The 72,089-nt window shown below is 42.8% G+C and overlaps 1 long non-coding RNA gene across 3 annotated transcripts; it reads left to right on the forward strand.

The window, feature by feature from the left end:
• The first annotated feature begins 13,645 nt into the window (after positions 1-13,645).
• On the forward strand, positions 13,646-36,383 carry LOC111773632 (uncharacterized). Of its 3 annotated transcripts, none has more exons than XR_011439388.1 (4): positions 14,294-14,498; positions 26,796-26,849; positions 27,434-27,559; positions 35,734-35,909. It is a non-coding gene; the product is annotated as an uncharacterized lncRNA (long non-coding RNA). The 3 variants fall into 3 exon arrangements; XR_002808308.2 differs by lacking the exon at positions 35,734-35,909 and adding an exon at positions 36,188-36,383 and having other exon boundaries at positions 14,300-14,498; XR_011439389.1 differs by lacking the exons at positions 14,294-14,498; positions 35,734-35,909 and adding an exon at positions 13,646-13,745.
• The last annotated feature ends 35,706 nt before the right edge of the window (positions 36,384-72,089 follow it).

The following is a 72,089-nucleotide window of genomic DNA, read 5'->3' on the forward strand; positions in this document are numbered from 1 at the left end:
GTGAAAGTTAAGTTTCTTTCTTTCAACATTTTATGTTTAGTATCTATAGGAATATTTTTCTTATTCCCTAGCTTTCCCCATCTTTGAAACGTCTTTAAAAAATTAAATTATATTCATGATTGAATTTTTATTATTGACTCATTTCAGAAGAGTCTTTGGGAATGTATTCGTTCTTATTCATTTATTTGTCTGTGGATTTATTCATTTTACAAAAGTGTATTGGGCAATTTGTCGGTTCCTAGTGATGTGACAGTAAACAAACAGACGTTGTCCCTTCCTTCACACAGCTTACAGCCTGGTGGAAACCAGTTAGTGTTCCTGTTCACTCATTCTTTCATCTATTCAGCAAATAATTACCGAGTGCGTATTATGTAGCAGCCCTGTCCTAGCACAGGGGTACATCAGTTCCCAAGGCAGGGAAGCTCCCTGCCTCCATAAAAATCATTTTTTCAGTGGGGAGAGATAGATAGTAAACAAATAAACCCAGTATGTTCAGTTGACGATAAACTCAGTGAAGGGAATGAGATGGGCTGATAGGATAGAGGGTGACTCAGTGCACGTGAGGGTGGAGCTGCTTTAGAAGGTGGGCAGGGAAGGCGTGGCGAGGAAATGAGGTTTGAGCCAAGGCCGTGGATTGGCTATAGATTGAGACTCGACAATAACAGAGGCTTAAAATATGAGCGTTAACCTTTTCCTCACCACGTAGTGGTTGATAGTTCTGCTTCACCAAGTTATCTGGGACCTGGGTTCCTCTGTCCTGTTGCTCCACCATTGTGTGTCATCCACATGGTCCAAGGTGACTACGCGCTAGGTCCACGCTCTAGCCAGTCTGAGGGAAAAGGGGGAGGACGGAGGACGTCCCTTCATGAAAATGTGTCCCTTAGGGGAATAATCCATAGACTGAACACATCGTTCTCCTCACATCTTATTGCCCATAACAGAGTCACAGGGCCACAACTAGTGGCCTGCTGCAAAAGGTAGTTTTTACTTGGGTAATCTTGTACCCAGCTAAAAATTCTATTACTGTGGCAGAAGGAGACAATGGCCATTGGAGGAACTAGCAGTCTCTGCCACAGACCTGAATAATTAAATGGAGCCTGGGAAAAAACATCGTGGGCAATAACATTCCAAGAAGAAAGAATAGAACTTCGAAGACCCTGCACAGATGTGGATATTCCATAAAGATAAATGATGCTTAAGTAACAGGGCACCTCACTTGCCCCAGTCCCTTCCAGCGCCCTCTCTTGTATAATTGTACCTAAATTGAATAAGCTCCAGGCCCTGCAAAACCTTGATCAGCCCCTGCCTGAGGAAGGAAGGCGGTTGGCACATTAGAAACTGAAGGGAGGTACGGATGGAGCAGCGTGAGCAAGAGGGAGAGTAGATCTAGGTGAGACCGGGAGGTGAGTGGGGACAAGCTCACATAGGACGTTATTTGGAAAGAAGGCTAGATTGTATCTTTAATAGGAAACCATTGGAGACTTTTAAGAAGGAAGAAATGAAATTTGATTTCATTTATCCTGAAGTAGACACATAAGAGAATGTTCACTGAAAAATTTAAAACAACCTAAAATATATCAATAGAGAATAGATTAATAAATTGTGGTATATTCATAAGGGGAATATTTTACAGTAATGGAAATGAATGAATTAGTTCTTATATCAATGTTATATCATATATATAATGTCAAAATAAGATGTTGAGCAAAAAAAGCAAATTGTAGAAGGTAGCTATAATTTCATTTATGTGTGATTTTAGTGATATGAAGTTTAAAAGCATTTAAATCAGCCTCTTACTAAGACTACATAGAGTAGAAAAGACTGCTAGCTGCCGCCCAATATCTAGTCCCTGTTCCCGAGCAGCAAGACCCTCCTGCGTCGTGGCGAGAATGTGTCCGGGTAAAGAGCTGCATTCCTGAGCTTCTCGTGCAGCTATGTGGGTGGTGACACGGCTCCCAAAGATAGGATGGCAGGGGAGGGTGTTGAGTAGGGATCTTGGGAAGGAGCCTTAAAAGGAGGAAAGATTCAGCTGACGTGTGCCCTTTTGTCACTGGCTCTTTCTTCTTTCTCTCACCTGAAATGGGTCACAATGAGTGAAGCTGGAGCAACCACATTGCAACCATTCAGGGAAAACCAAGAGAATCCCAGACAATTTCACTCTGACAACAAAGCAACTTTACTGCTTCAACTGCCTACCCCAAGTCTCTCATTTAGGCAAGAAAAGTAAACTCCTTTTCCTCTTTAAACCTCTGTTATTTCAGTTTTCTGTTACATGAAGCTGAACCTAACCCTAACTGATATGCGTGGATCTACAAACTTAAGAAAAATAAAACCCCACCCACGGAAATGAAAATCACTAAGTTCACTAAATTCGGGACAGTTATTCTCTCTGAGGTGGGAGTAGTGAGAATGGAACTGGGGGTGCATACGTAGGTCCTCCAATTATGTTTTATTTCTTGAAGAAAAAGAGCTGAAGCAAATATGACAAAACGTTAACATTTTTTAAAGTTGGATGAAAGATACATGGTTATTCACTGCTTTTTTGCTTTTTTGTATGTGTGAATTACTTCATTTTAAAGAAAAAGCTGTGTGGAGAGCAATGGAAACATGGAAGTTGGAGGGTCTTGTGGTGATATAGGTGAGAGACGTTGGTGGGTTGGATTAAGTTAGAGAAGGAAAGGCTGTACTTGGAATATAACTGGGGTGGAGCCTCCAGGATTTCATGTTGGATTGGATGGGAGTTGTGAAAGGTGGAGGAAAATCAAGGATGACTGCAATTTTGGGGGTTTGAGTGGAGGAGGAGCGAATTTAGGCAGTGTGACAGTGAAGAGGTTGATGTGGGACCGTTAGGATGGAGATGTGTGAGTGGAATGTCAAGTAGACAACTTGATAGAGGAGACTGCGAATCTAGGGCTTGTTCCAGGACTTCCAGAAGCTGGAATCGGGTTGCTTTGTCTGTGCATCCAGGTGGAGTCTGGTTTATTATCTCCCATTCAGCCCCTCTGAAAGGGCTTTGGAACTTGCAAAAAGAAATGGCTTCTGCCAGGGTAGAGTCGGTTGTGATGGAGTTGGGATAATTCTCTGTAAGGCCTGCCATACTTTCTCAAGTGGCTCCTTGGAAGTGAGTACAAGACAATAATGCAGAGTTTACTAATCAGTGGTTATTAATATGAATCTCACTGCCTATTGTGGTCATTTAGACAAGGCTCTGGACTTTTAATCTCAGAAGTGTGAAGGAGGGGTGATCAGTCTAATAGTCATTCTGCTGGACCCAACCATACTTGGCCGGCATCTTTCTTAAGTCCAAGGGGACAAAGAGTCTAATATTTAATAAGTACTGCAGTCAAAATTGTGTCAAAGTGTCCAAAGATGTTAAAGTAAAAATTTCACTAAATTAATACTCGATATTCCAGGAAAGCTCTCTTTGCAATACGTAAAAACAAATGTAGCCATTTATCAAAAGCCTAGTATGTGCCAGACACTTTACAGACGTTACTTTGAAGGAGGTACTTTTATTATTCTATGCTACTTAACCTTTTGGGGACTCAGTTTTCTTATTTCAAAAACAAAGATTATAATAGTACATGTGTCAAAGATTTTTGCTACAAGCAAATTTTGATCAAACCGGTACCTGTGGAATATTTTTATGCCATAAATAGAAGTTGACAAAGAAATAAATGGTATGTTCTCTGAGAAAAGTGATAGATATAAAAAAATTCAGGCTAGAGTGAAGATCTCTAATTCTTATCTAGAAAGAGCACTTTTATTAAAATACAGACATGTACACTGGCACATTCTTAAATAAATGGCTTTAATGTGTAAAAATCCAGTGTTGGGAAACCAAACAGTGATTAAAATTTAAAAGGTTTGATAAATAGCTTTTAAATTAAGTGTGTGTGTGTGTGTTATTTCTGGGTAGAAGTTTTCTGGCTTATGGTAGAATCTTTTGTCCAAATAGTCATCGATTTTCGTGGTCTTCTGAATATTTTCCAATTTCAGATTATTCCAGGTTTTTAGCTCTAGAAAAACAAATTACAAAGAAATGTCAACATAAAAGACTGCAGCTAAACATAAAAATTTGAGTGCTCAGGATCAGAAATAATAAGATGACTGCTTTGAAATGAGAAGAGACCCATGAGGGGAAAAGTGGCTGTGACTGCGGACGGCGAAAATATAAAGGGACCACCGGATGTGGTAAGAGGCTAATTACCCTTAGTTCTCACTGGGGTGAGTTTATGGCATCTTCTTCTTGCCAGTTTGGAAGCTGCCAGCAAATATTTTCTTAATTGCAAAAGGAGACAATATGTGTTCCACTGTCTCATTCGTAACATTTAGTGCAGGCATTATTAGGACACTGTGTGGAGGCTGCGAAGGACCATATTATTTGGAAAGCCTGGGGGATGGTGGGGAAAGGGAAAAGAGGATTTGTTTTAAAACAAAAACTAACACAAATCCTCAGAAGAAATATCTAAGCAGAATTTGTACAGAAAAAGTCTGCTCGTCTTGATAGACTAGCCTGCCCCTGTAATAAAACCTCCCAAAGTCAACAGTTCATAAAGTCTTTTGTTCTAGTAAAAGGGTCTTTAATTTTTAACACAAACTCATACTTTGGTATGCATGGGCTTAAGTAAAATTAGAAGACATGTATATAATAGGATTTAATGGATTATCATCTGCATTTTCCAAAGATGTCAGCTTCTCTCAGCTCTGATGGAGTAGCACTTAATGTAAATTTAATTTGAAGTGATGTATGGAAGGCTTGAGGTGGTACTCCGCGATTCCCTGACTGCCTGGAGAGCCTCTGTGGGTAGCATCTGGATTTGGCGGCTCCACATGCCCGGCAGCATCTACTAACTAGGATTAATGAGGTAGCCTGTTCACCAGTGATCCAAAGGAGGTATGCTACATTTACTCCCAACAATATGAATAGGAGGGCTAGTTTCCTTTGGGGGCACATTGTATGATGAAACTTGATGATGGACTTGATATTAGGTGTAATAAATATACTGTATTGGAAGCACTTTTGCTTTGTCAAATTTAAATGTTATTTAATCATAAAATTGTGTTTGGTGAGCGAGTAGGGTTGACGTGAAGATTTTAATGTACGTGTGTGTGTCAGTGTCGGTCTGTGTGTGGTAACACTTTTCTAGCTAATACATGTTTGTTTGTTTTTTTAATGAAGCTAAAATAGTTATCTGTTCCTCTACTGCACTAAAAAAATTCAGGACTGTTTAAAATAAAATTCTATTTTTAGAAGTTGTTAAACCATTAAAACAATTTTGTTGCTAACTCTGTGTGTGTGCTTGAGAGAAAGATTATGTGTCCGTGGATGTTGTGTGCGTATTTGGTGCGGGTGGATCAGGGACTGCTGAGTTAGGCAAAACTTCTTAATCCATTCTCAACTCATTTAGGCATCAAAATTTTATTTTGTCTTTGTGTCTAACCGAGCATTGAATAAAATCACAGCTAATTTCGAATTCCCTTTGTCATCATGGTTTTCAGCCAAAAGTCTATAATAAATGGTCAGAAGATGAGCAGAGACTGAATGAATAGTGAGTGGTATTCATCAGCCAAACATAGAGTCCAGATCCAATTATACGTATTCATTAAGTGATAATGATATCATGCTCTTTAACTAGGAAGAAAAGAGTGTAATTGAATAATAACAGTTGTACAATCCCAACGGAACACACTCTCCATCCCAGCCCGGCGACCCTCGGGGATGATGCAGGATTGATGGAATTCTATTACTCTTTGATAGATTTATTATGAAGGGCTGAGTGGACTTGCAGCCCCACTTTGTCACTCACACTAATCAGTATCGTAAGGGCCCCGAGCGGGCAGGCTTTTGTATCCCTTTGACAAAGACAAGGTTAGGGGAGGATGACAGACACCCAGACCTTTACAAACCCATACTGCAAGATAAAATGGGCCAGCTGAGCTCTGAGCCGGGGCAGAATTCTAATTTGTTTGTCAATGGCTCTCACATGTGCGGCGACCATAAGGATATTTGTCAGAGGAGTAACGCTCAGGCTGAACTCTTTTGTTTGGCAAGTGGAGCTTGGAAAAATATTTATTGAACTGTAAAAAACAGGCTAAATGGGGGGAAAAAGGGAAACGTCTAAAGAGATGGAAATAACCCGCATTACTCTACACGATCTGAGCCTAACAGCTGATTCTGGTTTTTTTAAAAAAATACTTCTATTTATTGTTTTTTTAAAAAAGAGGTGCTTTTAAGAGCAACAGAGCAGTCATGAGGTTTTTCTTTTTTCGTTTTGCTTTCTCTGATTTCTAAAGAGAATCTAAAAATTAGGAAGGGACCAGTGGGGGCATTTTCTAACGGAGAGACGGATGTTAATTTTGGGGGGTTTTTGGTTGTTTGTAAACAACGTTATATAACTTAGCGGCAAAAAAACAGCCGAATTTGCCAAACGCGCTTTTTATATGTAAAAAGTACTTTTTGTGCCTGCCAGCAGGGTTCTATCAGGAGCAGCCTTTCAAATTTAAATGCGGCTTGCTCTCCCGTGCCCGTGGTCAGAGCCCATTGGATTTCGGAAACCAGATAATTTGTTGTGCTGCTGCCGGGAGCGGGGAGCAAGCAGGTCGGGTCCCAGCCACCAGGCCCGCTTAGCACAGCGGCTGCCAGGGTTTATTTTTTGGTTATTGTTGTTGAATGATCCTTATTTGTAATCTCTTTTTCTGCTTGAGATCCTCTTTTATTTTTCAGAGTTGTGGTTTGCATCGTGGAAGCCTGTGAATTCAGAGGCTGGCCGCGAGGGCCGAACGTTCCTGGCCGTAAAGTGGGAGCCTGGCCTGGGCGGCTCTCTCGTGTGGCTCCGCGGTGCCAGCTCCTCTCTGTCAGGTCGGTTTTGTTTCTTGTATCTCTGGGAAGGCAGGCTGACAGCTCGGGCACCTGTGAATGCAGCCACAACGGGCCTCGCTGCCTTGCTGATGGATGTGCCCAGTAAGCTACAAAGAGGTGACCAGCCTTTCCAGCAGCTGAAGGTGATTTTCAAGAACAGGAGGGATTGCCTCAAACTGCTCTCCTTGAATTTCATTTTAGTATTTTGCATGACAGAGCACAGAGCCGATGGATATGAACGTATTTAACTCCAACGACCAGCGTGGTGCCATCTCTGAAAACATGGAGTCGACTCCGGGTCTTCTTTTGGATTCCATTTTCTCAAGGTTGGACATTCTCCAGACAGTCAGCCCGGAAAAGTCTCTGGATGCCAGACCCAACCAGAGGCTCTCGGGCCAGCAGACACTGCTGTTCATCCCGTCCTCTTGGAGGTGGACACAAACTGAAGGTTAATTGGGACCACTTGGCAAACGCTTGCTTGTCCACGGAAGTTACACAAACCAGTCCATGCTGATCGACTGCAAAACTACATCTATTTTATTTGGTCGTTTACAAATAACCCACCTGAACAAAACCAGACCTGGATGGAAGAAAATTAGAGTTTCTAGGAAATTACTCTGAAAATAATGGAGAACTGGAATTAAAATTATTAACATACTTTTAGGGCACTGTCTATCACACATTCTGAAGATAGTTAATTTTTTTTTAATTGAGAAGAACTAGAAAGTTCACGTGCTAGAATATATTGTGAAACCTATCTTTAATAGCTTCCTTTAAACTCAGATTTTGAATCTTCCTATGTTGAAATGTAAGCTGATTTGACACTATGATCTTGGATGGTCTCTGGGTTTGATGTAATGGAAAGGGAGTGGGGTTTGTAATAATAATAGCCACGGTTCATTGATTGCTCCATGCTAAGTACCTTCTCTACCAGCATTATCTTCCTTAACCCTCACAAAAACCTATGAGGTAGGAACTATTATTGGCCTCATTTTAGAGAAAAGGGAAATGAAACTTGGGAAAGTGAGATAGCTTGGTCAAAGTCACATGGCTAGGAAAGGGCAGAGTTGATATTTGGACTCAAGTCTGCTTCCAAAGCCATCTGCACCTACCCCCAGCACTACCACCTCCTCAAGTTATCTGGCTGTGCTCCTCCATGTGTGGCTGTATGTGTAGTCTCCTTGGAAAAGCCACCTGACCTCTCTAAACTCAGATTCCTCATCTTTAAAGTAGAGATAATAATACCCACCTTATATGGGAAAGTATTTAAAACAATGAAACCCTATACATGTTATTCTTATTGCACTGAAAAAAAGATGGCTTCGACGGAAGCAAATAACAACACAGTTGCCAAATAAATCTTTTAAAAACATCATTTTCCTAATGACTTGACCCTCTCGGTGCTCGGCAATGACTCTCTATTCCTATTGGAACAACTGCAGACCCCTTGGCCTAGAAGGAAGCCTGGCCGCCCGCTATCCGTTCAGCCTGTGGCCTCACAGGGACGGAAACCTCTCAGAGCCTGAGTGGTCTTGTCACTGTTGCCTTTTGTGGTAGGCTGAATGAGGGCCTTCCAAAGATGTCCATGTCCTAACCCCCAGAACCGGGGGAACCTGGAAGATGTTAATTTACCTAGGAAGAGGGACTCTGCTGATGGCAGTAAGTTAAAGATCTTGAGATGGGAGATAATCATGGATTGTCGGCATGGGCCGATGATATACTCACAAGGATCTTCATAAGAGGGAGGCCACAGGGTCAGAGACAGTAGCAGGAGATGTGACAGGAAGCCAGACGGAGGAGCGATGTGAGGAAGGGCCCAGGAGCCAAGAAATTCAGGCGGCCTCAGAAGCTGGAAAAGGCAAGAAAACAGATCCTCCCCCGAAGGCTGCCAAAGGAACACAGCTCTGCTGACACCTTGATTTTATGGGCTTCTGACCTCCAGAACTATAAGAGAATATATTTGTGGTGTCTACACCGCTAAGTTCGGTAATTTACTGCGGAAGCAATAGGAAACGCACTCTCTGTTCATGCCATGACCATTCCCACCGCTGCTCTCTTGCCCAGGCTGTTGCCCTCACCTGAAATGTCCTTTTCCTTGTCCCTCCACTTTTCTAAATCTTACTTTCACACTCAAGTGCCATCTAACACCTACGGCGGATAAATTGTTTGCCACAGAATCAAGAGAGCCCTTGACCACACTCCGACAAGTATTGCTCAGTGATTCATTGGCTCCTCAAATATTTGTTCAACATCTTCTAGGTGCTGGAGACACACGCCTTCAAGAGGCTCATGGTCTAAGAAAGGAGGCAACAAGAGACTCATTCCTCCAGCTATGAGAGGTGAATCTGGAAGGCCACATATGTCTGGGGGACCTGACCTGTCTGGGGTGGCCATGGGAGGCTTCATGGAAAAGGTGCTGATTGGGAGGGGTTTCGAAGCTTTAGGTCTCGAATTGTTCATGTTTCCAATCTTAGCATTTCCAAAAGGTTGGAGAAGAGTAGCAGAGTAGTTAAGACTACAGCTTAAGAATGAGCACGTCTGAATTCAGAGCTAAGCTTTGCCACTCCCTGGTCAGTTTCTCCATCTGTAAAATAGGGATGATGGTAATATTAGCCCCTCCCCCATCCACCGTAATCTGCTTACAGCAATGCCAGTTACATAGCTGGTGTTAAGTGTCTGTTAGCATTTAAATTCCTCAAGAGTGGATTCCACTGTCACATTGGTCTCCTTTTACATTTATACAGTGCTGGATACATGAACTGAGTCCTTGAGGCAGATCAATCTATCTATCTACCTATCTGTCTATCATGTATTATGTATGTATGTATCTATCATCTACCTGTCTATCTATCTATCTGTCTATCTATCTAATCTATCTATCTATCATCTATCTATAATTTTAAACTCATTTTTATATGCCCTGCAGGGTAGCACGATGCCCCACGCACAGCAGGTACTTTACGATGCTCACTGATTTGATGGGCCACCAGGAGACCAGGAAGTCTCATCTATAGCTTCCTGTAGTTGAGAATGGTAATGCTTATTTTCTTGCTCTCCTCACTTACGCACCTTCCGGGTATTTGGATGGGACAGTCATCCTTCTAATAACAGACCTCATGTTTAAGGTATTGCATGGAGGAAAAGATGGGTTTGCCTTGAAGCTACAGGCAGATTTATTGTGAAGCTAATAGAGCACAGGTCTTGTGTGGGCCCCTTCCCAGGCCCTGAACTTAGTTTTGTATTTGTAGTGTTCTAGTCTCTTTTTCTCAAAGTCCCTAAAATTGTATAAGCTGCATGCCCCTCAAAACTTGGATCTCCCCCTTATTATATAAGGGGCTAAGCCGACTGCCTGCGTTCAGAGCCAGCTCTGCCACTTGCTAGCTGTGTGGTCTTCCTGGTTTTCCTATCCGGAAAATGGAGTTGATAACAATGCTGCCTACTCCATAGGGTTGTTGAGAGGCCCAAGTCCGCTGATTTTAGTAAGCATTCAGTAAGTGATAGCGATTATTATTTGTTATGGAGAAACTTAGGAAGTTTCCAAGGCTGGTAAGGCAAGAATAGCAGTTACGAGAGCAGAAGCTTCATGAGCCCAGGAGCCCCTTTTCTCGTTTGCTTCTCTATCCCCAGAACCTTATAAAGGTCAATGTGGGGCTGGCCTGGTAGCCGGTTAAGTTTGCACGCACTGCATTGGCGGCCCAGTGTTCCCGGGTTTGAATCCCCGGTGCAGACTTACCACTCCTTATCAAGCCATGCTGTGGCAGGCATCCCACATATAAAATAGAGGAAGATGGGCGTGGATGTTAGCTCAGGGCCAGTCTTCCTCAGCAAAAAGAGGAAGATTGACAGTGGATGTTAGCTCAGAGCCAATCTTCCTCAAAAAACAAAAACGGTCAACGCATAGTGTCAGCTTAATCCCTGTGCCAGACGCTTCCCTTATTACACAGTATCTTGTGACCTTTACTCTTATTTTTTCTCTTATCTCTCCAGCTAGCTTGTGAGAACAGTGGCTTACATTTACATAACACTGTGTAGAATTATTCATTCTTCCAATAAATATTTATGGCACATGTAGGTACTCAATAAAATATTTCTTGAATTGAATCATAACTAAGCTGTCCAGATGCAAAAAATTGAGACCTAGTCTTTTCTGACTAACTTCTCTTTTTCGGTAAAATCGACATAGGAGAAGTCTGAGGTACATTCTGGCACAAACAGATGAATCCGTGCATCGAATACAGAGCACTGTTGTCCTTGCCATCACAGTCACCCATCATCAACTGTGCGTTGGCCCCTGCTGTCCTGGGGCACAGCGTGGGTGGGATCCGAGGGGAAGACAGGCTACACGGCTGTGTGGGCCAAAGGATCAACTCAGGAATCCAGGAGCCTTGGGTCTACTTCAGTTTATCCTCTAAGCGGCTCTGGGACCTTGGGTGAATCGTTTAACCTCTCTGAGCATCACTTTGCTCATCTGTAAAGAGGCATTAGTAATATCTACATGGCCTACTTTACAGGACTGTTGTGTTAAATTGGACATTTTGTGGAAAAGCGCTTTGTAATTCTTGTCTACCTAAGAACTACTGTGTAAAATAAGGATCATCTGAAAAGAGGCTGAAAGGAGCCAAGAGAACATATACAAAATGGGAGGGAGAGAAAGCTGTTCAAACGAATCTTCTAGACATAGAAAGTAAAGCAAATTGTGTGTGTGTGTAAATAAAATATATGTGGCAAGAAAAGAAACAGAGATGAAATAAAACAAACATTCTTTAAAAAAAAAAGGATGACTGTGGCACCTGGAATGAAATAGGTGACCGCCAACGTTTACTAAATGAATTAATGTTTTCCATAGAACTCCGTAAAGAAGCTACGATTACCGCCGTCTGAGGAGATAAGGCAGAGAAGTAAAAGCATAATGAAGAGCACAAAATACGTGTAATAAGTGAAAAATTTGGGGTGGTGGTTAAGGATACACAACATATTCTTCACAGTGTAATCTAAGCTGACCAGTTCTCACCACCTCTGCCACCTGCACTGGGGCAGGGCAGGTCTCAGAGATCTTTGTTTCCACTCTTGCTTTGCTAGAGTTTATTTTTCACAGGATAGACAGCAGCTCTTTGAAAAACGCATATCATATCACATCACTGCCTTACTTCATTTTCCTAGTGATAAAATGCAGGCTTCTCGCCTTGGCCTGCCCAGCACCGAGGGACGTGGCCCTGCGGCCTCTCTCCAACCTGGTCTCTCACCCACTCCCCGGCTCACCAGGTCCCAGCCATGCAGCCTTGCTCTTCTCTGAACAGAAGAAGCTTTTTCCTGCCCCAGGGCCTTTACACTTACTGTTCTCCACCTGTTCTGCTCTTTCCCTAGACATTTGCGTGGCTCTGTCCTCATCACTCAGGTCTCAGCTCCAATGTCACCTCTGCAGGTCGGGATTCTCTCACCGTCTGCCTGGGGCTTCCTCCCCACGCCCCTCTTTCATCATTCTCTGAAAATTACAGGATTCTTTCATTAATTCACTTGTTTGTTATCATTGTTGCCTGTCTCCTTTTGAAAAATCAAAGCTTCAGGAAGCGAGGACTTGATTTTCTCTTTACTCCAGCGTCCGTTTTTCTAGTCTTCACTATAAAATTCTTTCTTTCCCCTCTCCTTTATGACTTTTTACTTATCACTTTCTTCATTCCCATTTCCATTTCCCTCCTTATCACACTCGCTTCTCCCATTTCGGAAGGTTAAATCGGTTTTGGAATTCATAGGGCCCTGCTGTCGTAGTCATTTTAAAAGGACAGTGTGTTTTCACACAGAGGATTCACATTCCAAAGTTCCCTGGCTCATTCAAAAAGGCCATTGAAATCATAAATATTTTTGCCAAAATCATACATGCCATAATCATTGGCTCATTCACTTCGTAGAATTGCATGAAGCATTGCCCCATGGCAGACAACGTTGCTTTGCCTTGTGTGTGTGTGTGTGTGTGTTCATCTGGGAATGTAAATGGGCATCGACACTTCTCGGAAGGGGTCTGATCTGCTCAGAGCATGCTTCCCCTTGCCTCTGGCCTCACGTTGCCTCGCTTCTTTTATCGTCAATAACGGGATGAAGGTGTTCATTTTTATCTTAAGGGAAGAGGCCGCCTGCCCTTGGCACAGCACCTGCGCCGTCGCGTGCATCCTCCTGGCTGCGCCTCGGGTCCCGGCTTTAGCTGCTCCCTCTCTGCTGCAGTTGTTTTCCCTCCGCTGCAGCCTAATATAACACAACGCACAGAAAACCCCTGGCACTGTGGGCTGGGTGTTGATTCTGAATTTTCCTGGGACTCTCCTGGCCTGTCGAGCATGCCCATCCCTTCTCTGCGCTTCTGTGACTTCCCACAGAGGCCACACTCAGCACGTTGCTCTCCCTCGGTTTGGCAGGTGGTGTATTCCTGGCGCTCACCCACCACGCCCAGCCCAGAGTGGGCTGTCAGCTATGTTTGTCCAATGAACAAACATTTTCCTTTTAAGAGTTTGCTCTCCTCTGGCTTGGGCATCCACATTTCTGCAGGTATAATCAGCATAAAGGGGGTGCATCACCCTGACTTTGCGGGAGCAGACGCTCCCCACAGGGCAGACTTCTCTGACTCTGCGGTGCAGCTGCCCGTGTGAGCGTCTTGCATTGTTCGGAGGTCCTATCCCACGCCAAGAATCCAACCACCCACAAGCAGGCACATTGCTGTCCAAACAGATGGACAAGGGAGATAGGCAGGCCAAAGACCGCGGATGAACAGGAAATGAATTGGTGCAGAGAAGCCAACGGTGATGGAAATGAATGCTAGTCCTTGCCGCGCGGTTTCCAACACAAGGATGGATCAGCGTGGATGAGGTGTTGACACTGAGCTGCAAACAAAGGAAAGGTAGAGTGTGAGTGAGGGTGTGTGAGGGGGGTGTTTTAACAGGTGTGTGAGAGGCCCCAAGAACACGGGGAGCTCTGAAATGTAGCTTAGCGGGGGAATTAATGTCCTCTTCAGCTGGGTCAGTCCTGAGAATCCACATCTGGTCCAACCGCCCATCGCCAGTCATTCATTCATTCAGTGAACAAATATTTATTGAGCATCTAACATGAGCCAGACACTGGTAGGTCCCAGGTGGGTGAAGATCCAGGAACAGGACTCGCACAGTCTCTGCGCTGGAAGCCCTCCGTCCTGTAGTTAATCACGCGGCTTGTCCTTCACTCACAGGTGTAAGTGCTCTGAAGGAGGCGCTCAGGGAGCTGAGATGATGGACCGCGGAGGCTCTCGGCGGGGAGGGTCTAGAAAGACGTCTCTGCAGAAGTGATATTTAGGTTGAAATCTGAAGAATGTGTGGAAGTTGAAGTGGGAGTGGGGTGTGGCGGGGCAGCAAACAGGAGAACATTCTTGACATCATAATATCCATTTTGTAACCTGTCTTCAGAGTGGCCGTTAGCTGAGTACACTCTGGGGAGGGGAATCCGCTCCCTCCAGAGGCAGCGCGGGACGGCTCTGTCAGTAAGACCTTCATTTTGGACCAGAGTCTGTCTCTCTGAAGCTTCTGACCTTTGGTCTTGTATTTACTTCTGGGGACCTTGTAGAACAAGCCAACTCCTTCTTGTGACAGCAGCGGTGTCCTTCAAGTTTCCTCTCCTGCAGGCAAGTTATTTAACCTCTCTAAGTCTCAGATTTTTTTTCATCTGTAATTGGGGCTAATTAATAGCACCTCCCTCATAGAGTTAGTGTGAAGATCACATGAAAGAATCTGTATGAAGAGCTTGGTTTCATGCCTGGAACATACTAAGTCAGCCAAGTGCTCAATAAATGTTAACAACGATCACGGTTATCGTTACACAAGAGCCATTTGTGCACTTGTCTGCATTGTTGGGTTGCATGCTCCTTAAGCCCAGGGGCTATGGAGAAAGCATGGATTTTGGAATCAGACAAATCTCAGTTCAAAGTCTGGCTGTAATATGTACTAACTACAGATTTGTGACCAGTTATTGTAAAACTGTAAAAATTTAAAATTAAAAAATATTGTAAAAATGATATCTGTTATTACTGCTCTACATTATTGCAAGGAATAAAAGAAGTAATCTAAAGTAAAGATACCAGCCCAATACCTCACATTTAGTAATTAGTGTTCAATTAATGTGTCTTTCCTTTCTTATGGTCCCACAGTGACTTACTCAGAACATAGTTGTTTACTTGTGCATTTATAATTCCACACCCACCTACTTCCAAAAAGCATGAGGCCTATGAAGTAGTAGCTCGTAAGTATCTGTGAATGAATGGAATGGGCAAATGAATGGAACTCTCTCAGTGGGAGCTGGTGAAGATTTCCCCAGCAGAAAGCGGGAGCTCAGAGTCCTATAGACAAGACTGGGGAGATTGCAGAAGACCATCTGGGTACTGCGCTCGTCTTCTGGGGCCAGGAACCCCGCTCAGGCCTCAAGCTACCCGTAATGAGAAGTCCGCCGTCTGCCACCTGCCTCACGGATCTGTCCTGAGGATTAATGAGATAAGGCTGAAGAGCCTTGTGAAGCCTTTGGGAGGAAATTACAGGGAAAAGTCTTGTTCTACTGAATTTGGCTCCTGAGAAGAGTTCTGAACAGCAAAGCCGTGATCAGGTCGCCGTAGGTGCCTTTAAGAGATGTTATTTTGTCGGTGGTCAATCGCAGCCACCTTTAGACCCTGAACTAGCCTGTGGGACATGTCCTTTCTCAGGTCCCCACACCCTTAACAGCCATCTAGAACAGTCTCAAAAGGATTGCCTGTGTCACCTGGGTATTTGTTAAAAATACAATTTCCTGGGCTTCAACTTCAGAACTACAAATTTGCAAAACTGCAGGAAGCACCATTTATATGCAACACAACGTGAATGGTGCCCCCTGGTGTTGTTCAATGTGGCAGCAGCTTACCTCAGAAGGACTGAATGGGGAGTTTTACATTTTTAACAAGCACTTCAGGCGCATTAGCATCGAGAACCACTGTCAACATTCTGAAAGAGCGACTCTTGTTTCCTTTATGGAGGGGTGGGAAGTGGCTGGGGGAGAGGAGGCCAGAGCCGAGAGATAATGAGCTCTTCACACCTTCGCCCTTTCACTGAGAAATAACAAACCCATTAGGAAAATCAGAGCCGACAGTTATTGAATCAATTTACTGGTGTCAGGCGGGGTGCAAGGCGCTCTGTGGGCATCATTTCATTTCATCCTTACGATAACTTCATGAGATAAGTATTGTTATCTCCATTTTATAAACAAAGAAAATAAAGTTCAGAGAACGCGGTTCTGGTCTACAGGAAATATTCAGAAAATGTTGATTATTATTACAAGCGTATCTGATACTACAAGAGATACTTAAAGCCACTGCTTTAACCTCCAGATAAGAACAGCAGCATTGGTGACAGCAATGATTGGGAAATGGGCACCAGGACAGGCTTGAGTGGGATTTTGGTGTCATCTGAAGGTGACAGGCACCTGAGGAATGGACAGTAACAAGGTGAGGAGAGTTCAATAAAAACGTGCTTCATACCATCAAGCTGTTCCTTTTCCCCAAGAGTAGGGGAGGAAACTTCATTCTTCTACACTGCGCCCCAAACGCCTCTTAAAGTGTTTGTCTACACAAGATCCGTAAGAAGTTGTGGGTTAGCCTCTTATTATACTTCTATCAGAAAATATATTCTAGTAAACTCACGAGTGAACTTTGGAATATAATCTACTCATAAATTGTGGACTATGACAGGGCGCGTCCTGTAAGGGTCCGTCCAGGATGCAAACTTAACCAGAGACTATGGACACTGGCAGATATTCGGTGGTGGGGGGCATATTTAGAGAATTACAATTTCATTTACAATTTCATCATGGCAGAGATCACCCGCAGTTGACCTAAATCCAGTCTCCTCCACTTCCTGGGTCCAGAGCCCGACCGTATTTTCTGGCTTCTCTTGCAGTTGGGTGTGGTCATGTGATGCGGACTCTGAGGGGGGCGATGTGTACCACTTTCACATCTGGCCCACACACCTTCCCTCATGCCCCTCACGCCCTCCCCTCCCGCTGACTGGAGGGGCGATGCTGACAGCGGCCTTGAAAGTTGTGTGTTGCGATAGTAGAACGGTCACCAGCCTGGATCCTTGAAAGCCTGTGTGGAGCCAGCTTCCTCTGACTGAATGCCTTCCCTGGGCTGTTATGTGAAAGGATAAACTTTCCTTAAAAATCCCCTGAATTTTGGGGATCCGTTTGTTCCTGCAACTTCGTTTCATCTAACAAATGCGTCCGTGGAGAACAGTAATCTTTCATCTGTGGTCAGTCCTATGTTTTGTTTGCAGAAACTGTTTCATGAAAATCTTGCGATTTTTCTTCCTTACTTAAAAGATCTGTAGTTCAACCAATGGGGATGCTTACTGGGAACAAATACCTTTGAAAATAAAAAACATGAATGAAATTTTCTTGGCAAATAAGTCTTGGTCTTCCTTTTCACAATTTCACTACGGGCAATATTCAACTTGAGATCAGTGCCATTGCCTCAGGCTGATGTTTAATGTGAAAAAAAGAAACAAATTAATTGTAAATATGTTTTCAATTGGTGATTGTCATTGGTGATTATGCTTTACTCACCTTTCTATGAACAAAATAATTGAGTAACTACTAAATGCCAGGCTCAGAGCTGAGGAAATCCTAGAGAAGATGTGTATTTCAGTCAATACTTAGAGAGGATGCATGTGGCGGGTTCTGGAGATTCAAATATGGTAAGATATTCTCTTAAGGAGTTGAGCGGCACGTGCTCTGGTACATGCCCATCATGACTTTATCAATGGTTCACTTTTGAAGAGGAGGTTTATCTTGTTTTTTAACCAGCATTGGCTATTTGCCAATCCACTAGGTTTATAGCAAGTACTAGGATGCTGACAAGGTTATTAATTCAGAAAAGCAAGGGTTTGGGTCTCGTTCACTACTCAGTAATTTTGTGAACGTTGGCTATGGAAGGGAGTATAATGGGTCACCTTGTCCGGTAGCCCGGCTGACACTTGTCCCTCCCGCGGAGCGTTGCTGCCCGCTCTGGTTCAGTCTGTCTGGGTATCTCTGGAGAGCAAACCTTTCCACCTCCTGAAGCATTCCCGACTCTGAACAGATCTTATGAGAAAAAGTTCTTCTTTGAAATGCAACGAGAGACAAAATGATAGATTATTTTTAAGGAAGAGATCGTGGATTCTAATCATCCTCAGTCCTTGCATCATCATCACTAATAACTGTTTTCTGAGTGCTCCTATAGGCCGTGTGATGGGGGTTGTAGCAAAAGAAGCAGGTGCAGGATGTGATTCAGAGAAATCGAGTCAAGTCAGGGGGACAAACTGAGTACCCCGGGCATGTTTCTGCTTAGGATGTTCGCACTTGCTGTGTCCTCAGCCTGGCATCCTTTTCCCCCAGACATGGCCCGGCTGCCCCTCCCCTCTTCAGGGCTTCGTTACATGTCACTTCTCAGCTAGGCCTTTGCTCATGACCCCGTCTAATCCTGTCCCTTACCCTCAACTTCCCTGCCTTATTTCTCCATAGCACTTCCTATTTGACATGCCGTAAATATTGTAAAGTTTATTTCTTTATTATCTGTTTCCCTTCATTAGAATGTAAGCTTCATGAAGATAGGGATTTTTGCCTGTTTTGGTAAGTGTTTGTGAATAGTCACTCAATGAATATTATAGAATGAGGACGTACATAGACAAACATAACACTCTAAGATGGATATAATTACCATCAAATGAATAGTACAAATGATACGTGCTCCACCAGGTGGGTGTAACTCCACTTTCTCTCTCATCAAGTGATAGTTCATTCCTAAGATGATTCTTAGGCTTTTAATAAAAAGGAAATCTTAATTTTTTTGTAGAGAAATTTTTTTACTTTTTATTTTTATTTTTTTGTGAGGAAGAGTGGCCTTGAGCTAACACCTGTGCCAATCTTCCTCTATTTCGTGTATGGTTGGCACCACAGCATGGCTTGTTGAGTGGTGTAGGTTTGAGCCCAGGATCTGAACCGCGAACCTCGCCCAAGCAGAGCGCGTGAACTTCACCACTACACCACCAGGCCAGCCCCTAGAGTACTTTATTTTTTGTAAGTGTTATGACAAAAATACTTCTGTTTTTATTAAAAATCTTTTCATATTATGAAATAGTGCATTTGCGTTATAGATAATTTAGAAAACATGGAAAGTTACAAAGAAGAAAATACATACGATCCATAACTTCAATATTCAGAGACAACTACCTTTGACATTTTGATACAGTTCCTTCTAGACTTTTCTAGGCATCTATTTACATTTTACAAAATAAGGATTATACTGTATGCCTTTTGTACCTTGTTTTTTTTAAACATAACGTTTCTAACAGCCGCATCATATTCTATTAAATAAGAGTCTTGAAATTTATTATACCTTTTTCCTATTTTTGGACATCAAGGTTGGTTCTAACAGTTTGTTGTGTGAATAATGCTGGAATGAATCTATGTATATAATTTTTTTCTGAGACTGAATATTTCCTTTAAATTTTTAAAATGAAAATTGCTGGATAAAGTTGTGAAGTTTTTGTTTTTACTATGAAAAATTTCAAAGAACAAAAAAGTAGAAAGAATAGTATAACAAACTCCTATTTTTAGTCACCTAGGTTTTATAATTGTTAACATTTTGCCATATTTTATTTACTTTTTAAAACAGTTTAAAAAAATCTCTGACAGGGACTTTTTAAGGGCTGTTTAAAAATCATAACCATATTACAACGTTCACACACAAAAAAGCAAATAGTAATTCCTAATATTGTGTTCGACTTTTCCTAATTGTCTCAAAACCTCTGTTTACAGTTGGTTTGATTGAAATAGGATTCAGATAAGGTCCACACATTGATTTGGTTATGTCTCTTACGTCTCTTTTAACTTTTAATACTTTCCCCTCCTTTTTTGTTTTCTTCATGCCATTTATTTGTTGAAGAACATGGAAACTGGTCACACAGAATTTCCCACACTCGGTATTTGTCTGATGACTCTCTCGTGGAGTTCGTACATTCTTCCATCCATTGTATTTCCTGTAACTTCCGAGCGGTGGGTCCCAGACTGTAGCATGCATCACAGTCACCTGGGGGCTTGTTAACACACAAATCGCTGGTCCCACCCCCAGAGTTTCTGGGTCAGCAAATGTGGGTGAGCACGAGAATTTGCAATTCTAACATGTTTCCAGATGATGCTGATGGTCCAGAGACCACACTTTGAGAATCTCTGCTTTAAAGGGAAGGTTACATCTCTTTGAAAGAATAGTTAGATTTACAACTTTAAAAATATGTATATATTCAAAGCACTTACTTAAGGAAATATGTATTGGTTTTGTTATTAGGACTGTTTCTTCTTTTTATCCTTTAATTTTTAATTCTGGTCTTACAAAAAAGTTGAAAAGTGTTGGAAATTTGTGAAGGCTTTTGCTTTCCAGAAAGGTGCTAATGTAGCGGTGTGTGTTTGTTCATTTTACCATATCCTGTCCCAAAGCGAGTGTTAACATTTAAACAAATCTTGATTCATTTGAAGGGTGAAAAAAATTTTTTCTTCTTATTTTAACTCAAATTATTGAGTTATTGGTGAGATTCAAATTTACAATACTTTATTAGCCGTTCCTTAACCTTGGTTCTATGAATTGTTCATCTCCTCTATCCATTTTTCTATTAGATCTTTAGAGGTTTTTTTTTTAAAGCAATATCTATGGGCTTATTACATATTAAAGATAATTGTTCTTTTTCATATTTGTAACAGATAGTTTTTCCAGTTTATTGATTTATTTTTTCCAGATTATTATTTAAGCTTTTTTTTTTTTAAGTTTATTTGCATCATTGAATCTTTTGCCCTGTGTCTTTGGGATTTCTTCCGTTACTTCGGATAATCCTCCTCAGTCTGAGACAGCTATTCACTTACATTTTCTTCTAGTTTTAATTTATCTGTCAGTTTGTTGTTAATAGCTAAATGTGGCGTCCAAAGGGACTTTATTTGTGTGTTCTAGGAGGATTCTTACTTTGGGTGGCCAGCTTGCAGGGGACAGTGGAACACTGGGAGGAGCCCCTCCATGCCCCGATTGAGCGCTGGGGAGGCTGTACAGGAGACGCCAGATCGCTTATCTGTGAGCCACGGAAACATCCAGAGAGGTGCAGTAGGCAACACACTGACGGTCATTTGTCACAGGTAATTGCAGGCAGTCAGGAGGGACTGGGAGAGGATGTGAAGGGAAGCACTCGAGTCCAGTCAGTGGCTACTCTTGAATAAACTGGTCCTCGAACGAGATACAAATTTTACGCCCAGAGGGCCAAGTCTACAGAACAAACCATTCTGGTTTGTGCCCAGCTCCTGTAATATAGGAAATTTTTTTCATCGATCTTTGTTCTCTCATTTTTTGAATCCTTTTCATTTTGTGTTTTTATCCTTAACTCTTGGCTGCACTGAATCGTAATATCTATAGGTGTGAGAAGTTTGGCTTCTGCAATTTGCTTGTGCCGCAGGGGATGTAAAACAGAGCTGCAACACGGCGCCATTTGAGATCAAAATCTGCCATTATTGGGGTTCAGTGGGACTTGAAAAGCTTGCATAGATGTCAAACATCTGAAGTCTTCATTTCCAATTAACATTAAAAAATGCCACTCCAGTTAATAACAGTGCTTTAACCATAGTGTGGTGCCTAAGAAAAACCCTGGAAGATCTCTTTCCCAAGATCTTTGCCCTCCGGGAGCGAGCGCCCGTACCTCTGTGCATCACAGGCACTGTGACGACCATGTAGGATCTAGCTACGCCTCTACTATCCATAGCCCCAGTTCCCAAATTAATACTGTCAGCCAAAGGAGAGAAATAATAACATAACTCGTTAAGTAACTACTGTGATGTAGCACCTGAGTATATTTTACTTTGTTTCATTGTTACTAATTTCCACAATATAGTTATTATTATTCCCATTTTACTGATGAGGAAATAGAGTTTCAGAGAATTCGAGTAACTCATCCAAAGTCAAATGGCCATTTAAATGGATGAGTTGGAATTCAAACTGAGACCTGTATATGCTTTCACCTCCGCTCCATTCCATGTTTGGACATTTCTCCATAGCCAAACATCAAAATTCTGATGCTTACAGGGACCAGGCAGAGAAGGTGGAACAGCCAGTTAGGCAGCAGGATGAAATGCGGAGCTGGCGCTTCGTTCAAAGAGAGAAGCTGCTAAACAATGTTGGCCACTTTTTGCCCTGTGAGAACGTAGGTCCAGTGTTTCTAAGTCTTGCAACTTTTCAAAAGAAGCCAGAAGTCTGCCTTTTGATTTGAAATCTGTCAAGGTTTAAATATTGCCAATTAATTAAAACTTGTTTTAATTGTGTGAACCAAATCAAACTTATCTGTCACTCATATTCAGTCCCTCCCTTATTCTTTGCTTTAAATAACTGGATTTTCAGATGCGACAAGGGATTAATTAGAACAGTGCTGTCCATTAGAAATATAATGCCACCCACATATGTAAATTTAAATTTTCTTGTAGCCACATTTAAAAAGTAAAAAAAAAGGCAAAATTAATCATAATAATATACTATTTATCCTTATATATCCAAAATATTATTTTAACATATAATGAATATAATAATTATTAACAAGACATTTTACTTACGCACGGCTCAATTTGAACTAGCCACATTTCCAGGGCTCTATGGCCACATGTGGCTGGTAGCTACCATACTGAGCAGTGTACAAGTAGAAGGCACAAATACCTTCCAGCTGAGACCTGTTTATTCAGGAATTTCTTTTCCCCCGGAAAACCATGCCCTACCTTAGCTGTTTTTAGAGTTTGTCAAAAGCTGTTGTTTTTCCTTCATCAAATGAAGGAGAATTTCCCTTTCTTTCAGCTATGACAGACTCAACTTGTGAGGATAAATTAGTGAGAAAATTTACTTTAATATCCTAGGGATTTTGCATTGACTAATTTATTAACAAACGTGAAATTTGCTCAATAAATGTCAAGCAAACAAGAGAATAAAGGATACCAACTTTTCAAACTGATAATTAACATTCTGAAGCATAGTACTAAAGTGTTTATAAATTCAACCCAGTGTTATCAATTTGCTGTTGGGATACAGTAATTTCATTTAAGGAGCAGCTGGATATAAAATTTACAGAGGTTTGGGATAGAGGGCAGCGTGGAGATTAAAAATGATATTCTTGGAGAACTCTGAATGTAGTGTTGGATAGTTCTCATGGCTATGGCATATAGCAGGTGTCTTAGCTTAGGCTGCAATAACAAAATACCACAGACTAGGTGGTTTAAACAACAGAAATTTATTTTCTCTCAGTTCTGGAGGCTGGAAGTCCCAGATCAAGGTGCTGATGGATTCCATTTTTGGTAAAGCTCTCTTCTTGGCTTGCAGACGGCAGCCTTCTCCCTGTGTGCTCACATGGCAGAAACGGTAAGCTCTCTGGTGTCTCTTCTTAAAAGGACACTAACCTTATCAGATTAGGGCACCACCCTTTGACCTAAGGTAACCTTGATTAGCTCCTAAAAGCTCCATCTCCAATACAGTCACATAGGGCATTAAAGCTTCAACATACAGATCTGGGGGCACTCAATTCAGTCCATAGCAACAGGTCTCGGAGACAGATTAAGAGTTTCTTTTTCTTTTCACATGTCTATTTTGGGGCTTTTCAAATTGTGTCAAAATCAAACAGTGTCAGAGCCTAAAGGGACCTTTCGAACTTAGAAGTGCAAAAGGACCCAGAAGCAATCTAATATCCACGGGTCCTCAGTTATTTAATCAGTGTTAGAGGTCAAGCACCTAGGACTCCGGGCTCCCTTTTTAGTGTTCCTCTATCCTTATGTTGTTCATTCATTCATACCTTCATTCATTTACTCACACAACAGAAATCAAGCCCCTACTATATAGTGTGTTACCGGGGAAATAAAGACCCAGACGTAGCCTTCAAGGAAAACGGCCCAGGTATCCCCCATCCTGGTGCTCCCATCCCGGTGGAAAATGGAGTAGACCCTATCTAGAGCTAATATTAACAATAAGAGCTGGGAGCCCTGAAGCACCCACAGTATATCAAGCTGTGCCAAGCTCTTTACATACATTATCTGTTTTAATCCTTACAACAGGTGTGTGAATATTTATTACGTACTTGTTTTATAGATGAGAGAAAGGAACTCAACCAAGGTCACGGGGAGAGCTTGGGAAGCGGCTGCATGACTGATTCAGGCCTGTCTGACTCCAAAGCCCGGGGTTTCCAGTGTAATGGAGATACTTGCTTTGGGACTGGTCAACACGTTGTGTGAATATTGCTAACTTTTTGAGACCGAGCTAGTGTGTAGGGCGCAGAGCCAACATTTTAAAGCTCAGGTTAAATTCGTCTTGCTCTAGAGAAGGGGAAGTGGGGCCTGTGTGCACAGTGACCTTGAGAAGGGCCTCTGCCTATTGTGAAGAATTGGAACCTTAGGTTCAGAGAGTCACGTTTTTCTCAGGTCAATCGGCTAGGTGGTGGTAGACCCAGTATTTGAACCCATATTTGCTGCCTCCTCTGCTCTGGGTACTGAGAGGAGTCACTGAGGTTGCGGCAAGACTGTGTTTTCCAGACTTTTTCTGAAGGCAGCTGTCTGAAGCCATGTCTTCTGAAAGGGGCATAAATCTCTCCCCTGGACAAGCAAGAGAGTGCGGTGGAGCCAAAGGGAGCAGGGACAGTTTGCTCACGAATCAAAGAGGCACAAGGGTGTGGGCAGGGACCACAAGGGGCTGGAGGCGGAGCCTGCGCCGAGTCAGCGGCTGAAGGGGAATCCGAGACTCGCCTGGAAATCTTTCCTGGGACAGCAGTCCCCTTTTATAGGCGCTCTGTGGCTTCCACTGCTATTGGGGAGGGTGGAGTCAAGGTCTCTGAGCCAGATTGGAGACCTGTCACCCCTTATCACCATTTCGTTTGGTTAACACCTAGCCGGCCTCCTCCCCCCCCCCAACCCTCCAGCGGCCTGTGGTGAAGTCCACACTTGCCATGTCCTCCAACAGCTCTGCTTGACTCTCCATACATCAATTATCATGGTGTTTAATCCAGTTGGGGTCTAAATCAGCCATCTTTTAGGTGATTGATAATGTTGGTGGGCAGCATTAATGAGGAGGCAATTTTTCCCTTGATCACCATGACTCTATTGTGGGTATTTGTGAAAATTCCAGAGTCTGTATATGACACTTGAGAGAGCTCTGTTTGTGCAGTTTACTGAGCACCTACTGGTGTCAGATGCTGCTTCAGGGGCTAGCCTTACATCAGGGAATAACACAGACGAGACCCCTGCCATCGGGGAGCTTCCCTGGAGTCAAGGAGGGATGGGGAGACAATGATAAATATACGTAATAAGTAAGCAAATTATTTCATATGTTAAAAGGCGGTAAGTGTATAAAAAAAAGTGAGGCAGGGTAAGGAAGATGGGGTGGGTTGCAACTTTAAATAGAGTGGTCATTAGATTTAAAATTGCTTATTAGAAAGGCAATTAGAAAAGGTACAATTAGAAAAAATACAGCACAGAGCAGGCGTGGGAAGGCATTGGACTGCAATCTTAAATTGAGTGCTTGTTAGAATTAGACTTATTCATGTCAATATGACTTTCACAAAGTGACTCTATGTCATTGTTTTCATTGTATGTGTTAGAAAATAGAATCTCATAGATTCGTCTTCCATTTCTCTGCTTTCTGTTCTCGTCCCTTCTCCATTTCCCCTTTTTCTTTCTTCCTCCCTCCTTCTTTGTTTCTTCTATCTTCCATTTTCTTGAAACAAAAAAACTCGAAGCCATGGTGCTTGCCCTCAAGAAACTTCCAATCCCGTTGAGGAATAAAGAAGGGCCTAGTAAAACAATTTGGGAGCAATATGTCAATGATAGTATGAATAAGCTGTGTTCTTAAAAATGACAGATAGGTGAATGATCAAAATGAGTGGGATTATTTAGGTAACATTTAGGGGAAGAAAGCAGGTTCATTTTGATCTGGGTTGAAGGAACTAATGGTAGAAAGAAGGGCATAAAAACGGGCAAGTGCTCAGAAGCAGAGTTCAGCAAGATGTGCTCATGGATTTGTAGAGAGCTCGGCTCGGGTGGAGTGGACAGATTTAGTTGGATGAATGATCTTGGAGGAAAAACGGCGGAGGGAATGTAAATTAAAGATGTAGAAGGCTGGTCCGAGGGAGGTGGAATTTTCTCAGTACTCTATTGAAAGAGCTGAGAAAATAGAACTCTCTGAATCTTAAAGCCGCTGAACCATGTTGAGTAAAGAAATGACCTCTTTAACCTTACTAATGATCAGAAAGTACTTACTGTTCTCAGACTCGTGATTTATTATGTAAATTAGAATATATATATATATATATTTAGAGAGAGAGACATACTATATGTGGCTATGGATGTACAGAGGGTATAGTTTTCTTTGGGGACATCCATTTCCGTTTTCTCTCCCTCTTACTTACAGTCTCTCTCTCTCTTGCCTATTGACTTTCTCTTTGGTAGTGTCCTTCTTAGTTTGGTTTTTTTTTATGTTCAACTGACTGTACTGGCTATCTTTGAAGTTAAGGAGAAAGTTCAGGATTGAGACGTATCTTTCAAAGAACTGGAACAGAATTTAGAATGGCATGCCCTTAACCTCCACCTTAATGTCCCTTTAGCAATGCAGTAATAGAGTTCTTTATACTTCAACTCCTACTTATTTTCGCCTTTATGTTTCTGCCCATTCATTTCATGCAGCTCCTGAGTTGACTTTTCCATGGGCCATCTGGACTGTTTACCACACAGCCCATCAGGAGCGCTGTTCCTGTGCAGCTGCCCAAGAGGGGAATTCTTTCATCTTGGTTACATGATCCAGGCTTGTTTCTCTCCCAGATACATCTTAAAATATCTTATTTGTGAGTGTTGTAAATTTTTATTTCTTTCTTGTTTTCAGGACTGTTTCTACTGTGGGCGTGCTTCATTGCCATGGCGCTTGTGACAATGACAGGTAAACACGCTCAGTGGATCCTTTGGTTTTACTTACAGTTCATTCTGTGTTACCTCTGACACATGGTCTTTCCAGCTGATGATGAGATGGGACAGGAATAATGTGGGGGAAAAAACCAAATCCAAACAAAACCCCGCTTAACTAATTATTTCTGAAGCACATCCAAATAATATATGATATGCACATATTGAAAATTACATTACAGAAGGATATGTAATGATATAGAAAGACGTTCATTATATAGTGTTAGATGAAAAAAGGAGGTAACAAAACAGGAGGTAAAAAAATTATGTATCTGCATAGAAAAGAAAAAGAGAGACAGACACCAAAATTTCAATAAAGGTTATTTCTAGATGGTGGGATTCCCAGTGGTTTCTTTTCTTTCCTTTTTCGTCTGTATTTTCTACAATTAACATGTGTGATTTTTTTAAATAAGAAAAAAGGCAATGTTGTTTCCCCATAAAAGGTAACCTTGGTTGATCATTATACAAATTTAATTTTCTAAACAAGAATACTATGGTCGAAATGCCTCCCTTAAAAGCAAAATTAACCATCCACCGCTTCAACCTCTGTCCTTCCACCAGAGTTGCTGACGAGCCTGGAGTGGACTGATTTGAGCTGGTTCTTGGCCCATTCATCATTTGTTTAACAGGTGTTTGTGAAGCACCTGCTCTGTGTGGAACACTGCACACAGTTGGCTGCCGGCTCAGGTAAGATCTTAGCGCTGTCCTTGGCACCTTCATGTCTGGATGCCAGGTGTACATCTAACTATAGTATGAGGCAAAATGGAAAAAGAACAAAATGATATGAGGGGACAGTCTCCATTTCTGCACCTATTCATGTGCAGATCGGGTGAGGTATTATAATCCAGAGTTTTAGTTAGAAAAATATAGTCTCTGGAGCTAATGACAACAATAGTTAGAATTTATAGAGCACTTGCTGTGCTGTCATAAGCAGTTCTCAAAGTGCCATTGATGGTTCCTTGGGATCCCCCAGGCTTTTTCAGGAGGTCTACAAGGTCAAAACGGTTTTTGTAAGAATACTAAGACATTATTTGCTTTTTTTTTTTTTTTTACCATGCTGGCATTTGTACCTACGGTGTGAAAGCAATGGTGGGTAAAACTGTTGGTGCCTTAACAGGAGTCAAAGCAGTGGCACCAAAATCTACCACCAGTATATCATTGTAGCCATCACTGCTGCGGAAAAACGACGACGATTTACTTAAGAATGCCTTGATGAGGCAATAAAAATTATTAGCTTCATTAAATCTAGACCCTTGAGTACACACCTGTGACCGGGTGGGAAGGACATATAAAGCAATTCTGACGCACATCAAAGCGTCATGGTTGTCTTGTCGTTGTCTGAGTGAGTAGCCACATTTTTTCATGGAACACCATTTTTACTTGAAAGAACAACTGGCAGGCAAGCTATATTTATACAAACATGGGTGTTTGGCAGACATTTTCTCAAAAATGAATGAAGTGAGCCTGTCACTTCAAGGAAAAACAACTGACAGTATTTGTTGCCAATGATAAAATTTGAACTTTCCTGTGAAAATTAGAATTTTGGAAGATTTGTGTCTGGCTCTGTGAACTTGTCAGCTTCCCAAAACCTAAAGACTTTTCCAGTGAGATTGTGGTGCTACTAACGAATGAGTTTTTTTCATACCATGTAATGAAATATGTCAGTGTTTTGGAGACCTGCATAACTCAGTGAACCCATGCTTTGCAAATGACCAATGCATGGTGTTATAAACCCATCTGTGAGTGAAAGATCTGTTCAAAGTGCAAGATGGACCAGTGTATTTTAATGCAGCAGAGTATGAAAAGTTGATCGATATCATTTCAGATTCCACATCTCAACTAACCCAACTACTACTTGTCAAATTGGTGGAGTATCAGAGAAAAATATCCACAGTTATCTGAAAGACTATTAAAATATTCCTCTCTTTTCCAACTACATGTCTATGTGAGGCCAGATTTTCTTAGTAAACTTAAGTCTAAACAACATTCGGCAACAGACATTAAAGCCAGAACTTGAAGAGGTGTACGTAGATGGAAAACAGTGTCACTCTTCTCACCAGGCTTTTGGGAAAATATACTTTTTTCCAATAAAAATGTATTATTTATGTTAACATGTAATTTATGTAACATGTAACAAAGTTTATTACTGTTATTTTTAAATGAATTAATGAAGAACCATTAAAAAGTTCTCAGCTTTAACTTTGAGTATCATAAATATCTGTAGCTACAACTCACGTAAACAGAAGCTCTTTGGGGTTCTCAGAAATTTTTAAGAAAATAAAAAAGTCCTGAAACCAAAAAGTTTAGGAATGGCATGTCATTCTAGACATTCCGCAAAGCATCTAATCTGCATAATCTTGCTTAGTCTTCGCCACCCTTCTTAGTATTCCATATGCTACTAGCATTTCCATTTCACAAGTAAGGAAGGTGAGTTTGAGAAGTTCAATAGCTTGCCCAAGATCATATAGCTAGTGAAAGAGAGGGACAAACTCAGGAAGTGTGTGCAGTAAACACTTTGTTTTGAGTGGCGGGAGGGAGAGGAAGGTTTCACAAAGAGGGCAGATCTGAGTCAATAGGAAAAGGAGGGAGGGAGTTCTGGGCAGAGAGGGTGGCTGGGGCGAAGGTTTGTGAGTGAACCGTGGGAGGAGTTCCGAGCCTTTTTTGTGCCATGGACCCTTTGGCAGTCTGCTGAAGCCTACTGAATCTTTCTCAGCATCATGTTTTTAGATGAATCAAACAAAATACATAAGATTGCAAAGAAAGTCAATTATATGTTATATATGCAACTATCAAAGTAGTAAAAATTCCAGATTTGTGATGTAGTAGTAATATGCTTCCTTATTAATGCATTAAACAGTGAGCTGCAGTGGTGAGAAGTGCTGATGAGCAGAAATGATGTTTCTGCAACAACTGTAAAGTGACAGGAAAGTATCTGTGATTTCTACTCATGACAGTCACAGGTACTATGGCTTGTTGTCTACATTTATAATGGGAGGAAATGGTAAATTTGGGGTAGAGGTTAGTGAAAGTAAAGATGTAAGGTTTTTCCATCCAAGTTCACATATTCAGGTGTGTTTGGTTTCACGTCCATGTATTCATGTTGCCAGTCCCCTGCGAGGTAGGGGTGCTAGGGAACAATGAGCAAATGGTGGCAGCAGTAATAATAGTCACAGTACTAACAGCAGCAGCAGTCACAGTAGTAATAGTAACGAGAGTAACAGTACTAGCAGCAGCAGTAATAGCTACTGAGCGCTTACCTCATGCCAAGAACTCTGCCGAGATCACTTCCAAGTGCCTCCCGTGCAAAGGCGAGAAGCCAGGCAGCTCTCCGTTAGGAAGCAAGCACGCTGGATAATCCACAGACTGGGTTAATCATATTTTTGAGTTTTAGGTGTTCCTTAACTTTCTGGAAAAGGAAATAGAAGAGTTTGGCTCTATTTGAGGTCAGAAACGATTAGCATCAGCTCTAAAATTCTATAATTTTTTTAAAGCCTTAGGTGTTGAAATGTTGAGTTACAGCTTTGTAGTTCGTGTGAGTACATATTTTCTAACAGTATTCATAAGAATATAGGATATAGTATAACATAGCTAGGTTATTCTACACCCTGCATGAAATATGTATAAAATTATAAATTTGGGGAAAAGTTAGTAACCTGGCTAAAGTGAATTTTATGGTATTTTTGTACTTTGAGAACTCACACTTTTTATTACAAGCTTTTTGCATTCTGGCTCAGACGAATTCGTTTCTCAGGATTACAGTGGCGCTTTCTCGGTGTCACCAGTTTCTCGCTGAAATACTCTGAACGCCTCTGTGCCTCCTTCCACAACTGCACATAAGCCCTCTGAGGGCGAAGAACAGATCTAACATTTCTTGCGTTCCCCACAGCACTGGCTGTGTGAGCACTTCGATTGCTGCATGGGTTGCTTGTAAAATAGTTTGGAAAAGTCCATTTTGGATCAAGCCTCCGTGTTCCATGTTGTTCGAAGCATCTAGATGTTCTATTCCTTCCTCTTTGTCCGTGCCTGAGCTGGGCTGCTTTTGCGAGTGTTTACGTGGTAACCTGAACTGTTCCGCTGTCACACAGTGAAAAGTGGGAGACGCACCTTCTTCTCTGATTGAAGCTACGCGCGGACACGACCCAAGAGGGAAGCTCTGCAGCGAGCCCAAGTCTGGGCAGCACGTGATTTCTGCGGCGCACAGACTCTTCTGCGGTTCGAAGTCCTTCCTGCAGTCAGCAAACACATTTTGAACATCTCCTGTGGGCTCAGACCGATCAGCTCGGCTACAGAGAAGCCGAAGCAGTTAGTGAAGCTGAGACGAGGCCTGGGGAGGGCACGTGAGCGGCGGTGTGTTCTGGGAATCTCAGCGTGCACACAGAGGAGCGGGAGGTAAAGACAGGAGAGGCCCAGAGAGGATGGAGCTCTGAGGAACACAGAGGAGACCCCCATCCCAGCCCGCGGGGGGCAGGGAGGCGTGCACCTGGTGTTGTAGGGCACCGGGGAATTGCTACCTGGGGGTTCTGCCTGTGGCCTGATGTCAGAGCATTTGTCCAACTCGCCATGGGCTCCAGAAGAGATTGATGTAAACGGAGCAGGAAATCCGTTGTCTTCTGATTCGGTCATCTATAAAATAAAGCCAGAGCGGATGTTCACCTGTTTCTGCCGACAGAGAGGCAGCTTCCATACACAATAAACTTGGTGAAGGAGAATACTTTTTAAAGCGATGTTTTACTTTCATTATCTAAGTAATAGCATTTATTTGGCATCTACTATGTGTCACCCTTGATGTTAAGGACTTTTAAGTATTGTTATTGCAACTCTCATTCTCACTATGATTGTTGCCAAGAACTAACATTTATTGGATACTTAACATGTTCCAGGCACTGTGCCAAGAGTTTTACATGTATTAACTTATCTAATTCTAACAACTCTATGAGGTAAGTGCTATTATTTTCCTCCTTTTACAAATGTCGAAACTGAGGCACAGAAAGCTCAAGTAACTTGCCAAGGTCACACAGCTAGTAAGGAGCAGAGCTGAGATTTGATGTCTGTAGAAGTACCAAGACTTTTCTGTGTTTATTAAATGAGACAATGTATCTAACAGGCTGACAAAGTGTCTATTATGTAGTAGATACCCCAAATTTTTGTTTCCCCATCTTCCTCCTTGCTCCCTCATTGACTTTCTGTGGAAGAATGACTTTTTAACTTACATGGGGAACCCCCACAAGTATTCGCCTTGCTTTTGGTTTTTCTCAGCATCATTCTTAGGCTTTTGGTAAAGGTACTTATGTCATGGAACGTAACAAAAGAAAAAAATTTCCTTTCCTAAAAAGAATGAATACTTCATTCATTTACTTACCTTGAACAGTTTAGTAGCTAGAAAAACACAGCTTTAAAAAGTTTGTAGAAAGTACTAGTAAAGAAGGGGAGGCGGGAAAGGAGCAAACATTGATGGAAAAGCCCTTAATTCGAGGCACTGAGCTGCGAACATTATGTATGTTGCTGTTGCTTCCTCATGACAGCCCTGTGAGGTCTGGATTATGATCCCTATTTTGCTGATGGGATCTCCGAGGCTGAGATCCAGGCAGGGCTGGGGCCCAAGACTGCCTCTGAAGTCTGCAATGCGGGTGCCCTTCCCTAGACACCGGAGCTGTGTCTTCAGAATATTTGATCCCAGGAAGTTTCCAGTTTGGGAGTTCAAATAAGAAAGATGACACTAAATAATTTGCTAAGCCTGGACTTTACCGGCAAAAATCGCTCTTTTATTCCAGACAGCTTCCTGAACAACACAGCTGTTTCCTCCTGAGTCCTTGGTGGCTAAGTTAAGCAGTATTTGCCTGAATGTTAATCCTTAGATTATGCATCTCTTAATCAATTTGGTCGTAATTAGGGTGAGCTTACAAATTGTCATTCCAGGAATAACGATTGTCTTTAAGAGGCAGAAAGAAACATCATCACCATTCTTTGCTACCTCTGGTGCCTGCAACCTGCTCACTGCCTGTGAGGGGTCAGAGGACGCACAGCAAGGGGCACGGTTCTGATTTGCCTCCTGTAGGAGGCTGGGGCCAGTGGGCATGTAGTAACTTGTACAGTAGCTGTTGTTGTAACGTTGTTGTAACATTGTAACCAGTAGTAACGTTGCTGTGGGCCGGGTCTTGGTTGAGGGTTAGCTTCTGTTTTCCCTCGTACTTCTCTGGCTTGACTCCCTATTTGAGGCAAGGGATTAACATTGACATCACAGCATCCTGCTATTAACATCGGTGCTTTAAAAGATTAATAAACACAGCAACTTTCTCAGTTGAGTGTCTTCATTTATGTAACTTCTTTTATCTGAGGAGCGTGAGGCATTTTGTAAGTGTTGCCCCAGTCTCACACATGCGAGGCAGGGTAAAGTAATCCTCGAAGCCCTGGCCACAGCATGTGAGGCCAGCGACGGGGGCTGTGTTGGTGTCGCTCGTCATCATGGTCCTAGTACCTCGTGTGGGGTGCTAGGTAGATACCTATCGATGAGTCTCTTCTTCCCACCTCAACCAAGGGTGGGAAATCAGGTCTGGTACTGGCCATGGTCAAGGCCAGTTTTCTCCAGTCTCATCCCTCCCTTCTCCTCTTTCCCGGCACCCCTGGCAGTTTAGAAAGCAGCAGAGCCAACAGGATGAGTCCTTAACTCCATTCCTACCAACTCGGTAAGCCACTGAGCTCTGGGACTGCAGTCTCTAACGTTTCTGACCTGTTTGTGATGTAGCTGTCTCAGTCCGTAATCACCGTCCACAGTACCTAGTCTGTCTGTCTGATAGTTCCCCACCTTCCTGGACCACCTATGCCTCATGCTCAGCTTTTCTTTGTCACCACCCGGGCCCCGGGTGTCAGGGAATCTGGTACGTTGTTTTCAGTGATTTTTATGGGTGTGGACCCTGACACCCACACAGACTGGGGAAGGCCCAGGTTGATCTCACATGGTTGCTGTGGGGCGTCCTCTTCTGTGATCTCAGGATGGTTCCTTCCAGCAGCAGGCCTCATTTGCCTCCTTCGTCAGGCGTTGTTCTGGGTGCGAGGGATGCAGAAGTGTATTGAAACATCCGTGTCTTCAAGGAACTCATAGTCGGGAGGAACATAAGATGGCAACATGAGTCATTGCAGTGGAGCAGAAGTGCCAGTAGGAGCTCTGTGAAGGGAGTGAGTGGCTCTGCCCGAAGGACACAGCGACACAGAGGCGGTGACAGTTGAGCAATACGTGGGATTCCTACTGGGGCATCCCCTTGGTGTGTGGGTAGACAGAACTGTGGCATCTAGCCCAGTCCACCCCGTCTCCCTGCAGCACGGGAGAAGTCCCAAGGCTGAGGGATCGGTTTTATTTTGGTCCTTGGTAGGCTGCTTGGTTGAAGTGGGTCGAAACTGTGAAACGTGAGCAACCGTTTCTAATGGACAGCTATTGTCTTTTTATCAGCCAGCCTCTATTTAACCCATACCCCACCCCCAAAATCTCCCCATTGAAGACCACCCCTCTACTCTCTCAGTCCATATGTCTCCATGGCAGGCATGTGGCTTAAGCGTGGCTAATCAAAGCGTTCAGGGCCACTGGCCATGGTAATAGCCGGAAGATTGAGCACATGGCCCAATCAGAGCCAATAAGATAGAAGAGAAGTTTTGCTGAAACTTCTGGGAAAGAAACTCACTTTATTTGCTGGACTTTATTCATGAGAAGGTATGAGGTCTGTGGCTGCTTCAGCTGTGTTACAAGGGGGCCTGGAGCCAACATGGAGAAAGGCGATGCTAAGAGGAATAGGTCTACCTGGCGACATTACCTCAGCCCCAGATCAAGCCATGCCAGAGCTAGAACAATCCTTGGCCTCTTCTACTGTGTAAGCTGAGGAAGCCGCCTCCTGCTTGGCCTCTTGGGTTGAGTTTCCTGTCTGTATTCGTACATGGTTGAAAGATCTAGAAACGTTTATTCCAAAGAGGAAAACATCCAGGAGGAACATGAATGCATTCCAAATGTTTGAAGGATGCTGGGTAGGGGAATTGCTCGGCTATCCGGTGTGTCTCCGAGAGGTAGAACTAGAATCAGTGGCTACTGTTTCCGTGGTCAGATTTCTGATCAACATAAGTAATAACTTTTTAACTGTTGGGGCTCTCCCGGGAAAGCAGCTAGAGGACGTGACTCAGCATCGTACTTAGGGAGAAACACAAGAGTGATGGGAGATGTGTGCCTGTCCCCGTGTTAAAAGCATCGTGAAATGGTCCAAGCCAGTTTACAGGCGGTCTGATCACCTTTATCAGTGTACTGAGATTTTATACCAGAGCTTTCAGTTAGCATTAGAATTCTTCTAAGTCAAAGAGAACATGGCCGTTGACTTATTTACTCCTATTTCTCTAAACAAACTGTAGGCTGTGCCCCATTGGTGGCTGTGAAATCAATCTGAGGATTTGAGACCATCCTTCTTTTAATGAAACAGAAGAGGATTACACGTAACAAGGGCAAGGGTTGTTTTGTAAAACTTTTGATTCCCTTTTATAAATAAAACATGCATATAGAGAACAGTATAGAGGAATGGCTAAAAGCATGAACTTGGAATTGGACTACAAAGATTAAAATTCTGGTCTACCACTTATTAACTGTTATGAGAATTAAATGGATGATAGAGGTAAAACCTGGGCAAGATCCTGATGCATAGTAAGCACTCAACAAATTTTAGCCATTATCATTACCAGAGAATTCTTAGGGTCTAGAAATTTGCTCCTGTGAGATGGAGGTGAAAGTCTATCCCTGCTTTTCAGCCCCCCAAATTTTGCCAAACAACTTGAAATGTTATGATTTTTCAAGGGAGAAAAAGTTACCAGATGTTTCTTGTCACCCCTGGCAGTGTTTGAAGACCCTACACATCACCAGTCCCATCCGAAGCCAGCAGCAGGACCACGAGAATAAGCAAAGTCACGAGGCTGTGAGCCTTCCAGTTAGACAGAAGGCGCATAGCCCCAGCATCTCCCAGAGAACCCGGAAAATCACTGCTTCAATGTTATTAAACATCTCTGAAATTCTGTCTCTTATCTTTTGATGCTCTTTTCACCACCTAAAACTCTTCTATTCTTTGTTTTATCAAGGAATCTTTCTTGGTACTTAAAAAAAGAAAATCTCCTTCATCCCACCCAAAGGTCCCAGAACATGCAAGGAGCACACACACACACACACGCACACACCCCACACATACGTGACACCATATTAATGACTTCACGATCTTCAGGGATATTGGCTGTTTTTACGCCTCTATTATATATCCTTGTCACTGAACTCATGATTTCCCACTTTATCTCATTCAGAACCCATGGATGAATACCATCTGGTCCCAATGATTTACTGCACAGAGTCCCTCAAGTTGCTCCATACCTCTCTCCTCAGAGACCGAAGAATCTCTGTCAAGGCCGTTCTCGGCTTTGCCATAAAATGTGTCCTTGGAACAGGAATTTCCCCATTGTCTTCTCCAATAAATACTGATTCAAAGTGTTCATTTAGCCGCTCCTCTGCCTCGTCATTCCATTTAGTACTCTCCGTCTCCTAATGAAAGTTCTGAACGTAACAGATATAGTCACCTTACTCAAATGCCATGGACTCCTTATTCCTATTATTATTTATCTTGATGTTTCTGTATGTTTTCCCCCTTATCTCTTTGACCTCTTTTAGTTCTCAGCTGATACAGTGTGGGTTCCCATCAGAGTGTGTGGTCTACAAAGAATGTTCATTTTTTGATAGAGTCCCATTAAAATAGTTATTGTTTGTGTTTCTACGATAAAATGAGAGTATGTAGTGCCTAGAAAATCTGGAAAACTTAGACAAGTAGGAGAGGGCACGTCTCTGTAAACGAGTAGCGGTGCCCTTGCTTTGCCTCGATGCTGCGTGTCTCAGGTGCTGGGCTTGCATTTCTCTCTGAAACCCAGGCGGTGGGATCCTTTGCTCCTCCTTTCATTCCTGGTGCTGTGCTGTGGGGTATGAGACACAGCCCCTCTTCTGCACCTCAGACGCCGTCAGTGTCCCTTCACTCGGCCTTTATGAAGAACGTGGTATCAAGGACTCCCTGCAGGGAGGCCCGGCCCGCAACGGCCTCGGCTCCGGGGTGGCGTGAGCGGTCCCCTGCCCGGTGCCTCGCCAGACTCTCTGTTTTCATCTCCTCCCTTTTTCATTCCACCAGCCCCCGAACTGCTTGCTGTCTTCTCTCAGACTTTCATGTCTCCTACATCTCAGCGAATTTCAGACCGGTCTCACGGTAACTGACATCTGACTTCGCCTCAGGACTTCCTCTGGTGAACTTTCCTTCTCTGGTGGACCAACCTGACGAAGGTCCAGGGCCATTGTGAGCAGAGCCATGCTGCCCTTCAGCTGCTTCCCCCCAGCCCCCGAGGACGCCCCGGTGCAGAGGAAGAACGTGGGTTTGGAGTCAGACACGAGTTTGAGTCCTGGCCTCTCAGTATTTGGGCTGGTACCTGAGTCCCCTAAGCTGCCTGTTACCCTCTCTGTAAACTGGGACACCAATACAGCCTGCTCTTCTATAGCACACCGCTAATTTTGTTATTTATCTAAATCTTATAATGCATTCTATGAGTCAGGTGTACTTCTGAGTGCTTTACAGATCTTGACTCATTTATACCACTAGTTACAATCCTGTGAAAGCTTGGGTTACTTATTCATTTATATGCATTCTTTGTTCATTTATAACAAAAGTTTCATTACAAAACAATTATTTCAGTGGAGGAAAAAAAGGAGTGAGGAGCTCCAGAATTTCAGACTTGTAATAATAATTATTTTTTCTTGTGGAATTTTCAATATTAAAGTTTGTGTTAAAACAGAATAGCTTTAAGCATTGTAGCAAATGGAATAGTGTCTACTCTCCACCTGCCCCAAAAGATATGCCCCCCTGAGAACCTTATTTGGAAAAAGGCTTTTTGCAGACGTAATTGAGGTAAGGATCCGGAGATAAGACCATCCTGGATGAACCGGGTGGGCCCTAAATCCAATGATACGTGTTTCCATAGGAGACAGAAGAGGAAATACACACAGACACAGACGAGAAGGGCGCAGGAAGAGAGAGACAGAGACTGGAGTGACACGTCTACAAGCCAAGGAACGCCAAGGATTCCCGACAGCCTGCAGAAGCTGGGAGAGAGGCAGGCAGTGGGTTCTCCCTCGGGGCCTCCAGGAAGAATCAATCCTGCCAATGCCTTAATTTTGGACTTCTGGTCTCCAGAATTATGAGAAAATTGATTTTGGTTGTTTTAAGCCACCAAATTTGTGATAATTTATTATGGCAACCCTAGGAAACTAATACAAGGATATTTTGTTATTGCAAGCTAAAAATCATAAACTGAGGGATTGAAATGGAACCTCAAAGTCACCAAATTATGAACACAGTATAAAACCAGATCAAAAGAAGCATGTTTCTGGACCTGTAAAATAAACAGCAGCAAAGCTCATCGCTACAGACGGTTAACAAGAGAACACAAGGCCAAGGACGTTAAGCCAGCTGCTCGAGGCTGCTGCATGTTGCTCTCCTCCGGGGACACCAGCTCTTTAAAGGGCAGGAGCTCACTCACTGTTACAGTTGCATGATGACCAACTGAAGTCCACAGGATGCGAAACATGGTCCTCACTCACTCAATCAGGTTGTATCCAGTGGTCAACTAAAGATCTGAGCAGTGGAAGAAATCCTGCTTGTATCCTACTGTTTTACCATGAAGCTTAAAAGTGAAATAGTGCGAATACTACTCCTCATACATTTACTGGCACATAAGAAGGGTTTAATGCGTGTTCCCTTTTCCCTGTAGGAAATAGGTGGTCATCAGCAGATGCAGAGCATGTTCCACACACAGTAGGTGCTTTTAAATGTTGGGGATACAAATCTGTTTGTCTCTTGAATTACCTTGCACTCTTACAACACTGACACCATGGTGTTTATAATCCAAGCCCTCCGGCCTTCCATGCACCTTATAAGAATCAAGATTTGTAATGACTGGGGATGGCATTATGGTGGATACAGGGCTGATTTTTAAAAATTTTGTAAGTTAAAACGTGTCTGTAATACGGTCTCCGGGGAATGACGAGGAGAATGGAACCTGGGATGAAAAGTAATGGAGCAGTGAGCCTTCTGAAGGTGGTGCTCGTGCAATCCTGTCCACGCCTTCATCCGTCCAGCCACTCAGCCCTCTTAGCCGAGCGCTGCTCTGGGTCCAGCCCTGCTTTAGGCCACCCAGAACGTAAAAACAATGCGGGTGCGAGTCTCGAGGACGCTGGAGATGAGACGGGCATGCGGTGCTCAGTGGAAGATTGAAGTAGCAGCGGTGGGGCTGGCGACAGTGGGGACGGACTAAGTGGCTATGCTAAGAAGGTTTTTGTTTTTGTTTTAAAGATTGGTGCCTGAGCTAACATCCATTGCCAATCTTTTTAATTTTCTTCTTCTTCTTCTCCCCAAAGCTCCCCAGTACATAGTTGTATATTTTAATTGTGGGTCCTTCTAGTTGTGGCATGTGGGATGCCGCCTCAGCATGGCCTGATGAGCGGTGCCTTGTCCACACCCAGGATCCAAACCGGTGAAACCCTGGGCCAATGAAGTGGAGCACGTGAACTTAACCAATTGGTCACGGGGCCGCCCCGGCCCCTGCTAATGAAGGTTTTAAGTAGCATTAGAAGGGCAGAGATGGGAAAGCTTTTTGAATGAGGGCTTTCAAATGGGTCTGAAAGGAATATTAGACAACGGACTTTAGAAAAGTGTTTGCAGCTCTGCTAATGACATACCTCCTTGCTATTTCCATACCTAAAACTACTGCACAGTGCCTAGCATGTGACAGGCAGTGACAAATATTTATAAAATGAAAAAAACAAAAAATAGAGCCAGCCCTGATGGCCTAGTGGTTAAAGTTTGGCATGCTGTGCTTCAGTGGCCTGGGTTCAGTTCCCGGTGGCAGAACCACATCACTGTCTGTCAGCTGCCGTGCTGTGGCTGTGGCTGTGGGTCACATAGAAGAACTAGAAGGACTTACACTATGATATACCTCCATGCACTGGGGCTTTGGGGAGAAGGAAAAAAAAAGGGAGGTAGATTGGCAACAGATGTTAGCTCAGGGAGAAACTTTCCCTGCAAAAAAAAAGAAAAAACCCCCAAAAGAATGAATGAGTCATCGCTGCCTCCTCCACACAGCTCCAGGCTGATAGATCTGTCGATGTCACTCACCTCCTTCAAAGCTTCATGGATGCCCTGTTGCCTCCCAAGAAACAGGAGGCAGTGGTCTTCGAGTCAAATAGTGTTGGGTTGGAGTTCCAAATGCCTTCAGACAGGCCCACATCCTTTTCTATCTAATCCTCGCTGTCTTTTACAGCTTTACCGTCCTTTTGATGCCTAAGTCTAACCATGTCACCCCTCCTACCTTCTCACCTCTTGCTTAAAACCCCTCCGTGGCTGCACCCCTGTCCTCAGAATCTGGTGTCTACCAACCACCCCAGCCTCTGCTTTCTTGACTCTCTCCTTTAAACTCCTTGCTGTCTGGAAGATGCCACATTTTCTCCCCACTCTGGGCCTTTACACTCTGCTTGGAATATTCCTCACCACCAAATGCTCTCCCCCAGGCACCCCCAGGGTCAAGTCAACTCCTGTGCATCTCTCAGGTCTAGGCTTACATGACACTTTGTTCTTGAGGCCTGCCCCGCGTCCAGCTGGGTCCTTGGGCTGTGAGGCTCAGCGCACCTTGCACTTCTGACGCTGGAGCACACACCGTGGCTGACTGTGATGACCTGATTAAGTTGGTGGTCTTTCCTACCTGGATGGCGGTGCTGTGAAGGCAATGGCTGTGTCTGGTTCACGGTTGTCTTTAGTACCTGGCACAGTACCTGGGCTACGGAATATATTTTTAATAAATTCACGAGATCTAGAACTTGCTGGCTGCATGACCGTGGGCCGGTAACTTGTCACTCTGATCCTCAGTTTTCTCTTTTATTAAATGAAGATACTGGCTGCCTCATGGAATCTTGTGTGCTCTAAAGCATCATACAAATGTCCTCTTCCAGTGGCGTTCTGAGAGTGGACCCTCTCTTGCCTTTTCACCTTTTCTCCTGCTTCACCCGTTAATGTGTAGTTGGCACCATACTGGATGCACCTGCCATTTCCTAAAAGCTGCCCTGTGCTTCACATCTCTGTGCCTTTGCTCATGCTGTTCCTTCTGCATAGAATTTCCTTCCTCTCTTCTCCCTGTTTCAAAATTTCCTCCATCCCGGCTCCATGGGGTCTCCCTTGGTTGTCTGTCTAGTCAAAAGTTACCTCTGCCTTCAACTGCTGTGGCATTTTATCGGCCGTCTCTCAGAATGTGCACCACTTTCAACATTGTGTTATGGCTATTTATGGACAACTGCTAGTTTAACAGGCTCTGGAGTCAGTCTGCCTGGGTTCGTATCCCAGCTCTACCTACTTACCAGCTAAATAACCATGGGCTAGTTAGTGAGCCAGATAAAGCCTCAGTTTTTTAGTTTGTAAAGTGGGAATAATGATAACTCCCATCTTGTAAGTTATCTGGGTGTGGGGGAGTCTCGCTACATGAGGTTATATAGGTAGACCATTTAGCACAATGCCACATACTTAATCAGTGACTATGTGCTTAACGTCATCCACATTATCATCATTATTGTCATCTTCTCCTTACTTAAACTATGAGTTCCTTGAGGACAAAGATTACGTTTTTATAGGATCGTCAATTGCACTTAGCACAATGCCTGGCCCCATAGTTGGTGCTCAATAAATGTTTGTTGAATATAGGCGTAAAAAATATAGACAAATAGGACAAAATAATGACTTTTGCTATAAAATGATGCAAATTTACCACATTTTTGGGCTTTTTAGTAACTACTGACCCTGTGGGTTTCCCCAACAAGCATGAACATTTTGAAATATCGTGTAGTAGAATAGGCCCACTATGTTGCCATCAGTCTGGAATTTGGAAAATTACAAGCAGAATTAAAGAACAGTATTAGAATTATTTATTCTTTCTATGCCCCTTTATTTCATTCATTTTGGGAGAAATTATCTGTTCTTGTTTAACAAGAAGATTACATTACATATTCATGTAGAAAGAATTTTACCAATTTGCGGAAACTTTTCTCAGATCTTGCCACATGTTAGATGTCAGGCAATGTCTCATTTGGAGAGAGAAAAAACAACTAGAGTTACTGTGACTTACAGTGAGACAAGTTATTTTGAATTTCCTTGGTAAAAAGAAAATGAAAACTACATTTGTAAAATATCATAGAGGTTCGTCTTCTAAACAGCCTCTTCTCTGGAAAATATATGCAGTCATTTTTCGGACTTAATAAGGAGATGAAGCAAGTTTCACTTATCTTAATTTCGTCTGTAATGAATATACCAGATGAGATTTTCCTATGATATGTGACTGCTCTTTCATTAACAGATCAGATAATTGCCCTCTTGGAGTGGACCAACTTTGTGATTTAGCACCTGGCTTCATCCTGAAATAATCTAGAAGTTTTTTGAAAGTCACTGTGCAGAGCTATGGTTAGGGGAAAGATGTTGTGTATAGCGGACACCGAGAAGAAGTCATGGGCTTCCACCTGCTTTTTGGGAGAGAGGCCATTGCCTGCATGGCACCACTTCAGAGGCAGTTGAAAGATTTGATCCCGTTTAACTGGTCGGGGTCTGAAATTCTACCATCCAGAATTCCATTCATGCCATTTGGTTGGGAGGAGGGCTTAAGAGCGTCGGCAGCTTGGGTGGCAGCCTAGGGTAGAGTAGAGGTTGGCACACTATGGCCTGGGGACCAAATGCTGTCCACTGTCCATTTTTGCACAGCCCATAAGGTAAGGACAGCTTTTACACTTGTAAAAGGTTGGAAAAAGATCAAAAGAAGGATAACATTTCATGACGTGAGAATTATATAAAATTCAAATTTCGGTATCCATACGTAAAGTTTTATCGGAATGCAATCACATTCATGAGTTTGTATCTTGTCTGTGGTTGCTTTTGTGCTACAATGGCAGAGTTGAGCAGTTGCTGTATGGCCCTTAAAGCCTAAATATTTACTATCTGGCCCTTTTTGGATACCGTGTGCTGGCCCCAAGTACAGAGGAAAGAGCATTAAAAGCCATGGAGTCAATCTTGGGGTTGAATCCCGTCTCTTCCACTTCCTAGCTCTGTAACCTCAGTCAAGGTGGTATTTATTCATTCAATAAACGTGGGTGGAGCTCTTGCTGTTTCACAGACTGTGCTTGGCATCAGAGATGCAGTGGTTTCTGCAGCTGCGGATTACCAGTACCTGGTTTGCTGGCTTGTTGAGAGGATTAAATAAAATTAAGTATTCAAAGTGCCTAGCATACAGTAGTTGCTCAATAAGTGGATTTTAAAAGTCAACAAATAACCATTCTGCCCCAGTATTTTGGAGGAGATTCAGGAGTGGGGTAAGCAGAGGCAGAACGATGAGCAGACGGCTCACTGGGAGCTAGACTGTGTCTCCGGCAGTGCTGGTGTCAAGGAGCCTGGAGAGGATGAGAGGCCTCGGAAAGGCAGCGGGAGGGGAGCAGAAACAAATGACCTCACAGTTTTGCTCCAGGCCTGCTTTGTTCAGATGTAAATTTCGTGAGACCCTGTCTTGCGTGGCACGTGGTCCTTTAATGGCCACTCGTCAAAATGTTTCTAGTAAGTGATGGAGCCAGAATTTTCAATCCTGGACATTCTGATTCTGATGTCATTAGCCATTATACCAGTGCCTCTCAAATTGGGGTTTTGGGTTCCAAGGATGTACTGTCAGGGGCCCTAGGGTTCTCTATAAAAGGCTCTAATTTAGGGTTTTACGATAATCTTGGAAAAGAAGAGAAAAAGGCAGGATAAACATATTCTGGACTCTCAGATGACCACCTTATAACCTGGTGTTGTCCTGTGTGTGTTTCTCTAAGTTTGCATTTGGGTTTAGATTGGGTAATTTTAGTGGGCTACTGAGGAAAGAAGAAAAGCAGCAGACCTAACAAGAAAATGATGTGTTGACACCATAGGAAGGTCAAATTATATTACTGCTCACTCTAAGGACAGAGGTTTCATGGCAATTCTAAGAGAGAAAAGAGGTGGGAGAAGGGAATCATGGCACAGCTCACCGGGGTACTGGCAGCCACATGGAACTTGGGCATGTTTCGAATGGCAAGCTAGTTTTAGCAAAACCACAGCCACTATGTAACTTGAATTTCATTAGTTTTGCAGTTTTGCTTATATTTATAAATATGCTTTAGTTTTATAGATTGTATAAAAGCTATGCACATAGGAAAATTTTAAATCTAGTTGTTTAAAACCAAGTTTGACCTCATTTAGTGACATTATGATCAAAATGATTTCAGTGATGTTCCAAATTATTCTTTATTATTATGTGCTCTTGCCTTATTTCATAATTTAAAGGTTCAGTGAGTGTGGACACTCTCTCACTTCTCCCCAAAGTGTTCAAAAGAATAGCCCAGAGCTGGAGAGAAGGCAGGAGAAATTGTTCCCATTACTGAGTGGGTGTCCTGTGCTTCTGTGGATGAGGTTATTTTTTCATGCACAAGGATATGCCCAAAAGAGATGAACGCTGATCCTTCAATATAGTTATTTAAATGATAACCCCATTTCTTTCTGATGTTATTCCAGACCATTTCAATTTCCATTCCTGTGATTTTTGCTTATCAATGAAATATCTTTTCATCGGGGTCTGATGCCTATGCTACTGTCTTCAGAGTGGTTCTTGGCTCTTATTTATTCAGAGAAGCACAGAGGAATGGAACTATCAGTCCTCCACCCCCCAGACCTGAACTTATGTTATAAATACATTTGTTTGTTTACTGTCTCTCCTCCTACTGGAAGGTAAACTCCCTGTGGGTAGGATTTTCTCTTACTTCCAGCAGGGTTCTGAGCCAGGGGCAGTCTCCCCCCAGGACACACTGGCGATGTCTGAGACGTTTTGGGTTGACACGACTGGGATGGAGGCTACTACTGGCCTCTGGTGGGTAGAAGCTAAGGATGCTGCCAAACATCCTATAATGCACAGGACAGTCCCCCACCCCACCAGTAAAGAATGCGGCCCAACAGCTCCACAGTGCCGAAGCTGAGAAACCCTCAGTTCAAAAACAGTATCTGGCAAGTAGTAGGGACTTGTATTTGTTGAATAAATGAAGAAATGATTGACATGCACCAGCTGTCAGGGAGTATGCCAGAGGCTTTGTAGACGCAGCAAGGCCACTCACAGACCCAATGGTTTGGTTGTGGTTCCCACCGTGTTTTTCCTGGCCCCCATCCCAAACAGGTAGCTGTTGGGCATTTTCTGTCCTCAGAGCACGTGACAGGGCTGAGAAGTGGCAGAAGAAAGTTCTCTGCTCGGCCTTGTGAAGGTAAGGCACAGGGACTGTGCGGTGCACTCTAGAGGGGCTCTCTGCGGCCTTGTGGAGAGGGCAGTGTGAAGTGGAGTCCTCAGGACGGCAAAGACTGGATTTCCAGCTTGTTGGGCTGGAGGATTGAGGTTGGATTTAATTTAACAACATAATATGCCATTTCTCATGTATCTAAATTCGTGGAACAGGATTTATACATTATTTGATTTTAAACTTCTTAGGCAACTATACAAGATAGGCATTATTATTCCCATTTAATAGATGAGAACACTGAGATCCAGAGGGATGAATTAACTGCTTCAGATCATGTAGATTATAAATGAAAAGCCCAGGATTTGAACCTAGCTCGGTACGACTTCAAAACCCCCAACCAAGACTGTCTTTCTTTGAATGAAAGAAGCTTATGGGTGAAGGGATAAGCCGGAGCTTTCACACTGTATAAAACTCCGTTCCTGGACCCTCCCTTCTCTCACTAGAGTCGTTCTCCTTCTGAGACTGGTGTCCTCTTTCTCCCTAGGTGGGCTATTGATTAATTAACTAGCACTATCACCTACCGTGTCCAAAATGTTAAGTTACCAGAGGTGGCTTATAGGTTTTATTTCACGTGTCATCTCTGATCATTTAGCAATGGCTATAAACGTGTCGAGAGGGATTCTCAGGCTGAGTCTGGGAACAGAGCCGTCATCAGTTAGCTGTCTGCTGTAGGGTCTAGGGGTTGGCACACATTCCACACATTTACATTCCCTGTTTGGGGCACTAGGGGGCAATCAAAGACGAGTCAGGTTCCCTATGGAAATGCCCATCCCTCAAGATGCAGCGCCATTCGCACGTCTCCGTCTCCGGAAGCTTTCCTGGTCATCCCAGCTTCCCTCGCCTTTCTCATCCTGCAGCCACAGTCTGGCAGGTGAGACAGGGAAAGGCAGCCGTCCTCTTGGACCTAGCGCTGCTGCAGCTCAGCGATCGTCACGGATGTGTCTCGTTTCCTCCGCTGGACCACAGGCCCAGGAGATCAGTGCGTGGTGCTCAGGCTTAATGCGACAGGTGTCCAGCAAACACTTGTTGAGCAGAGGGTTAAATGAATTAATGAAGGAGGTGGGACACGGATACCAGGACTTTTTATTCCTACTGGGTTAAAGAACATACAAATAAATACATGAGCCCAGAACGAAACAATTAATGCCCGGCATGGCAAGGGCCCTCCGGGATCCTGCTCCAGCACTGTGGCTGGCATCTGTTCTGCCTGGTCAGTGTTCCTCAAGCATCTGTAGTTGTTAAATATTTTGAGCATCTAGATTGAAACTTTCAGTCTAAAACTGGAACCCCAGATGTCATCATCTCCCAGCACTTGTCCCCATCCGACACACTCCACATTTTGCTTATTTACTACCTTGTCTGTGTTCCTCCCACACCAGGGGGAGGAATGCAATGAAACTGGCGACTGCTTGTGTCAGTTATCTGTTGCTGCGTGAGTGGGGGCCACTCTCAGCTCCTGAAGGCCAGTGGCAGTCCCTTGCCACGTGGCCCTCTCACAACGTGACAGCTTCCTTCTTCAAGGCTGGCAAAGGAATCTTTCTCCTCAGGAAGGGCCCAATCCCTCTTTTAAAGCTTTTTTCCTGATTAAGCCAGGCCCACCCTGGATAATCTCCCATTTTGTTAACTCAAAATCATCTGATCTGGGATCCTAATTAACTTTGCAAATTCCCTTCGCTTTGTCACATAACACAGTCACGGGAGAGATATCCCACCGTATTCACAGCCCCTCCTCCCCACACACTCAAGGAAGGGAATTATACGGGATGCGTACAAAGGGGGAGTGTGTGGGGATCTTGGGGCCCACCTGAGAATTCTGCCTGCCACAGCAGAGGTGTCTGGTCTGCTTCTTGATGTCTGGGCTGAGGAGGGGAAGGTCTCAGCTGGGAGGAGTTGAATGGCGGGGGGCTGGAACTATTTGTGGGCACCTTCACTCAACTCTTTGGCCCCTGGTCAGAGAGAACTAAAGGATAGGCTCAGCTGGGACTAGAGACCAGAGACACTTACGTGTGGCCTGTCTTCTCACAGCAGAGGGGCTGGTTCTGAGAGGAAGTACCTGAAGGGATCATCCACAGTGAGTGTTTGATGAGATCAGGTGGAAGCTGCATGGCTTCATATGACCTCACCATGGAAGTCACATAGCATCACTTCTGTGTCACAAATCTGTACAGATTCTGGGGACATAGAAGGAATGGCAAAAAATCTGTAGCTGTTATTATTATTTGTGTGTGTATGAGGAAGATTGTTGCTGAGCTAACATCTGTGCCAATCTTCCTCTATTTTATGTGGGATGCCACCACAGCATGGCTTGACAAGCAGTGCTAGGTCTGTGTTGGGGATCTGAACCTGTGAACCCCAGGCTGCCGCAGCAGAGTGCAGGAACTCAACTACTATGTGTAAGGAGCAGTGGGACGTGGTGAGTGTGTGTCAGGGGCCAGGTCGTAGAGGGACTTGTGGGTCATGCTATGGAGCTGGGAAGACATTGAAGAGTGCCACGAGTTCAAGTTGGCATATTAGAAAGCCTCTTATGTCTGCAGGATAGAGGCTATATTGAAGGTATGGAGAGTAGTGAGAAGGCTGTTATAGTAATTCAAGCCAGAGATGATGAGAGTGAACTGTGGCCTTTGCACAGGAGATGGAGAAGACAGGACGGTTTTCCATATCAGTGTCTTATTCAATAATTAGCACTGCCTTACTTACTTATTTGTTTTTGCGTTCGTTGCAGTCTGAATTCCTGTGCTTACTACTCATCACAGAGTTTGATGCTCATCTGGAACGCATGAGTGTTGAAACTCATTGGCATAAGTCAGGCATGGTGCTCAGTGCATCCGAGCGCTCCTCCCTATGCAGTCTTTACAGCTCTGCTCTGAACCCGCTCCCTTGGTGATGGCTGTTGGTGATGAGATTATAAACACCTTGAGATGAAGTCACGACAGTCACCTTGGCTTGGGATACGGCAAGGAGATAGAACCCGATTCCTGCTTTGCTTGTGTTCAAAGCAGCATGACATGTTTGTACAGCAGTGTTCTCTCTGGAGTGTCAGGTACTTAATAAATATCACCTCTGCACATTTTTGCAAATAGAGCCAGCTGAATTCCCAGGTTTCCGGGCCTTTTTGCAGTTTCTGAGGTGAGTACCCTTCTTCTGTTTCTTCTACTTGCTAGGGAACTATCAAGGGGCTGTTCTCCTTTGGGACGAGGACAAATTCTTGTCTCCTTCCTGCTTATGCAGGGACAAGGACTGTGCCCCTTGTATTACAGACTAGGAAACCAGGTTGAGAGGGGGATGAGGTCCTAAAAGCTGGTCAGTGGGGAAACGGGGGGAAATTCAGGTCACACATCCATCTCCTATAGCTAATGAACGTGTTGTCTTTGACACATAAACAAATACATTTTGCTTAATAAGTGTTAAGGAGAATCTAGACACTATGAATTCCTTTAATTCAGTTCAACAAGTATTTATTAGTCACCTGCTCTATGGCAGTACTGTTCACAATGAGAGATCAGTAACAACAGGAATCCTGTCCTTCTGAAGCTCACGTTCCACTGAGGGGAAACAGTAAACAATAATGATAATAAGGAAATTATAACTAAGGTTATATGTGTGTTAGAAGTAGTAATGAAAATTAGTAGTATGCTAGAAGGTGGCATGTTTTATGGAAAAAACCAAAGCTGAATAAGAGGGTTGGGAAGTCTGCAGGGCGTGGTTTGCAAACTGAATTAGGGGGATCATGGTGTGCTTATTAAAAGATCTTTTGTTATCCTCATCTCCACCTGGTTACATTTGAATGAAGGAATCTTTACTCTCAAGCCACTTAAATGGCTTAATCTCTCTGAGTCTCAGTTTCTCCATTCATTCATGCGTTCAAATGACGCACATTTGTAGTATTAATGGTGGTGTTCCCATCTATGCTTTGGAAATATCGGTAGGCAATCGACAGTCATTGCTTTCACGGAGCATCCAAGCTAGCAGGAAGGCACACTTTCACAGGTGATTCTCAGAAAGGACAATGCCTGCTCTGGAAGGGAAATCTTCGCGCGCTGCGAAAGCATACTCCAAGGGATGTCTAACCCAGTCTGTGGGGCAGGGAAAGCCTCTGAGAAGCGTCATCTTAGCTGAGGCCTGAAGAATAATTGGTAAAGTGGGGTGGGCTAGGATGGGAAAGGGTGTTCCAGGCACAGGAAGCAGCCTATGTGAAGGAGGGTCTGGGGTCTTTGTTGACTTGACAGAAGTTCACTGTAGCTGCAGAAAAGAGGATGAGGTGGTAGTTGTCCGGAGAGGTAAGCAGAAGCCAAATCACACAGGGCCTGGAGCCGTGTAAATTATCTGCAGAACGAAGATAAAGAAGGATGCACAGCATCTTGCACTGAGTAGGTGCTCAATGAATGATGGCTGTTAACCATGCAAAGGACGACAATAGTAATAATGAATTAGAGCAGTGCATAACCCTAAACCAGTTGAGAGCTGGTGTCCGTGGTGTATCTTCTGGGTAAGGTAACCCGCGTGCTGGTGGCAGGAGGCTGACTTGGGTTGGCGTTTAAGGGCAAGCTAAGTTCTCTGTTGACTTCTGAACCCCCCACACACGATCCTTCATTTTCTTGGTAGAGTGATAAAGGAAAAAAATTTGAAACTGGAGACAGATAGATCTGGCTTTCAGTGTTGAGTCTGCCACTAACTAGCTGTGACCTTGGACAAGCAGTCTGTTATCTCTCTGGATCTCAGTGACTTTATCTGTAAAATGGAGATAATAATACTATTCACTCTCAAAGGGCTGATAGGATAAAATGGAACGATATTTGAGAAATTTTATTATAATTTCTAAAGTGCTACAGTTTGATTTGATGTACTTTTGGATACATTGATGGGAAAAGATCCTAAGAAAAAGCTTCCTCTTTGTATTTTCCCGAGACCAGGTTCTTTCCACTGCAACTGCCTTGCGTAGCTCCCAGCCATGTGCCGATGCCTTCCTTGGTTGTCGAGGGAACGCTGTTGTGAGACCCCAGTTCGCTATGGTGCGGCTCTAAAATTCAGTCCAAGCTGAAAACAAACACAAAATCAGGCACTCGTGGTGAGATCATGTGACATTCATTCACACTTCCCTACAAATAATGGGGGTCTGTTTAGGTGGCAATACACCAGGCTAATCCACCCATGTTATGGTAATTATTAACTACTACTCCTAAAATCTATCGAGTTATCATGATTGTTATTATTATGAAACTCCATCCCATTTCCATGTCATAAAGATAAACCAAATCTCATTTCAATTAGTTACAGCAGGAGAGAATGAACTTTAAACAGACATTTAATTTCTGAAAAAAAAAATTAGGAAGTTCTTCATGGAAATGTTATGGCATTTTGAAACAGATTAATAGTTCAGTGTGAACACATCCACCCTGCAGCTAAATGATGGGCGTATGATGATGAACAGACAGGTTCAATGAGCGCAACCAGTTCGTACCACTGGTTTGGTTCTAATCAAATAGTATTCACGTTACGACTCTGTAGCGCTATGATTTTTTTCATTGACTTTACCGATTGAATTATTGGTCTTACATTATGGGTGTATTTTATTTATTAAGCGAAAGTAGTTGGCTTTCAGGATGATGATAAAATTTAACAAAATCTTCCCAAATTAGATGCTTTGGAGAGACTCAAATTCTCCCCCAAAAGGTCAGACTCCCAAGATGTCGACCAGTAGCTGGGGCGGAGGTGGAGGGAGCCTGGAGCTGATTCAGAAAGCTTGTCCATTCTTTTTTTTCCTTCTCTTTTTATTAACATTCATATCCAAGAGTGTGCCCACTTTTCAGCAGCTGAACATGACAAGGGGAAAAGGTTTCAATGATGAATTCTTGTGTGTGTCTGTAAATTTCATGCTTGTGAAGTTGGATTAATAGCAAGGGAGACTGAAGTCCTTTTGTTCTTGCACAAACAGCTACAAAGCAGAGAGCGACAGGGTGAGCGTCCCAGTGTCGCAAGGCCTCGAGGCATGGCTGGAGGGACCTCGGAGTCAATCTCTGGCCTCTCTTCTGAGGGCTAATTATGGCATTTGTTCCACTGGGACCTGGATGGAAACCACGAAACGAATGTCAGCAAGACTTCAACGTTTCTTTCAGCCTCCATGAAGACTGGATTTGAATGAAATCTTCTAGATTTAAATTTGTTGCCATGGAATTAGCATCCGAGGCCTTTATATACTTTTTGCTTCTTGGGGAAAGAAACATAAGCTAATCTGGCTGGTGTACAGCTACAGAGGGATGGCTCTTTGGGTCTTGGGAACACGGTTGTTTCCTCCAGGACACTGGAACTGTTGCTAGGTCTGTGATGGGATTAAAAACTTCTATTCCTGGAGAGGAGAGACCACCTCACTGTGCCACATTGTTGTAAAAAGAACAAGCCCTTTGGGAGGGATCTGTTGTACACAATTGAAATAAAGTTAATAAGGCCTTGACTTCTTATCTGACTCATTTAAAAAAGGAACTCAAAGCATTTCATCTAATTCAGTTCTGCATAGTTTGTGGCCCTACTAATTAGGTAGCTCAGTGGCTAGGAACAGTGGTTCTTAAACGAGGGCTTGTCTTCACTAACTCTGCAGAGAAATGAGAAAAATAAGGACAACATAGCAGGCTTTTCTATAAAGGCTAATTTACTCTACTTTTGCTGTTAAAGGTATCCTTTCTTCTATGAAATGACGCTGATGGTAGATGGTGGTTGGTTTTTTTAAGTGCCCTTTGCAAAATACGGAAGATGACATGTTTAGTTTTATTCACACATTTAAAAAGAACTTATGTTTTTTAATTTTCAGGTCAGCCAAATCCCAAAACCCGAAAACCACTGTCTTAGAGCAAGGGCCTTAGAGTTAGAGAGATTGGACTCTGTGACATCCCAGCTGTTGGACCGTGAACAAGATAATTTTTCCTTTGAGCCTTGATTCTCTCATTTGTAAAATGAGTGTCAAAGCATACATCCCATAGAGATAATGTAAGCTAACAACATCCATAAAAGTAAAGTTGGAAAAGCCCAATTGGACGGACACAGATGTCCATCAGCTGATGATCGGATAAGCGAACAGTGGTGTGTCCATGTGAGGGAATACTACTCAGCTGTAAAAAGGAGTGCACGTTGATACACACCACGCCATGGACGAACCTCAAAAACGTCACGCTAAACGAGAGAAGCTAAGCACACAGACCACATGTTGTATCATTCCACTTAAATGAAATGTTCAGAAAACACAAATCCACAGAGACAGAAAGTAGATTCGTGATTGCCTGGGGCTGGAGTGAGAACAGAGATTGACTGTAAATAGATATGAAGGATTTCTTTGGGGTAATGGAAATATTCTAAAACACGTTCACAGTGATGGCTGCACAACTCCATATGTTACTAAAAATCATTGAGTTATACACTTAAAATGGGTGAATTTTTTGGTATGTAAATTACACCTCAATAAAGTTGTTTAAAAAATAATTTAGAAAGAAAAGGAAAAAAAATAGCCAACATCTATGAAGCACCCAGCCCCATGATGGTACATGGTATGTGTGCAATGAAGAACATCACAATTATAGGCTATGTTTGCCAACCTTTCAGAGAACTTTCTCCTCTACCATAACTTGTTGGACTTTGCATGAGTGAGAAAGTAATTAAAGCCATTATGATCTCCATATCTATATGTGATTACAGCTAATATATCCCCACCTTCAAGGAAACTGCAGGCTGGCTCGGGAGACAAGACCTCTACCTAAAATAATTAGATGCTGAAATAAACCATTTTGAGATTAAATGCCCAAATGGGTCACACACATAGTTGCTGGTCTGGGACATCAGAAGAAGGTAAGGTCTGTAGGTCAGGAAAGGGGCCTAAGCTGGATCTTGAAGAATGGGGAAGAAACCACATAGAAGAGAAGAGGCAGAAGGATGTTCTAGGACGGAAGAGTACGATATGTGCAGCCACAGAGCAATGTCGACCGTGACCACGCAGGCTGCTCCGGGGGAAGAGTTTGGGCTTTGAAGGTAGACAGATTTGGGTTCAAACTCTGGCTCTGGGTGACCTTGAGCAAGTAACTTAATTTCGGAGCCCCAATTTCATTAACTATAAAGTGGTGATGATAATACCTATCTTTCAGGATTGATGTTAGTATTAAGGGAGATATCCTACATAAATCTCTCAGCACAATGCCAGGCTTATAGAAGGTATTTAATAAACGTGAATTTCCTTTCCTCTTGTGCCCTCAGAGAGGTGATAATTTAGTTATGGAGGAAGCACATGGTGGGAATGATTTTTTTAAAAAGACAATATCAGATTAAAACCAAATTAATTATACATCAGTCAGACATTTTTACTCATCTTAAAATCTAGTTTATGAATTAATGCATCCTGTATTTCTCCTTAGCAATACTTACGGCATTTAAAAAAAGTAAACTTTATTATAATATAATTTACATATAACATACTGCACCCATTTAAAGTGTACAGTTCAATGAGTTTTAACAAATATGTACACCATGTAACTATCACGCAATCAAGATACGGAACCTCTCCATCATCCTTGGAAGTTCCCTCGGCCCTTTTGCAGTGACTTTTCCTCTTTGTACGCGGCCACGGCAACGCTGACATGTTTTCTGTGGCTATTGGTTAGTTTGCTCTTTCTAGAATTTCGTACGGATGGAATCATACCATACCATACCATACCATGTAATCTTCTGTGCCTGGCTTCTTTCACTCAGCATGTTTTTGAGATTTGTCCATGGTGTTGAATTTCAGTAGTCCACTCCATTTTATTGCTAAGTGGTATTCCACTGTATGGATAGATCACAATTTATTTATCCATTTACCTGCTGGTGGAAATTTGGGTTGTTTCCAGTTTTTAGATAATATGAATAAAACTGCTGTGAACATTCCAGCACAGCCTTGGGTAGACGTATGGTGTCATTTCTTTCGGGTAAATACCTAGGAGTGGTATTGCTGTGTCATAGAGTATGTTTAATGTTATAAGAAACTGCCAACCTTTCCCAAAGCGGTTGTCCCATTTTGTATTCCCTCCAGCTGTGCATGAGAGTTCTAGTTCTCCAAGTTGTCATCGAAAGTGACTGTCTCCATTCCTTTTAATTTCACCCACTGTAATGGATATGCAGTGATATCTCGTTATGGTTTTAATTTACATTTTCCTGATGACTAATGATGTTGAGCTTATTGGCTATTTATATATTTTCTTTTGTAAAATATCTGTTCAAGTCTTTTGTCCCTTTAAAAATTTAGGCCCTGGTAGCCTTAATCCTTTTTTTAGTATCTGTCTTACATCCGAGACTGTTGACTCCATGTGTTAGTGCATCCCGGGCCCTGCCACAACTCCAGGTAAAGAATAGAGGCTCAATAATTACTTGTTGACTCACTGACTTGACTGATGTATGGTTTTATTAGAAGAAGTGGAAAGGTTCTATTAATGCTGGTGGCCTGTTCACTTCTTTCAGAATCAGGAGACACTCACTCATAACTATTTCTGGTGATTTAGTACTTAGTTCTTCGGGGTTTGTCATTTGAAAAAAATCTAAGTTTGAAACAGGAGAGAGTATCATCGTGATTATCTGATGTTTATGGAATTCCCCCAAGTTTGAGGTACTGTGCTAGGTGTTTGGACATAAGACTTCACTCCTGACTTCAGGAGGGGGGGTATACTTGGAGCTGTAAGACATGAGGATCTACTCAAGGTCCATACTTAGGAGGCAAATGAAGGAGTGACATAGACAGTTGCTCCCAACTCATGAGTCTGGGAAATCCAGAGGAAGGAAAGATAACAGCTTGCTTGGGAGAATTGGGGAAGTCTTCCTGGAGGAGGTGACATAGGAGATGGGTCGGGAGGATCGAAAGGATTGGGATGTTTGAGGATGAAAGGGTGGGGAAAGGCACACAGGTCAGAAGAGGGAATGGGATGGCACAAGGAAAAGCACAGAGGTTGCAAGGCTCAGGGAATGGCCTGTAGCCCAGCTTGAAATAAGACTGGAGAGTAGGGTGGGGCACTGTGGGAAGACCCTCAATGGACCTGCCTCCCTTAGCGCCTGGGGAGAGTTGCCCTGGAATGGAAAAAGGCTTTTTGGAGGAAAACCCATGACACAAATTCTTTCTTGCTTTTTCTAGTCAACACTAAATGGTGAGACCCTATTCAGGATATAACTAGACGGGTTAGGTCCATGCTCTGAACACCAGTAACACCCTGTAGATCTCCATTTCAACATTTACCGTGCTTCTGATTGACTAGGTTGCAAGTTGGAGGAGGGCAGGAAACGTGTTGGTCTTGCTCACTATCGTATTTCCAGGGCCTGTTTGTTTGATGAGCAAATGAATGAACATTGAAATTTATTTCTGAGATTTATGTTTGCAACGAAATAAATATTTGTGTATTTCTACAGTCGTTATGATAATAGTAAGCTATCCAACTGGCTGGAGTGTTTAACTGAAAGTTTTGCTTTCTTTTTAAGTTCCAGATTTTATTCCAGTACTGTCTTTTTCCGCAGGAGTCTTTTCTTTCTGTAATAATAAGACCTGTCATTGGATAGCTATCATTGGATAGACAAAGGACTTGCTCTATGCCAGACATTGTGTTAAAATGTTCTTTTATACAGGAGGAGAAAGCTGATGTCAAGAGAAACTGAATTACTTGCTAGGGGTTCATAATAAGTGGCAGAGTTGGGGTTTGAACGTAGATCGGGCTGAGGGTAAAGTTAGTGTTTTTTAACCACCCCATTCTACTGGGATATCAGATTGTCCAACACCACTGCTTCTTAAACAGAGTCTTCAACTGGACACCATTATTCCCACAGATGCTTATGGGTGCGATGCTCTTGATTTGACCAAAAGTGTGAATTTGAGCCCCCAGGTCCCAGACTAGTGTCCGCTGGCTAGACAGGTGCGGTGCGGTAGGGGGCCTGCAGACAGGGCAGACCACTCACCTGAAGCTACTGTCCTTTTCTAGGCACGTTTGGAGGGGAAGTTCCAACTTTAATGTTGTAGCTGCTTTGCATGATGGTTTTATTAACTTGCTGTTCTAGTGCAAACTTGGAGCCAGCCTAGTGATGTTGTTTGAAATGGATTCACCAAGGCTTTGCCCTTCTCTGAAATTGCTGAGATTTAAGATGGGAGAATTCTAAATGAGGTAGCATCTGCTGGGAGCTAGCATAGACTGGCGACCGTGGATGTCCAACCTAACCTTGTACCTCCTTGCTTTGTAAATTTTCTATCACCTTAAAAATTCTGTGTGAAGTCTCTGCTATTAAAGCAAATAGAAGAAAGAATTCAATGGCAAATTATGAGGCTCCTTATTTATGCATTAATTGTACTTAAAGCTGATTTTGGAAATAGCATTGGGTAAACCCCCTGGGACCAATCTGTAGGATAAGTTTAAATACTCAGGTAGCTTCCTCTTCATATTTTCAGCTGGCTTGAGGAAGTATTTCTCCACTTTTTTCCTAGCTATTTTTCAGACAAAGTGTGTGTGTCTCCTTGCACACATATGTCCTGACATGCCTCTTTAAAGCAAATAGTTTTGGTAGTGTAAAAACATACTCAGAGTAAGCCGCTGCATTTGTCACACATCTCATATGCCTCTGAGCACGATTCCTGAAATTCATTTACTGGGCATTCACTTAGAATTTTCTGAAGAACAATTTCTCTGTAAATTATTAACTTTTTATTGCCACATTTCCCAGATTCAATTAGATTAACATTTAGCGTCATTTCTCAAACAGAGATAATCATCCTGATGATGCTTTGAAGAAAGAACTTGCATGCTCTACACCTTTTAGGCTTTTAATTTATCTTATTTATTTGGCAGGAATGCGTGTATGTGCCGGGGCAGAGAGAAGCTGAAAGGGATGACACTTGGTGGGAATTGATAAGTTGAGCATCATTCAATACTGAGTTTATGGTGTCTGGTTTCCTCTGCCATGGGCACATCAGAGAGCAGATGAGATACGCAGGCTAACGAGGACGGATTCCCTAAGTGGCTTCTGAATACAACATTTATTTCTAGCCAGTAAAGTTTAGCAAACCATGTCCAGTGCTGTTGACAAGTAGCACAAACCGAATGACAACAGTGAGCTTTTGATGTGCTGGCTAAGGTAGGCTTGGAACTTAGCGCTTCCTGTCTGGCCACAGTATGTGGTGGAGTCCAGAGGAGCTGCGATGCCCACCCCAAAGCCCCTCGCTATGGTAGCAGGGACTTCAAACATAGCTTCATGAATAGGAGCTCATTTGACCCTTGACCAGAACCAGGCTCTAAATTGGCAGACAGAGAATCGGAGTAATTTGTATCGTTTCAATTAGTTACTCGCTGCATAACGGGGAGGTCATGACTTTCTGCCATGATTACTGCCCATGGCAACCAAGCTTGAATGTACCATCAGTTTCCAAATACTTTCACTTAATAAATGTAAGTTCATAAACAAGGCTCAATTGTTGGGGGTCCACAAGAAAGTGAATTATGCCCTCTACGACGGAACGGGCGGAAGATGACATAACTTTGTCGGCAAGATCCTTTCAAATTTTTTTTTTTTTAAAGAGAAAAGCTGATAAATGGGGTTAATAACATTGGCTGAATGAGCGGTATTGATCTCTGGCAATGTAAAACAGCCAGGAGAGAGCGAGTTTGTGTAAGAGCACTGTTGTTGTAGTTCTGAAAGCCAGCAGTTTTCTCTCACTGTTTGCTCTGCACAACCAAAATTCAAAAATCTTAAAATCAATGTTACCATTGTTGGGTCCAAACAGCACACCCTTCCAGAGACAATGCAAAGAATTTCAAAATATAGATAGCTCCCTGATCCATACAGATCTGATTGTGAGAAACATTGGGTTGTTTTCTTTCTGGAATAAAAGGGCAGCTTGTTCCCCGGCGAAGACAATGGTGTGTCTAGATGCCTGTGAAACTTCATGAACCCAGCGCAATAATTCAAGCCTTTGATTTGAAAAATGTTTTGTATGTCTTCCTCCACATCTGCAAATACCTCCGCTTTCCCTTGATGCCAGCCAAGAGTTGTTAGCAAGTCAATGTTTTCCACTTGAGGAAGAAAAAAAGTTCAGCACGTACATAAGTTTTGCTATTTGGCTTTTGTTTTTTGAATTAAAATAAAGGTTTCCTTCTTCCGTGTCACAATCTATTAGCTGCCGGGAAGCCTGGTATCACAGTTCTTTCTCACTCACCCCCGCATTTGTAGCAGATTTGACGGTGTGTGGAAACCAACACGGGCGCTGCTCTGTGACTGTGTCACCTGCAATCAGCTTGCGCTGTGGCTCAGATTAATCATGACAGTAGGCAATATCTCCAACATTATTAGAAGAGAAACCTAATATTTTGGGACATCAGGGATCTCTGAGCTGTTGTCCATCAAACTGAGAACCTTCATTTCCTACTCCTTGGATGGGTAACCTTAAGTTTTAACCGCTTAATGGACAAAACACTTCTTTAACCAAAAATAAATTAATTAAAATAAAGAGGAAGACATGGCTATAAAGAAGAAGACGTGGTATTTAAAATTCTATCTTGGGATCATCCCCAAAAGCTTGGATAGTCATGCTGTCCAGCAGGGGACTCCCATTCTTTCTTGAAATGTATCCACCCAGAGCATCCTAGGTTTTCCTGAATTTTCATCCTCAGGACGCTTTGTTATTAAATCTAAGGACGATTGTAAGATAGTGATCTTTACACTACTGTTGAACTTTTATCTAATACACTTTCTATCGTGTAAACAAAACGATTTGCCAGCGATGTTAGGTGAACAATTTACAGGAAGGAGATTCAGGGTGTATTTGAAGGATACTTATTAAAAAGCTACATTATGTAACTGGATTAAAGGGATGTAGGCCAATGTACACGATTAAATTTGATGGTACAACTTAGAAAGTGGATGGTTTTGAGGTCTACGTTTACCTTTTATCTGACTAGTTTACACAAACAGAACTGAAAACTGGATGTTCTACTGATTGTCTGAAGCTCTGATTTTTCTTCTTTAAAGCTGAAAAGGAAGACCATCAGATGATAATGCAGTCGCTATGGAGACCATACCGCTATCCATAGCTTCCTCAGTGGTCCCAAACCCTTTTGGATCAAGCTTTTGTTGAACATCTGATATATTCTAGACACTAGGAATTTTAAAAAGTCTTTAGACAGTCAGACCAAAACAGTGCATTATGCTTTGAGAATGTGGTTCCCACCAGAGAACATAACGTTTCATTTATTCAGCTCAAAGGTACAGGAAACCAGAGCAGCCAGGGGCTGTCACTGGACTTTGGGTTTCTGTTTTAGCTCTTTCTCTCTAGCCCCTAGAAGAGAGTAAGTTCTCAATAACTGTGTGTGGAATGAGTGATCCCCCAAGCTAACGTACAGGCAGTCCTACCAGAAAAAGGCCAACATCTTGATATGTTACCTCGCACTTAGCAGGTTTCGGTGTGTGAACAGCTTAACATTTTCCGGCTGAATTCTTAACTACATTATGTGATAGAAAACACTACATAATTATTGATCATCCTCTACCTTCTCTTTCAACCTCGGGAAAGGAACCCGATCAAGTCCAGGACTTTTTCCAGGACCTCTCTTCCCTTTTTAGGCTTTGCCTGCTTCCAGGTCTATCCATCATCATTTTAGCTTTGAAAGTTGGTTCATTTGTCTTGTTCCTTCAGCTCTGTCACCTCGAGCTTCGAAGGTTGAGTCCCGATTTCTCGCATGTGGTCTTTCATTGGCCCACTCCCTGCTGGTCCCCACTCCATCATTCTTGGAGCTATTTGATCTTCTTGGTTTTCTGTGTGTCACACTCTGCCCAGCCACCTGAGGATTTCTGGTTCCAGGCTTGCCCCAGATTCTCCATCCTCTTTCTCGCTTGTCACTCCGTCACTGAGCTAAGCTACCTCACTTTCTTTATTCTCTTAATTAAGAAACAATTTATTGCATTTTTTTTCTGGTTACAAAGTCACACTTTGTTACAGAAATTCTGGAAAATGAAGAAAAGCACAGTGAAAAACCGAAACATCTACAATCCCGCCATGCAGACAGCGTCACGGTTGCTATTTTGGAATATGAATTTCCAGGTGTTTTGTTTTTTTTCTGTTCTCCTTCCTTCCTTATTTTTTTCTTTCTCATATATTTTTGGGTGGTTTTGCATAGCTTAGAAAATTATTGGCTCCTTGGGCATTTTTTTTCTTCTCATCAAAAGCATTACTTAGAGCATTTTTCTTCAAAGATTATCTCCAAATGCTATAAAATTCCGTTTTCTTCTATTGCCTCTGTAATTTTCCTTCTCATTTCCTTCCCACAGTTTCAGGCCTGCATAAAATAACTCATGGTTTGATATAATGCATGTTCCCCATACCCTTTTCAGTTTGGCCTGCTTGGATGTACTCTGTTATGAAGTTTTAATCTTGTAATAAGATTGTAATCTTCTTTGCTTTTCCACACATGACTGGCACTTTTTCTTTTTTTTTTTGACAGGAGGAAATATAGGGTGTTTTGAGCCCTTGTGCCTTACAAATTCTATTACTGGTGGTTTAGCCGCCAAGAAACATGGGGTATAATAACCAGATTACCCCTCCAGACTTCTTAATTAGTAAAGAGACTGTGTATGTCACCAGGTTGTCAGGCATCATTCTACAAGGAAGAGGCTGGTTTTAGCCTTTCTAAAACCCTATAGGCCTTCTTGATTACTCATTCGTTCATTCATTTAGCAAAAATTTCTGGGATATCTCTTCCAATAGAAATATAGTGTAAGCCAAAATGTGAGCCACACGTGTAGTTTAAATTTTTTCTAGTAGCCGCATTAAAAAAGGAAAAAGAATCCAGTAAAATTAATGGCAATAATATATTCTATTTAACCCAATATATTCAAAATATTATATATGTAATCAATATAAAAATTATTGATTTTTTTTCCCTACCTGTCTTCAAAATCCAGTGTTTATTTTATGGTTACAGCACATCTCAGTTTGGACCAGCCCCATTTCAAGTGTTCAATAACCACATGTGGCTGTGCGTACCGTGTTGGACAGCACCGTTCCAGACACTTTTGCTGGACATGCTGTGAAGAGCAAGGCAGATGTCATCCTCAGTTGCACACAGTTTATTCTCCAACAGGGAAAGCAGCCGTTACACAGGTGACTGTTACCACAATACATACAATAAAAACAAAGAAACAAAGACGCCAAGCTAGAGAAAGGCAAGTCCAGACTGCACATACCCAAATGATGGCGGGGGTGAGGCGGTGGGGGGCAAAGAGATTCAAGGTTTCTCTGTTGTTTTCCCCACTGGCTTTGCAATTAACTAATTGTGTCCTTGTGGGCAGGTCAGCTAACCTCTCCCTTCTAGACTCAGATTTGAATCATCACCCACAGCTCCTTGATTCTAAAGAACCTACCCTAAAAAACAAAACAAAAGAAAGAACCTACTTTTAGCCACTCTGCCCCACTGCCTCCCGTAATTATTACTTGAATGTCTGTGTTCCCACTGTGCTGTAGCTGACGTGAGGCTAGAGACTCTGTCCCTCTCTGTCTCTTCAGCACCATCCTCGGTGTTTTGGTGATGAATAAATGAACTGATGAAGTGTGTGAAGGGTAAAGGCTTCCCACTGAAATCTCCCATTAGGATTGCACCTCGTTTGACAGCTCGTGTTCTCCCGTGTGATAAACTTCTCCCTGCCTCGGCTCCCTGCCTCCCTCTTTCCTTCTTTTCTGTCATTTCAAAACTGTTTAGCTAAGACCTGCCTCTTGTGTCCTGGGAATGGAGCAAAGCGTTGGGCAAAGATCGACGAGACAGTCCCTGCCCTCGAGGAGCTCACAGCCATTTCCACGTGTTCCTGTAAACAACAGCTGACATTTACCCAGCACTTTCTCTGTGCTAGGCTCCGGGTAAAGTACTTTATTACGCATTTATCTTTTAAAATCTTCAGTGTAGTATTGTATGTTGGCTATTATTTTATTCTCATTTTACAGGTGAGGAAATGGAGGCTTAAAGAAGTTAAATGGCTCAAAAATCCCATAGCTGGTAAGTGTTGGCGTTGGGATTCAAACCCAGGTCGGAGACGACGTTCTAAACCACTGTGCTGAAAGACCTCCCGAATCTTGAGAGGCCCTGGGATGACCTACTGCACGTTATGCAACATTAGATAAAGTGTCATCCTTAAAATGAATAACTAGCTAGATATTAATATTTTAAAAATAATAAAAGGAAGTGTGATCTGTCTCCTTGCTAAATTCTCTGAAGAACTGTTTCTTAGCCCACGTCCTTTATCCCTATTTCTAACGTGTGTATGTCTGTGTGTGTATTTGTACTCATACATATGAAATCTAAAAGATAACAGATGGCAGTTCTGAGATCCCGAGTCACACGCCTGCTTTAAGCCTGGGAGTTGACTGGCCATTTCTCATTGATCAGTTTCATTCTTTTCAAAGGCACAGTTGCCCTTGAAACCTCAACTATTACCATGAAGATGCCACTAATTCAGTTATTTTGCTGATATCTTCCTGTCCTGAGGGTGTTTATCTTCCTTCGCTTCCTCGCCCAGCCCCCACCAGCTCCCCTTCCTCCTCCAGTCCACTCCGTGTACGAAGGCTGCTCAGGAATTCACAGAGCAAGATCACACCAACTTTCCCCACTTCTTTCTTTGCATAATGACTTTCCAGCTCCTCTCTTCTCTTGTCTTCTTCATCCTTCTTCTCTAGATGTAAGTTTGATTTTCCACAAATGTTTTGAGTTCCTCTCCTGAGATTCCTCGCCTCTATTCCATTCAAGATCTTGGTTGTCATTTAATTCTGGAGAACGATGTTGCAATATGCTTATTCTTCATGTCTAATTTTAAGCATTGCTTTCTTTTAAAAGTATTAAATAGAAATATAAAATAACATCAAGTTCAAAATAATGACCTGACTCTTGGACATAGTTTTTGAACAACTCATCATAGGAAACTCTATTTGTAAAACGTCAATAACTTCTTTTCCAATCTGACTTGCCCTCCTGACTTTCCTCTTTCTGTCAGGCCGTCCTCTGTAGTGGCTAATGACGTGGGACGTGGTGTCAGACAGACACAGTTTCAAATCCAATCTCTGCTGGTTGCTCCTGGACCGTCTTGCTCCTTGTGCTGCCTCAGCTGTAAAATGAGGATGGTGACACCTGTATTGGATGGCTAATACGCGGTGCTTACTTACCTCAGGACTTTCATGCTAACATTTCATCTTCCTAACAGCCTTATGAAGAAGGTATTCTTAGTATTAGTCACAATTTACAAATGAAGAAACTGAGGCACAGAGAGGTTAGTATAGGTAATCATAAGGGTAGTATTTATAAGTCTATATGTTTTTCCGTTTACCACTACATAGCACAAGCATTTTTCATGTTGATATAATTTGCATGGCTTTGTAAATACATGTTTCAATAGTGACATACTGTTTGATCATGTGACTATGCCTTAATTTACTTAACTATTGGCTTATCAGACATTTGGATTGCTTTGGGTTTTTCTCTGTTGTAAATACTATTGTGATGAACTATTTGGATATTAAGTTCACCCATAGTTCTGATAATTCCTTTATCACAGATTCAGGGAGGAGAATTAGAGTCTAAAGGCAAAAACACTTTTCAGGCTTTTGCTGCCTGTTGCTACAATTGTCTGTATAAATTTACACTTCTGTTGGCATGAGAGTGTGGGTTTTACTGCACTGTCCCCAGGTCAAACTCATCGTGTAAAGAGCAAAAAACAAAGGTTAAAAATCCTGTGACATGCAGAGTGCCTTTTCACGCTGCCTCAAAGAAGGGATAGCCTTTTCTACATTGTCACCAGCTTGCATTGGCCTAATTGTTACCGCCAGCTTTGTCTTAAGCTACCAGATAACAGCCAGATGCAACTGACCCTCACTGCAAGAGTCTTGATGTTAAGGATGATGCCTCTGTTATCATGTGGACAACTCCGGCCTTTATTGACAAAGTCCAGCTAAATTGGGGAGATTTTTAAAACCCCAGGTGTAATCCATAACAAAGAATGATTGTGGGTATTCTAGGTGTGTGCTCAGCCTGGGATGTAATGAGCATTCGCTGCTTTGGAACAGAACAGAGTCTGTGGCAGAGTATCTCCACGAGTTTCTTTTCAGGTTTTTCACAAAGCTTTTTTTTTTTTTTTCAAGAAGATGATGGTAATTTATTATGATTATAATTTACAGAACAAAGTATGGGTCCTATAGCCAGACTTTATGTTCTTCCACATGCTAGCTGTTATGGCCTTGGACAAGCTATGAAACCTTGCTAAATCTTTACTTTCTCATCTGTAAAAGGGGAATAATCTTACCCGGCACTTAGGGCTTTCTGAAAAATCGAGCTGCTGTGCGAATCCTTAAGGTGGGCACTTAGGTCATGGTTTGTTGCGTGATTGGATTTCTGTTGCTTTTATAAAGGAATTCTTAGGATTAAATTTTTTCTGAAGCCATTTTTGTCCAGACTAGATGTTAGTTGATCTTGGCTTTGAAATTGGAAGGGCCATGAACTAGACGAGACTAAATATCTAGACCTTTCATGTCCCTAGGGCCACCGCTCATACACACCTCCAAAGAGAAGGCACAAATTAACTGAGGGACGTGGCCCTCAGACTTGCGCTGGCAGTACTTAATAAAATAATGCTTGTGAGATAAACACCTGGTGGAGAAAGACAATTCCACAGCTTGAGGAGGAAAACCTCATGTCGCTCTGGGGCCTAAAGCATGTATGGACATCATACCCTACTTTGACTTCTTGGCAATTTATATAAAGCAAGTACGTGCTTTAAAAAAAAAGTGTTCCACCTGCAGTCACCCCTAACTTTACTCCATTGTTTTTCGTTTTTGTGTGCGTTTTTTTTTCCCTGCCTCGTTAGCCAGAAAGGATAGATCAAGGGCAGATGTTCCAGGATGCAGGAGAATGGCCTAGATATTAATAACCATCACCAAAGCAGCAATAGCTTACATTTACTGCGAGCATGTAAGGTGCCAGGTCCTGTGATTAAGCACTTTCCATATCTTGTCTGCACAACAACCGTTGAAGACCGTGCTATTATTCCTGTTTTACAGAGGAGAAAACTGAGCCTTCGACTGTTAGAGTGACTTGTCCAAAGCAAGTGTGTATGAGATTTGGGCCTTAAGCCCAGGTCTTACTGACTCTAATTTCTTGGGTCTCCCTTAGATCTCTGAGTGTGAAATTCATAAGACCTAGAGGGTAGCACGAAAAATGTGACTAAAGGAAGAAAGTGTCACAGAAATCAGGAGCAGGAGGAACACCTTGTAGATTATCCAGACTAACCAAACTTCCTCTGTGTGGTTGCGGAAGCTGAGTGGCAGGGACGAAACTTTCCAGAGAGCACAGAGCCTGCTCTGTGGCCAGACGAGCACTTGAACGGCTATCATTTGCTGGTAGCTTTTCAAAAGCTTTTTATTATGAAAAATTTCAACCGTACACAAAAGGTAAGAACACCATAATGAACCCCCATCATTCAGTTTTGCGATCACCCACATTTCCTGTTTTTGTTGACTTTTCTTCCTGTGATGGTTCTCTTTCAGCTCGTCAGAGAGATGGGGACTTTGAACGTGACTGCAAATACTCAAGAGTTCTTCCTGTCTTAGTTTCAGCTTTAAACATGGTACCAGGATGAGGACATTCGTGTAGCTACTAATATTCCACAACCAGTGCTAATTCCCCTCCAAAGCCAACTGAGGCAGAGGGAAGAGGTACTTGGAGCAGGAATAATAGCCAGTCCAGGAGGTCCAGCTTGCCGTCTTTGTATTCGATGTTCAATGGCTTGATTTTAGTGCAATTCTCATTGGACCCCATTTGATCTACTGCACCCCTCCACCCCGCCGGGGAGGCACAGTTTAACAAATCTCTTCAAGCTAGGACATTAGAAAGATCAAAGAAAAGATGCCAGAATCTATGTGTTAGCTTTTTATGAACAATGGTTCCCAAACCTCTTTCTGTTTAAAATCCCAGCATTTTTGTTAATAGTAACATTTTTATTATTTCACATTTGCTAAGCACCAACAATTAGCCAGGCACCAGTTAAGAACAAAGGAAATCTATGTCGGCACTTAGGTGCTCAAGGCCCGATTCCCATGCCCCTGTGCCCTCCCCGTGTCATTTCTGTGCCCAGTATTTGTCTTTGAAGTTCGACGGAGCCCAACCCGCGGAAGAGACCTTCAGGGAGTGGACGGAGCGGAGCGGGCCTGCCAGATGCCAGAGGGGCAGCTGTGCAGGAATGTCGTTCAGTGGCCTCTTGGCTCTCCCAAACAGCCAGGGGTGGCATCTCGGCCACGAGGACAGAAGGAGCAGTTAGACCAAGAGAGAGGAGCTTGAGTAATTCCTCTTAAAAATCAGCAAAGCTCTAGACCTAGGAATTTATCTCTGCAGAGTCAGAGAGGAGGAGGGAAGGGTCCGTGCTTAAAATGCCAAAACGCAACCCTGCAGATTGATTTTGTGCAGCCGGTATCAATCATGCAGAGGGATTTTGCCACAAAATGGCCCAACGTACTTCTTTTCCCTCCTCTGACTTAGGTGTCCGGATGGAGCATGAACAGTGAAGAATGGGTGGATGTTTCAAGACATCTTAACTGAGGTGGGGAAGCCGAAGCTACATATGAATTTCCCAGTTCTCCTTTCTCAATACACGGGAAATAAAATTCCGGTACAAAACTGCCCAAAGTACCTGTTTCAGGGGAACTTTGTGTTACGTTATAAAATCAAAGTTTGTGTATTCCTTTGAGAAAAGAAGGTTTGAAACTAAGTACGCTCTCTTGATAGAAGCACACATTTCAGGTGATTTTAATGTATTAATGATCTACTAAATGTTTTGAATTTGTTTTTGTTTTTCACAATTTAAAATTTTTAAAAACTTTGTAAGGTTATAGAAACAATACCTGAGGAAAATTTGGAAAATAAATGAAAGCACAAAGAAGAAATTAATCATCTATACTTCTGCCTCCCCCAAAATAACCACTGATAGCATCTTGGTACATTTCCTTCCTGTCTTTTTTCTGTAAATAAATAATCATAGTATCATAATTTAGTTATTCATTTTCCTGTCACTGGAACTTTAATTTACCAAATGTGAAATAAATAGCGCATAATCTAGGTCAAGTGAAAAAATTAAAATGTCGGATAGAATTTATAGGAGTGATTTTATAATTTAAAAATATCAGTGGTGAAATTGTAAGGTTCATTGTCCCAAGACATGTCATAATTCCCTTTAATCAGCAACAATGGCTCAAACATATGATCTAAAATGGTAGCGTCTGCTTACAAACAGAAAACAGAGGAACAAAGGGAAACTATATGTACTCGCAGGCAATGAGAAGCCTTGTGTTATTTAGCATTTAAAATTGTCAAAGATAGAAATTAAAAGTACAAAAGTTGAAGCATTGGTGACCGTTGCGAGGCCTCCAGACGTGAGTCAGCCACAAAAAATGCTCAAACTCATTTAAAAAGCTCTTTGTCATGGTCCAAAAAAACAACATTTTTAGTGTTTTCCTTTGACTTCACATCCCGCTATTGCAAGTACATGGCTAATTATTATCTGAATGATATCTATTATTCCTGTGTTCCAACCGGATATGATCCAAATATGGCCACAAACACATTATAGTGTGCAGTGAAATCAAAAGAATAAGATAATTCTGTTTTTAAGGGTTAATGGTATTTTCACTCCTCCTCAGTTGGAATCATGGACAATGGCCCCACTGTTGTCTATTCTGGGCAGCTGTGCAGCATAGTAAAGATTTGGAGATCTTTGTAGGCAGGAGAAAAATTAAGCCTTTGTTCACTTTTTATTCAGTATATTCTACCCAACACCCGTGTATGAGAGTTGGACCAGGGCGTTGCAACAGGCTGCGGAAAGTTTGCACAGATAAACGGAGTTATTCTAAATTCTGTGCCTACCATGCTCTGAGTCATGAAGTGTAACTGCAAATCTCCCAGAAACGATATATAAAAAAATCTTTTCTCTAACTCTGCCCGCTGTATTCTGTGCGTTTCGTGTATTATTTTTGAATAATGAACATATGAAAAAGAATTAGCTGAAAAGTTAGCAGTTAGCTCATCATTTTCAGTGCTCAAACAGTCTCTGTTCTGGAGCCTCTGAGAAGTGGTCTTCTGAAAGAACACGTCCTTATACGGAAGGAAAAGCAAAAACACCAGTAGAATTTTCAGTGACCAAAAAAGGATTCCAAATAATCGTTTACTGTGGCCACAATTGAGAAGTTATCATTAAAATCCTGGGTGCTTCCACTTGGGTCCCAGGCTGGACTGTTACACGTCCTTTGTCATATCTCTCGTCCTGGGTATGAGAGCAGTGTCCTAACTCGGCAGGACTGGGAGGAGAGCCCCAGGGGGACGGGGAGCTGGAAAACGAGAGCAGGAAATATCGCTTAGGTCTAGGGTTTTCTTCCATTTGTCACTCTGGGAATTGTTTCTGAGAGAGGGTAGAGTCGCAGTGCCCTTTCGTACTCACCCTTGACATTGTTGGGAAGGGAATGACAATAATAGCTACCAATTATTGAGCACCTCACATGTACAGGGCACTCTTTTTTCAGTATCTCATTTAATCATGGCAACAACTCCACCAGTTAGCCGAAAGCTGAGCATGGCTAAGAAGGCCCCAGGTAATTTTGGCCCCGTTCCCCCTCTGCCCTCATCTCGCGCTGCCCTCCGTCCCCGCCATGCTGACCTCCTTGGTCCTCACACGCGACCTACTCTCCCACGTCAGGGCCTTCGTGCCGGCTGTTCCCTCTGCTCTCTCACTTCCTTCAGGTCTCTGCTCAAACTTCGACTCATCTGTAAACTTACCCTGACAATCACAAATAAAATAGCACCCATGTGGCTCTGTCCCCTTGCCCTGCTTCCTTGTTCTTCATAGCACAGTCACCACAAACCTTACATATTCGTCATTGTCCCTCACCCCCTGTTAGGAGGTAAACTCCTTGAGAACAGGCCCTTGGTCTACTTCTTCCCCCCCAACCCACTCATTTATCCTCAGTGCTTAGAACACTGCCTGGCACATATCAGACACTGATTATATTTGTCAAATGACTAGATGAATGAAGAAACGGAACCTCAGACTGGTTAAGTAATTTGCCCAAAGACATACAGCACAGTGGCAGAGCCAAGATTAGAACCTGTGGTCCTTCTGAATCCAACAGATGGCAGAGAAGATGTGACATTTGAACTGAGCCTTGAAAGATAAGTAGAACTTAACATTTATAGTATCCTGCCTTTGCTGAAATGATGTTGCCTACTTGTAGCTTTCGTATCATCATCCTTTTTAATATTTTTATTCCACTTAGGAATAAATCGTTTTATTCCGGGGATGGTGAAGCACACAATACCATAAGGAGAGCTGGCCAACTTGCTAGCTTCGTAGTCTTTTCCCTGCCCATCCACTCAATGGGCAATGGCTCCCAGCCTTTAAGCCTGTGACTCCGGGATGAAACTTGGCGTGAGGGGGACGCGGTGTGCCCTCACAGTTCACAGACACGGTCCTTGGCTGCACATTCAGATCAGCTTCTTGTTCCATGTGAGGCACTTGGCCCAGCACCTGGCCCTCAGTCTCAATAAATGACCATTATTATTAGCATTATTACATGGTCATTTTTTTCCCCTCACCCTTAGGCTCAATGTCCAGCACAGTCAATGTCCCAGCTCTGCTTGGACCATGTTTTCCACCAGCTCTGCGGCCTCTGGAGCCTTGGACAAATGCGGTGTCATCCCAGGCCTGGGTGCCTCTTCCCTGTGGGCAGAGCAAGCGTCTGTGCCCTGACCTCTGACGTGGACAGGGGGGAATGCTGAACACCTGCTTTAGCATCTCCACAGGCATTTATCAGCCTTTTGGCAAATTGCGTCTATGTGTGGTCTTCAAGAAAGCTTATGGCTTATTCCTCTCAAAACTTTTGTTTAACCCAGAGAAATATCCATTCCACCTTTCTCTACTGGTCTGTTTGATGACTTCTCTGAAGTCCACCAGAGTCCACGCACTCTGCTTCTCGTCCCTATGGAAAGGTCATGATCTTTAGAGTCACACAGTCATTTACAAGCTGGGTGACCTTGAATGAGTTGCTTCACCTCTCTGAACCACAGGTTCCCCATCTATAACATGGGAATAATAATGTATCTCTTACAGAAGAGCCATAAATGGCATAATGTATATAAAACATCCCACAGAGTGTCCGGCATCTTGAAATTATTATTGTTTGTTGTTGCGATGAAAAGACTGATGATGACACGACATGGTCCTAAGTTGGGAAGCCATGGCTCCCGGTGTTCTCCCTGTGTCCTCTGAATTCTGTCCTAATTAGCACCTTTCCATGTCTCCTTCCTCTCGTTTATTCCAGTTGAAGCTGCACAGGAAGTGCCAGCAGGCAATGTTTGTGGCCAAGAGGGCTCCCGGTGTAAGCCTCGCACCCAGGAGGGCACCACCCTCTTCACCTGTGATCCTGCAGCTCGTGCTGGGAGCTGGGAGTATTTTCTTTTTTACTTCGAGCAGCTCTATAAACAACGCTAATATCTTTGCTCTTTCAGCACCACCTGGACCACCTGTTCTCAGGCCTTAAGCCCAATGTCGCTCTCTGTTCTGCATGCTTCTAAAACGCTCTCAGAGGTCCACAGGTGCACAGTGAGCTCTGAGAGAAGGGGCCCCACGCACGCACGGCGCCTGCAGGGAGAACATGCTCAGGGCGTGTACTGCTTGTAATGGGCTGGAGCTTTTCTTTCCTCTTCCCTCACCCACTCTCCCTGCACAGATTTCTTAATTAATTAATTAATTAATTTTTTTATGAGGAATATTGTTGCTGACCTACCATCTGTGCCAGTCTTCCTCTATTTTGTATTTGGGATGCCACCACAGCATGGCCTGATGAACAGGGTGTAGGTCCGTGCCTGGGATCTGAACCTGTGAACTCCAGGTCGCTGAAGCAGAGAATGAGAATCTAACGACTATGCCACTGGGTGGGCCCCCCTGCACAGATTTCTGTTGTATGATTTTTGCACAGATATTTCACTTCACCTGAGTTTTTTCCCCTTGTCTCTCCTCCAGTATGCTTATGCTTTCCTTCTTTAACCTACGCACTCAGATAAGTGCTGTAGCTGCTGGAAACACCTAGATGCTCGTTAGGGCTCTTAAGAACTTCTTTGATCTTGTATTTTACCCTGTTGCTTCCCTTCCTGGCACCTTAAATAGGGAGCAGAGCTTCCCTCCGTCTGAGCACTGCTTTTTATCACGCATTAAATTTCTTCCTCTTTTTAAAATAGGAATTTGCACCTCCTTCATAGATTTCTGGCAAATTTCCCAGGCTTTGGGAAATTAATTTTGGCCATTACCCTAGCAAGAGAGGGAACCATCTTTCACTTTCTATTCATAATCTCTGTTTTTTTACTTGTAGCTCAATCCTATTAATTCTACTAGCCCACTTCCACTTTTGTTTTAATAATAATAACTAACATTTGCGCAATGCTTTACAATTTAAAAAGTATTTCACATCCACTCTTTCATTTGAGCCTAACAACTCTATGAGAATGCAGAGCTGGTCCATTATTATTCCCATTTTTCAGATGAGGAAAAACAGCCCCACCCCGGAGAGTTTAAGTAATTGATCTTGGGCAACGCAGCTTGGAAGAATTGGAGCCTCCGACTTGCACAGTTTTCTGATTCCAAATCCCGTTTGTTTCCTACTGTTTCTTACTGTATATATCTGGAAAGGCTCCTAGAGACAAGTTGTAAATATTTGACTTCAAAGGTCAGCTTGATTCTTTTCAATCTTGTCTTCTT

The sequence above is a fragment of the Equus caballus genome, chromosome 5 (assembly GCF_041296265.1).
Source record: "Equus caballus isolate H_3958 breed thoroughbred chromosome 5, TB-T2T, whole genome shotgun sequence".
NCBI lineage: Eukaryota > Metazoa > Chordata > Mammalia > Perissodactyla > Equidae > Equus > Equus caballus.